The sequence below is a fragment of the Terrapene carolina genome, unplaced genomic scaffold (assembly GCF_002925995.2).
Source record: "Terrapene carolina triunguis isolate 2854851 unplaced genomic scaffold, T_m_triunguis-2.0 Scaffold58, whole genome shotgun sequence".
Lineage (NCBI taxonomy): Eukaryota > Metazoa > Chordata > Testudines > Emydidae > Terrapene > Terrapene triunguis.
In genome coordinates, this window is record NW_020664409.1 from 95,966,199 (window position 1) to 96,027,146 (window position 60,948).

Sequence of the window (60,948 nt, forward strand, 5' to 3'; positions counted from 1 at the left end):
TAAACTAGCATGAGGATCAACACAGTTTAGCACTCAGTGTAGACTGGACGATCATGTTAAATATTGTATTAGCTGATCATGAGCAAACTGTCCTGGAACCCACAGGATTACTCACAACTCCCACTCCCAAGCAGCTACTATGGAGGAGGAACAGAAGCAGACAGGGAGAGTCTATAATAATCTAGTTCCCGCTCTTCTGTAATAGGTTAAGAGTCAGCACTTCAGCAAAACTCCTGTGACTAGCGGAAAATGTTCTCCTTGTAAGAACTGTCCTGCATGTGATACGAAGAGCCAGAGGAGAAGCCCTGAATGTCTTTACTGAATCCATCTACAATGCATGCCACTGGCAGAACTCTCTATGGAGATGTCTGGCTTTACTACCGTGATCTCTCGCACGGCTTGGCACCACATAGGCGGCAGAGCATAGGGAAGGAAGCCAACAAAAAGGGTGATTCATTTTTGTAAGGGCCAAAGGAACTTCCTCCAACTATTCTTGGAGCAATGTGCTAGAGAATGTTGACACAAAACTGCCAGAGAAAGAATAAAGGGAAGAACTGGAAATGTTTTGTATGTTACATAGCCGAAATGATTCCAAAGAATCACAACATGCTCTACCCACAAGTTCCCTTGGCTGGATACTCTGCAACCTTCCTTTAGAGAAGACACCGCGTGTTATGTTATGTACCATCCTACAAACTGTTCCAGCCTCAGAGTTAAGAGAAAGAAAGCAGAACTTATAAGGGCTTTTGGCTGATTTTTTTTTAAATGGAAATATATGTAGGAGTTAGTGTTTTGTAACTGATTAGTAAGTGCTTCTGCCAGTTTCTCTACATTTGAAGGTTCTTTTCATCTCACCAAAACTGCTCAATTAACAGCACTCTATAGCAAAAACAGGCTACATTATCTTCAGATCTACTATGACTAGTAAGTTCCAATCCAGTTTGACTTAAGTCCCAAACCTTCAGGAAATGAGCTCCTCATCTCCCATTGATGCTGGTCAGAATCAGGACTTTGCATCTCCTATTTCATTGTCACCTGAGAAACGTAATGCTTTTTATAACCGTTAATTACTGAAGTCTCCCAATAACCTGGTAAGGTAGGTAATGTTTGTTATCCTCATTTTTCCAATAGGCAAGCTGAGGCACAGAGAGGTTACGAGCTAAAGTCACAACAAGACAGCCACAGAGCTAATAACAGAACCCAAAAGTCTCTGCTCTAAGTCTTCTGTTCTAACCAAAAGCCTTGGAAAGTCTCATGCTGGAACTGTGGAAGGATAATATCAGAGTAGGAGCAAGTCATGGGAGAATTTTATATCATCTTTGCACAAGGGTAAATGACTACACAGGGTGGGAGTGTGACGCACACCAGAAAAATATGTCTTTGTCTCTCTCTAGTGGCTGGTCCTCATAACAAATAAGAGTCTTCTACATCTGTATGCTAAAGGAATTAATCCTTTAGCTCAGGCAGCAAGCTCTTGTGTTTTTAGCACTAAAGGCCCTGGGTTCAAATCCCTCTTATGACCCAGGCAGGGTGAGTTACAAAAGGTAGTGAAGAATCATGCCCAGAAAGTGAAAAAAAATCAATAGGACATTCCAGACTGCAAGCATTCACTATGGAAGGTAGGTGCTGAATTATCACACATTAGGCTGTTGTGCTTTCTAATGAATAATTCATCCTGGTGTTTAATGCCGGCCTATTTGAGGTTCCTATGTCTACCTGACCTTAGGACTGAAAGGTGGTTTCCATTCACCTAAACAATTAAGAAACCCTTTTCTTTGACTGATGTGGAAATCATGTACTGGGGTGACTCCTCACACTGTTCCCTCATTAATGAAGGAATTTCACCAGTCTGTGAAACCATGTGAAACCACAGCAGGCGGCAGTCTTTTAACCAGCTCAGACAGGTTATACATTCTACCTAAAATGTTTCACCTGAAATTCAGCAGCTGAAGACTTTATTCACTTATAGTCTCTTGAGATTGCTAATAGCTGATCAAATAAGAATAGTTAAGAACAAAATACAAAGCGATGGGAGTACTTCTGGTCACGGAAAAGGAAATGCAAATTGTTTTGTTTTAACTTATGGTCCTAACCCCCACACAGAATTTTGCTGTGGGTGGGTCATACTATACAATTCGCGGCAGAGCTGGGCCCAAGGCCCAGAGTTCTGGATCTGAACTTCCCCAAAGTTCAGATCTGGGGTGTTGGTCTGGTAAACTTCAAATCTGGTTGTGAAGTTCCACAGAGTTTCGGATTTAGGCTTTTATTCAGGCCCATTCCTAGTGTGTGAGTAAATGAGGACTGATGAGCTGGACTGAAGAGTCTCATGATATCTGGTGTTTTACTTCAAGCCCTACCTTCTGGAGTCATGTTATTCAGCTTTCATTTAATTAAAAAGTAAGGTTCTAGCCCTCATGGTTGTGGAAAAGAGCCTGAAAGTGTGACCCTAAATGCCTCAGACAGCAAATAAAAAGAGCCCCAAATGTATTGTTTTTTAAATCTCATGGTTTTGGGAGGGCCTGACTCATGATTTTTTAATGTTTGGGGATGGCAGTACTGGATACATACAGAACTGTCAACTCATCGTGATCTTTCTTCTCTCTGCAATGCAACAGCAACAAAACGGCAGCTTCTCTTGTTCCGATGCAGCACTGCTAGGAACTTTGTGCAGCCATTTATAGGCATGCAAAGAGGGTATAAAATGATGCCACACCAAAAAAGTAGTGGTGTAAATAACTGATCAAGGTGCAGGGCAATGGAGAGGCAGCCCATCTGTCTCTTACTCTCTCATGATGAATAAGGCTCTGATCCAAATTCCACTGAAGTTAAATGAAGAAACTTCTATTGACTGCAGTGGTCTTTGGAGCAGGGTCTAAGTGTATGTCTAAACTGCAGCTGCTACAGCAGCAAAGCTACAGCGCTGTACAGCCATAGAAGGGTTTTTTCTCCCCTCACTGTAGTAAATCCACCTCTCTGAGAGGCAGTAACTAGGTCAACCTGTCTATTGACCTAGCTGTGTCTACCCCAGTGCTTAGGTTGGCCTAATTATACCAGCCCTAAGCGATGTAGCTAAGACAATCTAATGTTTAAGTGTAGACCAGGCTTAATTCTCTATACACTGTCATAAGTATTTGGGGTGGGAATCACAAAGATATTTAGGTACCTAGATACCTGTGTGAATCCAACCCTTAACTATTAGGAGTCCAGCTGTTATGGCTGGAGTTTTGTTTCCTAACTAAATGGCGAAGCATTATTTGAGATCCCTCTCTCACTGCTCCAGTCTAAGCTCTGAGGCAGAATGTGGCCATCATCTGTTTAAATTGCAGTGCTGCCCAGAAAAGCAACTACACAACTGGCATTGGGGGTTCTGTTTATTGTCTCAGTGCTTGCCAGATCTGACTACTCCTTCTACACTGCATCAGATACAAGCTTCCTGTCCTTACCTATAGGCCCGTCACAACTTAGCCCCTCCCTATTTATCCATTTTCATGTCTTAGTGCATCATCCTCCCCACTAACCCTTCCCACATCTCCTCTAGCCTGCCTACTATGCCATGCTCAACTGCCTGTTTGTTCACTTCTTCAACAAACTCCTTTGTGCTTTCTACCCACAATGCCCCATATACATGGAACACCTGCCCCCAACAAGTCTGTAGAGCCACTACCCCAACCTCCTTCCAAGCCCTCCTTAAAACCCACCTCTCATGTAGTGTCTATAGGAATTTGCCGACTCATAGCTAGATCCGCCTACATGCAGTGGGGCCCCAATCCTGACGAGACCCTTTGAGCACTACAATAAATACAAATAATAGCAACTTCTAGCTGAAGCTTAGACAGACTGGCCAAGTGTCATGTATGGGGCGTGGCACTCGTACATTCTGCTGGGATCTTGCACATTCAGCGGGGCTCAGGGCCTGAGCAGGACATTTCATGCAGCTGGTTCCTGCAGTGCTAGAATAGAAAGTGTGCTGACTGCCTCTCCTGTGCTCTCAGTGCTCCTTCCATCTCCTGCTGCCCAGGCAGGGTGAAGGGGCAGGAAGGAAGGATGCAACCTGACTCAAATGCAGGACTGATTAATAGGGTGGCATATAAACTGAGTTAATGGGAAGTGGGGGCAGAATAGGGGCAGTTGCTCCTGTCTCCCCCAACAACCCTCCCTCCCCTGGGCTGCCTCAGATTCTCATGCTCCTTTCACCAAACCCCAGGAAAAGCCTCTGGTTCTCTGCCCCACAGTTAGCCTGTGACAGCCTCTGGTTCCACTAGCTTCTTTCGCATGGATCCTCCGTCACCCCTGGGTCCTAGAACCCCCAAGATGCCCCTTGTTCCCTCTGCGAGGTATAGGATCCTGCCCCCTCCCCAGCCTCCACACTACTCTGGGTCACCCTGAGGGGGAAGTCAGCGACTCCTTCTCACTGGCCTGAAGTGTCACGCATGGAGCTGCACAGAATGTGGCCACTGCAGCTTAGGTTCCTTAGGATCCAAATATGCCATGCTGGGCACATCAATACACCAAGTCCCGAGGCCCAGTCTGTGGGCCAAGCCTGTGACACCATTGCCTTAGGATATTAAAGCCTTCAGGATGCCTCCTCCATCTTGAATTGTGTCGTTCCTTGAAGTACTTCCCCAGAGAGAGGCACTTTCACAATTACTGCAGCTGAGGGGCACAGCAGGGGCAGACTGCACAGATAAATACTGTTGGCTTGTCCCAGTGAGGAGAGTTGCATAGACAATTCCCTCCCAATGGCCAGTCTTTCTAATATATCAAGTCTGCAAATCTGTCTCTTAGAGTCATGGAGTTTAAGGCCAGAAGAGATCACCAGGGCATCTAGCCTGACCTCCTGTATATCACAGGCCACCAACACCCCCGGCACCCGCACACGAAACTCAAAAACCAAAATTAGACCAAATGACGTCTCATGCCTGCCCATACTGGAGGGGTGACCAGGGGCAGCTCTAGCTTTTTTGCCGCCCCAAGCACGGCAGGCAGGCTGCCTTTGGCAGCCTGCCTGCAGAGGTCCCTGGTCCCGCGGATTCGGCGGCATGCCTGCGGGAGGTCCACCGGTCCTGCGGCTTCGGCGTACCCGCCACCGAATTGCCGCTGAATCCGCGGGACCTCCCTCAGGCATGCCACCAAAGGCTGCCTGACTGCTGTCCTCGCAGGGACTGGCAGGCCGCCCCCCGTGGCTTGCCGCCCCAGGCACGCACTTGGAGCGCTGGTGCCTGGAGCCGCCGCTGGGGGTGACATCTAAAGGGGAGAACACGTGCCCACTTCATGTGTCTCCTTTGCCCAAAGACACACACCCCCACCCTGCGCTGCCATGCTCTCTCTGCCCCATGTTACCTGTGGCGGGCCTCTGTTCTTCTCTCCCTGCGCCTCCCGCTTGGCAAGTTTGGCTGCTCTCTCTGGCAGCTGGGTGGGGAGCAGGATGGAGCCACTTCTGCCTGAGAGACCCTGGCTGGGAGGTAGCAGTGGCTTGCTCCCTACACAGGCTCAGCTGCTGGGGAATGGCGGCCAAGCAGGCCAGGGAGGGAGGGTGGCTCCGGCTCTCTCTCGGCTCCTGCCCCTGGAAGCCAGGCCCAGGCGGAGGGCTGCCTGCTGCTGCCACAGCTGCCAGGGACAGAGGCCAAGCGAGACAGAGTCCCGTCTTCCCCCCGGCATGCTCGGCCTTCCTCCCCGCCCCCAGCAGGCCAATCTGGGGGGCACTTGACCCTCCATGCCCTCTCTACTGAGGCCCTCCGCACTGTCCACCCTCTCTGACAGAAGCATGGAGCCTGCACAGCTCTGCACTGTTGTCATTTGCACAGGACGCACGATCCTCCACTATCTGCAGAGCTGCAAGAAGGGTCACGGGGAACATGATGATTTCCTGAAGGCTAAATAGCTGTGGGACAAGAGAGAACTAATTCAAGATTGTTGGTGGCATTCACAGAACAGCTGCAAGTGGTGGCATGCCACTTCTGGGCCTGAACAATGGACACTGACTGGTGGGATCACCGTGGAATGTAGATTTGGAACGACAAGCAGTGACTGCAGAACTTTCAGATGCAGAAGGCCACATTCCTGGATCTGCGTGTTGAGCTCGCCCCAGCCCTCCAGCACAGGGACAACAAAATGAGAGCTGCACTGACAGTGAAGATGCAAGTGGTGATCATACTCTGGAAATCTGCAATGCCACATTGCTACGGGGCAGTAGGAAACAATTTTGGAGTTGTAAAAGCCACTGTGGGGGCCATTACTCATCTCCTGCTAGGCAGGACTGTGACTCTTGGCAATGTGCAGGACATAATGGATGGATTTGCAGCAATGGGGTTCCTGAACTGTGGTGGGGTGGTAGACGGCACGCATATTCCTATTTTGGCACCAGACCACCTTCCCACAGTGTACATCGACAGAAAGAGATACTTTTCTGTGGTTATGCGAACCCTTGTGGATCACATGGGACACTTCACTCACAACGTTGGCTGGCCAGGAAAGAAGCACGACGCTCACATCTTTAATAACACAGGGCTGTTCAGAAAGCTACAAGCAGGCACCTTCTTTCCCAACCGGCAGATTACCATTGGTGATGTTGAAATACCAATAGTGACCCTGGGGGACCCCGTCTACCCCTTGCTTTCCTGGCTCATAAAGCTGTACACCGGCCCCCTCAACAGCACCAAGGAAAGATTCAACTACTGGCTCAGCAGGGAAAGAATGACAGCTAAATGTGCTTTTGGTAGATTGAAGTGACTCTGGCGTTGTTTTCTCATCAGGTTGGATCTCAGTGAGAAAGTTATCCCAATGGTTATAACTGCCTGCTGTATCCTGCATAATATCCGTAAAGTAAAGAGGAAAAGTTGCCGTGGAGGTGGAGGGTGGAATTGGAGTTGCTGTCTGCTCAGTTTGACCCGCCAGACACAAGTGCTCAACGCGAAGCCATAAGCTTCAGGGAGGCTTTGCAAGAGCACTTTAACAGCCAGCCACAGTAATGCACTGTGGTGTGCTGTGCTCTACCCAGGGCCGGCTCTGGCTTTTTGGCCGCCCCAAGCAAAAAACAAAAAACCTGCGGCGCGACCGGAGCGCGGGTGCAGGGGGACCGGCTGGGGGGGGGAGGGGGAAGGAGCGGGCGGGAGAGAGAGAGAAGGGGGCGGCCAGGGCTACAGCAGGGGCGCTGCCACACGGCCCCTCCTGCCGCGCCGCCTCCTGCCGCCTGCCGCGAGGGCTCCGCTCCGGTCGGCGGGGAGGGACGGAAGAGGACTGCCCTGCAGGGCGCTCTGGTTCTCGCGCCGCCGCCCCCTACAGGGCGGTCGGAGCGGAACAACAACAACAACAACAAAAAAAGCGGCCGTGCCGCCCTAGGATTGGGCAGAATGCCGCCTCGAACAGTCTGCCGCCCCAAGCACTAGCTTGCTCAGCTGGTGCCTGGAGCCGGCCCTGGCTCTACCTAGCCCTGATGTTTTGAGGCCTGTTAGGAAATTTGTGGTGCTTGCTGTTCGTTTATAATTATTACACTGTGCTTGTCACTGATCCGATGAGCTGTCACAGTTTACAGGGACAAGTAAGCGGGTGCATTTGGAACTGCTGGGCCCTCTGCAGCATATGTTGTGAACTAATAAAGATGCCTTATTTTCCAAATAATAGAATTTTATTCAGTAACAAAATGAGTGTAAAGAAAAATCCATGCAAGTTAAAAGAGGCACATTAAAAACTTAATAAATTAATGGAACAGAACTTAAGGGGAAAGAACATTCATGTCCATTTTACCTACATGTACAACAACTGAGGCCAGTGTATGTGAAACTGTGGTTGTCTATAGTGTCCCCCAGAGTGGAGTGGTAAAGGTAGGGATGTGGCCCCTGATGCCACATGGAATGTTTGGGGGAGAGGTGTAGGGAGGTTCTATACTACAGTTCTCCATGGACTGCAAAGGGAGGCAAGCCCTGGTGCATCTCCTTCTCCTTTTCCTGCTGGGAATCCTGGACCGCTTTCCTTTCTGCTCTTTTCCTCTCTGTACATTCTGCAATATTCATCCTCCAGGCCCTTTGCTAACAGTCTGATGCAGAGCTGGCTTGCAGGATCTCACTTAACATGTCACCCCAAGTCCTCTTGTGTCTCCTCCTTATCTGGCGCAGGTGTGCCGTGGGTGTGGAGGGGGAACCCCTCAAGGCCACAATGGCAGCAGCTACAAAGGTACCATTTTCAGAATATTCACAATGGAAAACAAAAGTTAGGATTCGAAATTCCCTTCCCTGGCTCCCCTAAAGTTTTAAACAAGACGTGCTTATTGACACTTCTGCTTCAGAGTGTTTGTACACAACACCACTCACAACACCAGCCATGGTGGGTATGGGCCACCAGGGTGAGGGAAATGAGGAAGGAATTGCTCAGTTGGATGAAATTGAGTATAGGGCAATGACACTGAGTACTGGCACCATTTTCCACAGCGGTGGTGATGTTAGCTGATATCTCACTCCTGAGGGTAACAGAGGCAGAGTGAGTACAGCTGCTTCTGGCATCCAGAAGCAACCTGGGCCCGTATGCTGCTAGCCCAGGGGTGGGCAAACTACGGCCCGCAGGACACCGCTGTTTCGCTGCACAAGCACTGGGAGCTAGGGGGAAAAGCGGGCACACAGCGCACTCAGGGGTCGAGGCGGAGGCGAGCTGGGTGGGGAGGCGGGGAGTTGCCAGCGGGTGCAGAGCACCCACCAATTTTTCCCCGTGGGTGTTCCAGCCCCAGAGCACCCATGGAGTCGGCGCCTATGTCCCCCGTGCCATTTGCTCGTAGATGTCCATGTTTCTACAGTAAATTGTGCTTGCGCGGCCTCTTCTCCCCACAGACCCAGGAGATCCAATATCTCCCGCCTACTCCGGGCCAGAGTGGTCTAGAGCACGGTAGTTGGCATGATCAACTGGGCAGTCACACACAACAACGGAGAACTAGTAGTTGTGCTCACCAAGATGGACAATCAGGAAAAAGCATTAAAAAAATTCCTGGGATTTTAAAGGTGGGGAGAGACTTCCAGTCTGTGTGACCTCTGGGCAATGGAGTTAACAATTATGACCAGAGTAATCAGCTTTGGGCATTGTGGGACAGCTGCTGGAGGACTGTTAGGGTCAACATAGGTAACAGTGTCTACACCCACGCTGCATTGACCTCAGTACATCAACCATGACTCAACGCCACTCGGGGAGGTGCTGTTACTAGGTTGGCATAATAGAGAGCTTACATCGGTGAGAGACAAATTTAAGGGTAGACACATGTGCAACTAGGTCAACACAAGGCAGCTTACATCAACAGTTCTAAGTGACTGGATGTTGCAAGCCTAGCGGATTCCCAAAGCCAGCTGACCATGCCCCCCTTGAGACTGTGGAGCTCCAGCAAATAAGGTCCCCAAGTTCCCCTCTTTGAACAGGTGGGAGTTTACTCTGACCTGCTTTGGCAAAGGGTCCCAGTAGGGGGATTGACTCCCAGCTATACAACTGATTTTTTGGATGAATCAAATAATTTGAAAAAAATATTTGTTTTGGATTGACCTGAACCAAAAAAAATTTCAGTAATTTTACAAACTGAAAAAAAAAATTGTTTCAGGTCGAACAAAATGTTTAGTTCGACCTGAAACTAAACATTTAATTTAGTTTTTGACATTTTTTCTTTTATAAAATAAAAGTGAACAAAAATTCTAAACAAAGAGTCATTTTGAATAAAAAAAATAAAACAAGTGTCAAAAGGAAACATTTAATTAATTAATTAATTAGTTTATTTATTTAAACCAAAGCAATTTGGCAAATTCAGGACAAATTCACGGAATGTTTTGGTCAACCCAAATCTGCATTTTTCATTGAAAAATGCTTATCTCAAAAACTCCTTGCTGTAGCGATGTGTGGCTCACACCTGCGACACCTCCTGCTGGTCGTCGGGAAGTAGCTCTTTTCCAGCCATTGGAGCGCCCTCTGCAGGCCGGTGTCCCACTTTCGCTTGGCCCCCCATGTCCCTCCCGGACCCGGTGCCTCATTGTCTGGGTGCTGCCCCCTGGCTGTACACCCCCCAGTCTCAGGGTCTCCCCGGGGAACCCCCACCCCCTATCCCCCACCTCACCTCAGTCATAGGCTACTGCCAGTCACCAACTAGCCCCCGCGCCCTGGGGCAGACTGCAGTGTCAGCCACTCATCATAGGCAAGGTTGGGTCTGGACCTGCTGCCTCTCTCTGCAACCCAGTGCCTCTACGGGGCCTTGGACAAGGCCCTGCAGCCTGGGGAGTTGCTAGCCTGGAGCTCCCCAGCCCCTCTGGCCTTTCCCCAGCCCTGCCTCACTCTAAGCACCTGGAGCTTCCCAGCAGCCAGGCCCCCCTCTCTCTGAAGGCAGAGAGAGACTGTCTGTGCTTCTGGCCCACTGGCCTTTTTACACAGGCCAGCTGTGGCCTGATTGGGGCGTGTCCACAGCTGTGGCTGTTTCCCCAATCCGCCAAGGCTTGCTGCTTTCCTAGCAGCAGCCCTCTCGCTGTCTCAGCCCTCTCCCAGTGCTGATTTCAAGCCCTTCAGGGCAGGAGCGGGTGACCACCCCGCTATACTTGCTTTGGAACCCTGACCCTTATTAATATCTTTATAAGCTTCTCTCCACAGCGAACATTAAACATGCAGGTTTGCACTTAACGTGAATCCTCCTTGGTTCTGTTCTTTCACATTGGAACAAATCTGTGCACACTTAGGTTTACTATTATTATGTATTTTAGAGTGCCCATGAGTACAGTAGGAAATTCACAGACAAGTGCCTGATCCAAAAGCATACAATCGGATTCAGGGGATGCTGTACAAAAGCAAAGTAGGGGAGCTGATATCTGGCACGTCTTGTTAGCGATGTCCAGTAGAAAAATGATTGGGAAACCCGCCCCATTTTCAATTGAAGGCACAAGGTAGCCACATACATGCTTAGATAGAATTCCATCTCTGGGTAAAACATTAGCCAGGTTTGACAGAAGCATGAATGTGGAATCCCTATGAAAATTAGAGAGCAGATTTTGAGAGAGGACAGTTCTGTGCTGATCATATGCAGAAAGCTGACATGATTTTCAAACACGGTTTTTCCAGTAAAAGAGGAGAATAAACCCAGCAGAAGCTCTCTCCACTGAAAGCCTGCTATTTACCTTCAAAAATCCAGGATAATTAATCTATGCCAGACACTCACTGAATGCATTAGGTTACGGATATCTTGGTTCACTGGAGCCTTTTATTCCAGTCCACACAGGGTCAACTCAGTCACTTATACTTCCAAAGTAGCCACATTAAGATGTTCCATGCAGTTTATTCTGAGTGTGGCTCTTTTGGACGTGACGTTAGAAATGAAGGTTTTTAATGGATGTTAAAGATCCCATAACATTTTTCTTAAGTGCAAAGGCTTACCCGGTGTCCTTGGACATATTTAACCTCTCCCTATTGTTCTACCAAAAGATACGGAGGATTTTTCTGAGGCAGGTTGTATGGAATGAAGACAGTTCGGACATGTCATACTTTCTCATTCCCCAGCATTCTGCACTATAAAGTAGTGTTGAAAGTACGCAGCTCTGATAAATCTTGAGTTTGGTTTTGGTGTTGTATTTTCTCAAACCAAGATCTATTGACACTGTGCCAAATTGCTCCAAATTTCTTGGTGCCCTACGCAGCTACGTGCTGCTCCAGCGGCCAGCCCAATCCCCCGACCAGCTGAGTGGGCCAGGAAAGCTGTCCCCCTCCCGCCCCGCACCCACTCCACTCCTTCCCCATAGCCCCCGCCCCTGCTACACTCCCACCCCGCCTCTTCCCCAATGCCCCTGCCCCAGCCCCGCCCCCACTCACCCCTTTGCCTGAGCTACATCCCGGGGGACTGCAGCGGGGTCGGACGTGCCCTGCACTCACCAGGCGGCAGGAAGTGGAGTGACCTGGCCCCAGCCCGCTCCGCTCTGCCGGCTCCCAGCTGCATCGCCAGTGAGTCCTGGGGGATGGTTCCCCTCTGCCCCTCAAGTCCCAAGGCTGGGAGCCAGGGGAGCAGAGTGGAGCAGGCTGGGGCCAGGTCACTCCACTTCCCGCCGCCCCAGGAAGTGGAGCGGCTAGGCCCCAACCCGCTCCGCTCCACCGGTGAGTGCTGGGGGGCGGTTTCCCCTCTGCCCCCCAAGCCTGCTCCTGCCCTCCACATACCTTGGACGCAGCCCCTCCCGCCCCCCTGCGGAGGCCTGGGGATGCCCCCCCCACGGGGGTGCTGTGTAGGGCACCACAATGTCTAGGGACAGCCCTGTTGCCAGGAGGTGTTGCAGATGGATCGGTCATGTGCTTCGGATGGAAAGTGATTCCATCACCAAAGTAGCAATAACATGGACACCTGAAGGCAAGCGAAAATGAGGCCGCCCAAAAACAACATGGCCAAGAGCTGTGGAAGCTGACCTGAAAAACCTGGGGCGCAGCTGGGGAATCATTGAAAGACTTGCCAGAAACAGACAGGAGTAGAGGAGCTTCACCACTGCCCTAAACGCCAGAGTCGTAATAGGAACATGATGATGATGATGATTGTCCTACTGCATTCAGTGGGGCTGATTTTAGTGAAGTACTTGATCCTTTGGAATAAAAGGTGTGATAGAAATGCAAAACTATGAAAGCTTCCAGTTTAACTATTTTACTTTCCCACTCTGGCACTGCTAACTCCATTTCTCTTGTGTTTCCGCTTCTGCGGTGAATACTGAACTGAGGAATTCATTTAGGTCATCAGATGACAAGAAGAGTTATTTGAAATCTGAACCCAGACCCAAATTTCCCAAAAAGCCCCTACCTGAATAATGGTCTACACCAAACCTGGAGATCTGAACAAACCTGAACCTAGAGGAGATCAAAATCTGGATCCAAATTTTGTGGCATGAGCTTATAGCTACTCCTCAACAACAAGAACTATCTCCATCACTAACTTTCCACTCTCATCCCTCCGTAGTTTATATTCAATTATCTCTGAGTGTTACTGAACACTACTTTAAAAAAAATACCTTCCGAAACCCAATTGAATCCATATTTGCAGCTCTCTGCCTTTTGCAAAAATGGCCTGAGTTTGTTGATGACATCTCGTTCCCTGGAAATACTAACCAAATGCCTGCCACACCCAAATAAATCATTCAAAGCTCAGTCCGAAGTTACCACACTGGCTCTTGGCTAATATTTCAGCATTAAATGAGACTTATGTTTTCGAACAGACAACACTCTTGTTGAAAAAGGAGCTACTGCTTAGTACCAAGCGATTGAAACAGCCTGCATGAGATAGTTCTGTTACTGTTTTGGGAACTGATAGAATCTCAGAATGCAGCTCCAAATCATTTTGATCACTCTATACATATGCGTGCGCACTACAGCTTCCTGTCAAAATCTCATATTCAGCTGTCCTCAGACCAGAATAAATGCCCACAAAGAACCCTGATGTTCTGCCTTTGATTCCTCTGTGCAAGAACTTCATTTTCAACAGGGTTTGGATTCTGTCTCAAACTGTTTGGCACATAATGATCTTTAATCACTACCAGCCACAGCTGCTCTTAGAATGCTTCATTGTATTGCCTGCAACTCTGCAGTTAAAACACGTATGTTATCATAGTCATTTTCTCATTTTCTTCCATTGCAAGAGACAAGGATGGGGACGGGCAGCTCCTTGCTTTGATGTGTGTGTTTTTTTTAAACTGCATGAGAGCTATATTTAGTTTCAGTTCACTTGCAGTGTCAGGCTTCCCTGCCGTGGCCCTCTGCCTTTACCTTGGCAGTGTTACAAGAGCCAATTATGGCTTAAAAATCTGGCTGTGGAGAAGCAAAACTGCTGGCCTTTTATTCATTACTAAACAAGGACCTTCTGTTGTCCACAACACGTGCCTAAAGGGAAGCCATTTAGGGGGCCCTTGCAGAGGCACTTTTGCTGCTCTCCTGCCTGCATTATCCCCTGAAGTTCTCAAGGATCTTAGGCCTTGAGTCTATTGCCACTGAAGCCAATAAGACTTTTGACATCAGAGCAGAACCAAGCCCCTGCATCAGTCCCTTAAGCAGCTGCAGCACATCAAACAAATCCTGACCTGTTAAACGACACAAGTGGGGAACAACTCATTCAAAATATAATATGCTGGAAACTCTTCCCTGCACCCTGTTTGCTAAATCACAATGCCCTGTCTTGCAGAGGAACACAGATTCGTAGATTTCAAAGCCAGGGACCCTTCTGATCATCTCCTTGGACTTCCTGTATGACAGAGGCCATAGAACTTCCCCAAAGGACTATCAAGAGGTGGCGTAATGTATCCATATTTCTAAGTGAATGTGAGGGGCTCTTTTCTTGGTTCTTCAGTACCAGTTTATAGTAGATTTTGTGTTATATTGGTTAGCAGCAGGCTTCTGGCTAATGCATATCAGCTGTCATCTGCAAAGCAAAACATTTTCTTTTCTGACCGTGAATCTGAAGAATATGTTTATTTTAAAGCGGACTGTCTTGTGAATATGTTTAATTGAATTATGCACCCTGTAAAGAAATATTGTCCTATTATTAAAATATACTAAAGCAATATCCAAGAAAAACTCCTGGAGGAAATAATGCAGTGAAAAGCAGACTGTCTGTGCTCTACATCTTATTTTTAGGCAATGCTTTATGTTTCCCAGAACATAAAGGAGATATTGTCAGTGCACCAAATTTTTAAGAGGTTGCATTTCCAGATCAGAAGAAGGGGATTTGTGGCAGTGTTTCCTCCAATAAAGTATTTTAATTTAATTTTTTTAAAGCTGTGCCTGTATTGCTACCCAACAGCTATAGCTTGAAATAAAAGGTTTGCTGTTCGCTTGACACACAGTTTATGTAAATGAAACTCACAAGTGAAACTCCTCCGCTGCGAAGCTATAGAGAATGGAACCAAGGAGCTTTGTTCTGTAAGAGTCAAAAGTACGTCAAAGCTGCCTAATGCCAGCCTCATCACACTGGCAGTTCACTCAGTCATCTCCTGAGAGCAGAGAAAGAAGAGGAGGAACTCTATCTTACAGGTTTACACTGCTGCCCATCACCATACTGTCTGGGCACCATCAATACATCGGAGGGAGCGAGGCCCACATCCTCAATGGTATTTAGGAGTTAGGCACCTAAATACCTTTGAAGAGCTGGCCCCGGGTCATCTTCTCTCCCCAGGCCTGGTCTACACGCACAAATTGCATTGATTTAACTAAACTGGTTTCTAAAAATTCTTTGGTGAATCAGTGCACTCCCCTGGTGTGGACACATTTAAATTGGCTGAAGAGCATCTTATACGATATAGCTTAATTTTGGTAACCAACTCAATGAAGCTAAATTGATACTAGCCACTGAGGGAGTTGCACTGATTTAACTATATTTAGAAACTAATTCAGTTAAGTTGGACCAATTTGTGTGTGAAGATAACCCTCCATTGGGTCTGTGCTCTCTCACTTACTTCAATATGAAGTACCAGTACTCATTCCAAAATATCCTTTATTACTTCAATCAGTCACATCAGATGCCTGTATCTCTAAGAGAGACAGTGGGTAGGAGGTGGGGTGTCTATACTATTTTTCTTACATACCCTTCGTTCCCTCAAACTCTCCCCACTTCTACCATGATAGACACAAGACGTGAATAAAACCAAGACATTTTATTTGGAGGCAGGGGGACATTTTGAAGCATTTTTTTTTAAATCAAACTCTGAACACATTGGCTTTGGTTCAGTCATGGTATTTGATGAGTAACCACCTCTTCTTATTACTGGGACTCCTAACTTCCCCCTCCTCCCTCCGCTGTTTTGATTGTCCCTTTGTTTTATTGTACGTGAGATTAGCTCCCAGTTCTGCAACTGGATCCACTCCTGTGGACTCCTGCCCACTGAATTCAGCTGAGTTCTGCATTGGTGCAGGGGCTGACACAGCCCGCTGCTGATAATATTGTAGTTAACAACACCAGCTGTAATTTTTCCCCTATCTCTCCGGCTTCAGTTTGCCAAAGGATTAAAAGGGCTCCTCTAAAGGAATCGCGGTACATTTCACAATGCCAAGGTTTGTCAAAGATATAAACTTCCTTTGTTGTGCAAAGTTATGACAGGAAATAACATTGGGACAGATTGATAAGCTTTTTGCATCCACCTGTTGTACATCAACTGTTTGGGAAAGGTGTGTTCGGAGCACAATAAATCAGCTTTTCTTCACCAACGCTTTGTAGCAGAAATATATGGTTCTCTTATAAGTGTATACAAACCTATATCGCGTTTATAATAAAAGGGTCAAAAAACACAGATAGGACTTATGCAATATTGCTTCATGTGAGATGCACTATTTTTAAAACTACGTCTGTCTCCACTGAAAAAGCTCCACACAGAAACATGGGACACAAACTTTATTATTTTTTACATTGTAGCTGAATTATCTCCACATACTTCAGTGCAATAATACATATGCAGCAGAATCAGATCACGTCAGCTGGTCAGAATGAATGTTTGGAAACCGTCCTTTGGTATCTACATAGCATTAGCTCCTGCTGTATCTCACTTGGGATTACGTTTAATCAAAATTCATGTTACTTTTTGCAAGCTGGCATCAGAGGTATGTGTGCATATTTCAGCTAATTAATTAACAGAAGAATGGATGTGTTAACATTCACCTCCTGAGACTGAGGTTAATAACCCACTGAGGGTCGTCCTTGCAAATGGCTGAGGTTTCACGGTTATAGTGAGCCCTAAATTACTGCAGGAGGTATTTTCTTTTTTGGTGCAGAAGAGGTTACTCTACATTTCTTACTTAGATTTTTAGGGTTCCCGCTACTCCCTGGCCATTTTACACCGACTCCTAATCCTTTGCTAAAACTATTAGACTACACTGGATGTTATACAGGCGGTCAGATTAGATGATCACATTGGTCCCTTCTGGTTCTGGAATCTACAAATCAATCATTGTGTGAAGAAACAACAAGTCTCTTTTCCACCAAACCTGAGGGCTAACAAACCGTTAACCATCATAATTTAACATTTCTACAATGCTTTTTAACTAAAGGGGTCTCCCGTCAGTTTACAAGCATTGATTAAATCTAATACCACCTCTGTCTAGTACATAAGTATTAGTAGGTCCATTTTACGGTTAAGTCACATAAATAAGCTTGCAGAACTGAGACTAGAACCCATAAGCCCTCATTCCTTGTCTCTCGTTACATCCCAGGGTAGCTGGGAAAAGTAAATGCTACCTTTGTTTACCATCAACCACTCACAGGCACTGCATGGCTCTAACCAAGAACCTGGGCCTATGGATATACACTGGTGTAAAACTAGTGTGAGATCAGAATCAGACCTCATACCACTTTCCCTCTACTAGCCCCAGTATAAATTAGCAGGATAAAGCCATGTCTTTTCTCAGGTAACAAGGAGCTTGCATATATCTATTAACAGATCTTAAATGTAGAAATGTAAGCGTTATCATAAGTGACTATTAGCATCAATGTATGCAGCCTGCAGAACCAGGGAGCTGGTTCTCTTTCTGTCTGATTTCTTTGGGGCTCTGCGCCAGAAATTGTCTTTACAGGTTTTCTATAAGAGACACAGCCCCTCTGCAAACACAGAGAGAGAGACTGGATGGCTCTTAGAGGGGGCTTCAGGACCTTATTAGGAAATTTGGCTCAGCAACAATCTTCAAGGGAGAGGAAAGCTGGAGATTAGAGGAAGCAGAAAACTTTGCTGCCAGTTTGTGAGGTTTTGGATTTTCCCCAAATAATAAATTAGAGATGGGTCTGAACCAGAAATCTGGATCTGACCCCCTCCATGCCATATGGGGGTTTGGGATATGAACCTGGATCCCATTTGACATCCTCTGTCCCTCTAATGGGACTGCCAGAGTCAAACATGCTCCACACCATATGGGGGCTTAGGAGACAAATTAGGATCTGGATCGGCAGTGCCTGTCCCTATAATTGGGCTGAACCGAAACCTTGAATACAAACACCCCCATGCTGTTTGAGGATTTGGGATATGGATTTGGATCTGCTCAACAGTCCTTATATAATGGGGCTGAATCAAAACCAGAGATACAGACAATGCCATGCTGTAAAATGGGCTTGGGATAGAAAACTGGATCCACAATGGCAGTCCATTATCCCTATGTAATGGGGTCGACCCTATACCATAGATTGGAACACCCCCATGTTTTTGGAGGGTAGGGATCAAATTTCATAAACTGTTCCCTATATTAAAATGGGCCAAGCCAGAGTCCCAGCTAGGGTTGCCAACCCTCCAGGATTGTCCAGGAGTCTCCAGGAATTAAAGATTAATTAAAGTGATGAAACCTCCAGGAATACAACCAACCAAAATTGGCAACCCTAGCCCCAGCCCCAAACAGTCCCCAGTTTGAGGGAGCTGCAAATCAACTTTGCAGCTTGGGCGAATCTTTATAATAAATAAGGTACTGGGAGGAGAGTGGGTTGGGAAGGGAGAACCTCTTATAAGGCCGGGAGTTCCAACATGCGGGCTGAAGTGTTAATTTCAATAGGGTTACCATTCGTCCGGATTTTCCCGGACATGTCCGGCTTTTTGGGTTAAAAATAGTGTCCGGGGGGAATTTGTAAATAGCTACAAATGTCCGGGATTTCCCCCCCATGCAGAGTGCGGCAGGGCTGCAGGAAATTCAGCCGCTCGCATGGGGCTCCAGCAGCCAGAGCCCTTCCCCCGCAGCTTCAGATCAGCTGCCGGAGTCCAGCCCAGCCAATGTAGAGCCACTCCCCTCCCTTCCCTCCCTGCATTCTCAGATCGCCGGCCGGCCGGGCCGTTCGCATCAGGCCTCAGCAGCTCCTCCTCCTCCTCTCCTGCTCCCCCTCCCCTGCTGCCCAGCGCCCCACTCCGGCAGCACTGTGCGGGGGCAGGGACCAGGTTGTGTGTTGCGCTGCGGAGCACAGCCACGTGTCAGGCTCCGCGCGGAGCCCGACATGCTGTTCTGAGCGGCAGGGTAAGGGGGCCAGGCGGCTGGAGAAGGGGCAGGGGGTTTCTGGAGGGGGCAGTCAAGGGACAGAGAGTAGGGGGGATTGGATGGGTCAGGGGTTCTGGAGGGGGCTGTCGGGGCGGGGGTGTGGAGAGGGGTCGAGGCAGGCAGGGAGCAGAGGGGGTTAGATGGGTCAGGAGTTCTGGGGGTCCTGTCAGGGGGCGGGGAGCGGTTGGATACGGCGTGGGAGTCCCGGGGGTCTGTCTGGGGGCAGGGGTGTGAATATGGGGTGGGCGTGTGGATAAGGGTCGGGGCAGTCAGGGGACAGGTAGGGTCCTAGGGGGGCAGTTAGGGTGGGGGGTTCTCAGGAGGGGGCAGTAAGGGGACAAGAAGCAGGGAGGCTTAGATAGGGGGTGGAGTCCTAGGGGGCAGTTAGTGGCAGGGGTCCCAGGAGGGGGCAATCAGGGGACAAGGAGCAGGGGGGAGTTGGGGGTTCTGAGGGGGGCAGTCAGGGGGTGGGAAGTGGGAGGGAGTGGATGGGAGTGGGGCGGGGTTAGAGCGGGGCTCCCCCCCCCCCAGTGTCCTCTTTTTTGATTGTGGAAATATGGTAACCCTAATTTCAATTAGGGATAAGGTACATTACTCCTCAGATCTTTTACAACCCCTGTAGCTCTCAGTTCATCTGTAGAATGCAGCTCTGTAGGATTGGAGTTAAAAGTCTGAGTGAAGGAGCAGGGGAAATTACACAAAATAGTCGTCAGCGAGGCTCTGGGGTCAGAATTTATGAGACAGGGCACCAACTAGTAGCAACAGGCTACTGCTTCCAGAACTTGCCCTGAGCAAGTCAAGCAAATCTTCTCTTCTGCACTTAATTCCAGCTAGGCGTTTGGGGCTCTGATGTTGATCATTGCAGAATTTGCATCTCTCTATATAATAAGAGCAGATAGGGTTATATTTTCACCAAGATATGCCTGAATTGAGAGTGTACAATGCTCAGCCCCCTGTTTGCCCACACTTATGTGTTAGTACCTGCAAAGCGAGGATGCAAGTGGAGGCCTGGCTGAAAATCTGGCATAATAAGTGTATTTGCATGTGTAACAGGCTATTGCAACACACACACACACACACACACACATTTTCAACAGGAGTCCTGTAAAGTACAGAAAACTCACTGAACCCCCAAATGAGGTAGCACAGAGGAATGGGCAAGCCTAGGGATATGCTTTCTTCTTCAACAGAGGGGTGCAAATTGTGTTTCCAAACATGCGAGGGATTTGCATGGTTAGGGAATGGAGAATCCTGAAACACCTAGCTAGATTTCCAAAGGACCTGATCCTGCATGGCTCTGAGTGTTCTTACTGATATCAATGGGAAGCAAGGTCCTTCATCACCTTGCAGGAGCAAGTCTTAAGTGTGCAAACAGGGATTTAGGCACCCACAATTGCTCATCCACACACATCAATCGTGATGCACAATTGCACTATATTCTTCAGTTGTACATCTCAAAAAACATTCAACTTGTGTTGCACACATGGCTTTGCATGTGTAAGTTCTGAATTGCAGGCCGGGCTTAGAATGCACACTGAAAAACTAGCCCATTGTATCTAATTACAGGCAATGCCCTGCCAAATGCAGTTATGCACTAGGTGACAGCTAGAACTGCATGAGAAGGCTATTATTATAGTTACAGATACATTGGGGGAAAGGTCCTGACATGACAAGATGACAGACCAGAGAGAGAAAGGGAGAGGATACAGAGATATATATTTGTATATGCACACTGTAAATAGTTATTATTATTGAAAGCACTGCTCTGTTGAATTCCTGTGTGAGAGACCAAGGCTTTGCAAACAATTCAAATCCTTTTACATAAACCTGCTGCAATTTCAGTTTGGCATGGGAAGTGAGTTAATCTTTTCGCTGAATCCCTTGTACACATGTTAACTAGATTGGGGAGAATACTGTAAATACACTCCCAGTCAATTAAACTAGGGTTGGGGAATCTGTTCCTGGCCAATCCGGCGATCATTTCAGTAGTGTACATCCCCCTGCCCTCCTCCCCCCGGTTTCTCTTTGATTAAGCTCACAAACAAGCAGCTGTACCAGAATGATTTGCCTAGTTTCCATACAGTGAACGGCACTAAACATAAACGTACAGTTGATGGCACTCTTGACAACAGAGCAGCTGCCCATATGGTTCTGGGGCATATAATGGAAGTGTCTGTTCTGTATGAATTCCTGGCCATTTGGATGCTGAAGGAAAGATACTCAGAGTGAAGGAAACCTTCTTCCTATTTTATAGTGGACTATAAAAAGTGAGCACCATTCTAATGGAGATCCTGACTTTTTGGGCAAGAGGTAAACCAGAGGTCATGACCACTTGTGTCTTTAAAGATCCCCAGGACTTTTAGGGAAAGTAGGCATGTGCCTTGGTGTCAGTGTCTTGGCTAAATTCCAAGCACATCAATTACATCTGCCTACCTACAATTCTTCTTGTGCCATCAGCTGGAGAAAGGATTTTTTACATTGTCTTACAGTGCTGAAGCACATTCTTTTAAAGGCTGCTTCTTTCCACCCCAGAAATGACTATATTTTAGTGTTTGTGGGTGTATATGTAGATACAGATGATACGTGCCACTATCTTGTATTCAAATCCATGTGGATAGACTCCCTGTGCCTACATGGAGTCACGCTGCTGTTAATGGAATTCCAGGCCTTCCTGCTCGGAACTGATTTCAGGATCGGGGCTCATCTCTAGCATGCAATCCATGTAGATACAGTACACAGTTTGTGAAGCACTTTGGGATCTTTGGATAAAAGTCAATACATTCATATCAGTTATTGGTCCCAATTCTGATCTTCTTTACACCTGAGTAAATCAGGAGTCACGTCAATGGAGTTAAAATCAAGGTAAATGAGATCAGGATAAAGCCCAATATTTTCATTTAGCTGAAATTGATTAACAGACTTGGTTGCCACTAATGCGCACTAAACATTACTGTAACTGCTAATATATTCAGTATGCATCTGACTGCATACTTGCAAATACATTGCATTATTAATCATTATTATTATGGCAGCACCTAGTCATGGATCAGGGACCCTCTGTGCTAGGCACTGTACAAATACAGGGAAAAGAGACAGCCCTTGCCCTGAAGAGCTTATACAATCTAAGCATGAGATGAGAGACAACAGGGGGTTGCAATAGATGGGGGGAACACGGGAAAAAAGAGACTATATTGGTCAGCATATGCAGCAGTCACAACACACCAGCTGCCTTACCATGGCATACTCATAAATCCTAATTTCGTAAAATGATTCTCTATCCACTTCTATGCAAGATTTGTACATCCACACACAAAACAGGAGTAATATTTGCATGGGTGTCAGTATCACCTAGTAGGCCCTGAAACAAAATCAGGCTCGATGGGCCCAGCTATTCCACTGTCTTCAGTGACAGCTACTCAACAGGACATTGGAAGCCTGCACATTTTTATAAAATGCAGCAAGATTACATAATTCTGTTACGAATGTTTTGGAAAAAAAAATATTGGTTCTCTTTTGTTCACTCAGCAGGGATTAGGGGTGTAGATCTCTGTCTATCAGTTTCACAAGGCGATAAGGGCAAGGAAGGTGCAGTATAGATAAAGCATCTCTCTTTTTCCCGCCCTCTCACTTCCTCCTGCACAAGCTTTAAAGCCACAAAAACTAGGTTACATGAGTTCCTCTTATCTACTTAACACAAGGTGAGAGAATGTATCATTTGTTTATTGCTTCCTGCAGCTGTACCACCTTAGGCTCTGATTTATCTCATCAAATATCATAATCGGCTGTAAGGAGGGTCAGACTTGGACAGCCTTTGGCTGAGAGATCTCCAGGAAAGAGCGCCATGATGCGGGAAGTGGTGTTGGGGATTCCACAAGTGGTGCTTTTCACTCAATCAAGGGCATTCTGCTGCTGGCAGTGCCATCTTTCAGAGGTGTAAGACCTTGACTAGAGCCGGACTGATAGTTTGTAACGAATAATTTGATAAATTTATCCCTTCTTGTTGGCCAAGTTGTCTGCGCACAGACTGCAACTCTCAGGAATATGTTCATTGTTCAGAATTATTCAGCAGATGTTTGGTGCAAACCTCTGTCAGACTGTGTATCGCTCACAAACTGTTCTTTGGGAGCTTTGCTTCACAGGCTTGATAGTCCTAACGAGCTATTTAAGCTGCTTTGATTGGGCATCTTGATGTGTCCCTAGACTGGAAGAGTAAAACTCTGAGAATATCAGATTTCTGGTACAAATATTTGTATGAATATTAATTGAAATTTGCTTTCTCCGTCTATTCTGCCATATTGGCTTAAAATTCAATGTTCCAGGGAACATTCCTGTCAGAAATATGTGGAAAACATATGTGGAAAGCGAACACTAAAGCAACATGAACACAGTCAGAGCAAATGGTTTAAAAGATAGCAGATACATTTGGGCACTATTTGCTCAAATTCCAACTTTGACAATTGCACTCAGCCTAGAACACTTAAAAGTCTCCCTATAAATTCAAATGGAGAAATTAGTCTTCAGCTTCCCTCCTACAAACTGTAGTGTAGGGTGACCAGATGTCCCGATTTTATAGGGACAGTCCTGATTTTGGGGTCTTTTTCTTATATAGGCGCCTATTACCCCCCACCCCCATCCTGATTTTTCACACTTGCTGTCTGGTCACCCTACTGTAGTGTAACCCTGATGGAGTGGAGGCAGTCTAGTCTATCGGAAATGGCAGCAGACTAGGAGTCAGGAGACCTGCGTTCTAATCTCGTTCTGCCCCAACCTGCTTTGCCTCCTTGGGCAAGTCACTTCACCTCTGTCTCTCTATTTTCCCTCCCACTCTGGTCTTGTCTGTTTAGATGGTGAAGTGTTAGGGGCTTTGTCTCTCACTATGTGCTTCTATGGTACCAAGCAAAAAGAGGCTCCTAAATGCCACTATTACACAAAGAATGTCTGCTATATTCCACTCCAGAGGTGACTGCTTTACAGCAGGGGATAAAGGGATTCCTTACACAGAACCCCAAATTCTGCCCGGAGTCTGAGTGCCCCCTACAGAGTCCATGATGTTGCCACAGATAATGTCATTGCAGGGTATTATTAATGAGAAATGTGATTATGCTTCTTATTGCCTATTTAAAAAAAACTTGAAAGTGATTTAAAAAAGGTTCAGCCACAATCATTTTCACAAAAAAGAGCTATTGTCTCTTAAACATCACTTTATTTATAAGTGTTTTGCTTCATGTTTTTCCCCTTGATCTCTTTGTTTGAAGGTGTTTCATGAGCATGTACCATATAAACCTCTGACGATATTTACTAGGAGAGTCTGGTAACAATCAAGTGCCCTGTTTCTCATTTTTAACTCTTCTAAACTTCTATAGAGATTATTAGAACCTATTTAATGGCTCATTGAATTTAGAAACCATTCAATTTTCCTCTTAGCCACTTCCATCTGAATATTTATAGTAACAGCTCATACAATAAATAACAGGAGATGAAAACACATCTATTGACTAGACTACACTGTCTCCTTCTTAATAACTTCTTTGTAAACTTGTGGAGCAACTCCATTGAAGCCTATGGAGCTACATCAGTGTAAAATTGCTGATTGGCAAGAGCAGAATCTGGCCATAGCTAAGGGGGTCTGTATATATTTGGATTATCTTCTCTTTACCATGATGAAATAGAAAATTTACAGCCACTCATTTCCTTTCTGTCGGTCTGGGTTAGGAGGCTTGGAGACTATCAGATTTCTAGTCACGTCACTGCTCTGACACGGAAAGATTATTTTTTTAAATAGACAATCGGCCAGGTTCAACCAAGTTCATTTCCATTGGCAGGGGCAGGGCCCCTGAGGGGGAAAGTGCACCGGTTGCAGAGATGGAAAGTGGTTGCAACTTCCCTTCCAACAAGGTGTTGGCAGGGGGCCAGTGCAGCCACCCTGTGTGAGACTTTGGCTGGGAAGGAGGCATGGTCAGGACATCTGGGGGATGCACTGACTCCTCACCCAAGCTACTATGAAGCCTACGCCATAAGCTAACGCAGAAATACTAAAGGAGGACAGGTGGGGTGACTATATTAGAAAGGAAACTTGGTCCTATAGTTACAACCCTAGTCTACAAGTCAGGCGACCTGGGTTCAATTCCCTATTCTACTACAAACTTCTGTATGATTTGGTCTCTTTGTGCCTCTGTTATCACTCCATAACTAGGGAATAATTCCTTACCTCACAGGAATGTTTGGGGATACAGAGATTGAAATGTATGAGGTACTTCAATACCGTGGTAACTGGGGCCCTTGCAATTATCTGACAGAATCCGAGGTGAATCTCAACAGTGGGATCATCTAGAGCAGGAAGATATAAACCATCAACTCCTGACACCAACTCGGAGGTAATCTGGCCCAATGCTGTTCAGGTGAGGAAGGGGGACACTTCTAAGGGGAAAATATGTTCCATAATAGACTTAGTTTTTTAATTATGCTCAGAAGTTATTTTGCATGTGTTAGCCAGGCCTATCATAAGCATAATGGAGTTGCTTTCAGGTTCTTCCTTGAGCTCAACCATAGAAGACTCACGTAGCCAATGTGGGGAGTAATTCCACACAGACTCTCTTGTGAAAGCTTGTGTGTGACTGGACATGTGCAGTCATAACTGTATCTAAGTATGACTGGTCTGATAACACAGGAGTAATAAATTACTAGTCCAAGAATACCACTGACATGAACATGCGTTCGGGCCGAGGGGTTCTGAGTTTCTAGGGTGAAATCAGGACCTGTGCTATTAGCCTCTCCAGTTACATACTGTAATGTTGAGCTAACAGAACTGCTGACCTCCCTCCCTTTTTCATTCTGTACAACACATCAAAAAAAAAAAGACTACACTGAAAGAAGGTTAACACTGCAAAGTCAAGAACTCAAAAGATAGGAAATGCCAAAATTAAGGCTGCTCATGAGTTCAGGGCAGCATCATGTCAGGCACTGTACACACAGGTAGTAAGGGATGCTCTTGGGCCCAAAATGCTTACGTTCTAGATAGATAAGCCAGACAAGGAAGTATCATCAACCCCATTTGTATAGACGGGGAACTGAGACACAGAGAAATAAAGTTACAACCCTCAGGGTCTCACAAGGATGCTGTGGCAGAGTCAGGAACTGAAGCCAGATCCTCCTGTCGCTCACAACAGTGTAAATCCCACAGAAGCCAATGGAGTTGCACTGGGATGTGAGTGATGAAACTATGCGTCTCCAGAAGCCCAAGTCTAGTGCCATAACCACAGGACCACTTTCAAACAACTCAACATTAATTAAAAGCCACGCCCTTTTGCATTTTTTGCCAAGGCAAAACTGTGATTTTCCTATTTGTGTCTAGGACAAACAACCATATGGAAGCATAACTAGAGTATAAATGGAGGCTGGAGGGCAGGGGTGAGGGGGAATCACAGGCAGTATACTGAATAACTGGGAGGGAGTATTGCTTTTCAGCTGCTCCTTCTTCAGGTAATAAATTAGATATAAAACCATTTAGCTGACAGATAATAAGGTTTATGCAGGTAGTCAGTCAATCTTGTAAAGAATATTGCTGACTTCACTGTCTGCAGTAAGCCAGTCTTTACTTGTTAAACCCTCGACCCTCTGTTGTGTCTATTTCTGTAGACTATGGGGAGGGACTGGGGTTTTCAGGTATCCCTTCTCTCTAATGCATTTTGAAAACAGAGGAAAGTCAAAGGCAGCCAGTGTTTTCCACACTAGGCCGGCTTCAGAGAAAGCAGAGTCAGAAAATATCTCTATTCTTCACATCATCGTTATTATTTGTGCCTAGAGGCCCCAGACAGAATCAAGACCCCTTGTGCTACATGCTGCACATACAGATGATAAAAGACAGTCTTCCCCTCAAAGAGCTTACAATCTAAATAGACAAGACAGATCAAAGTTGAGAAGGGAATTGACTTATGCAAGGTCACAGGCCGAGCTGGGAAGAGAATGCAGGTCTCCTGACTAACAGGCTGGTGCCCTATCCACTACACCACACTACCTCTCTGAACAACCTCATTTAGGGTCTCCTTGTGCAGCAGTTATATATTACACACGTCAGGCTGCCCATCATCGTCTGTATGTGTCTCTCTAGTTCTGACAGGGTCATGAAGCAATGAGGCCTAATCCTGTACTCTTCAATGCTACCCTTACTCCTCTGCCACCCTTACTCAGACTGAGTAGTACCTTACTTTGAGTGGTCCCATTAAAATCTAGCAGAGAAAGGCATAACACGATCCAATGGCTGGAAGTTGAAGCTAGACAAATTCACACTGGAAATAATGTGTAAATTCTTAATGATGAGAATAATTATCCCGTGGAACAATTTACCACGGGCTGTGGTGGATTCTCCATCATGGACAATTTTTTAATCAAGATGGGATGTTTTTTCTAAAAGATCTGCTCTAGGAATTATTTTGGGGAAGTTCTATGGCCTTTGCTATACAGGAGTTCAGATAAGATGATCACAGTGGTCCCTTCTGGCCTTGGAATCTATGAATCCATGTAAGTAAAAAAAGTGACAGAATTGGGCCCAACAGTAGTTGCACATATGTATCTGCACGCAGAATTGGTACCATGAGGTCTTATGGGTCGAAGATTGCTACCCTACATCCAGGTCTCCATTATAGCCTAGCATCCAACAGCTTATGTGACACAGCTCATCTAGCACCTCTCCATTTCTAAAGGAAACATCATCCACAGGGACGAAAAGAGATGGAAATTTACCACCCACTCATGTTGCTCTTCCTCAACCAATCCATGGAACCAGGAATTAAACCCTCACATAGGGGCTATTTGGGGAGGAGGGATAGCTCAGTGGTTTGAGCATTGGCCTGCTAAACCCAGGGTTGTGAGTTCAATCCTTGAGGGGGCCACTTAGGGATCTTGGGCAAAATCAGTATTTGGTCCTGCTAGTGAAGGCAGGGGTCTGGACTCCATGACCTTTCAAGGTCCCTTCCAGTTCTAGGAGATGGGATATCTCCATTAATTTATTTATAGCATTGGCCAGGTTCTAAACATGGCCCTGACTTTGAAACACAACAGTTCTAGAGTTCCTCGGACATATTTTACCCACCCCAGCAATGTTTACTTACTGAATATAGTGGACAGGGGGAGTAATTTAAGGCTTTTGCACAGATCGTTTCTAGTCCCTCTCCAAGTTATTTTTCCCACGACAAGTGTGTAATTCTACAAGGTCCTTCTTTCTTTCCAATTCTCTTTTAAATGGCCCAAATCAACCACATCAGTGGGAAAAGTCATAAAAAGTGTGGGAGAGGGAGCTCGATATAAAAAAAGACAAGGAGAGAAAGCCTGGCTCCATTGAAGTCAATGGCAAAGCTCCCCTTGAATTCAGCGGGACCATGATTTCACAGAAATGGTGGGGTCTCTTCACAGCACCCTCTCATGGAAGCAAGGATGGCTGCAGAGGAAGGGGGCAGTTAAATTATTTGTACGCCAACTAGGTTTAGCTGTGGCTCTCTTAGGGTTCACTAAGGCTACGTCCTCACTACGGGGGGGGGTCGATTTAAGATACGCAAATTCAGCTACGTAAATAGAGTAGGTGAATTCGACGTATCGGAGCCGACTTACCCCGCTGTGAGGACGGCGGCAAATCGACCTCCGCGGCTCCCCCGTCGACGGCGCTTACTCCTACCTCCGCTGGTGGAGTACAAGCATCGATTCGGGGATCGAATGTCGCATCCCGACGAGACGCGATAATTCGATCCCCGAGAGATCGATTTCTACCCGCCGATTCAGGCGGGTAGTGTAGACGTAGCCTAAGAGTAGTGATCCACCATGAGCATAAGTGAACTGGCACCTCAGAGCTGTAGACTGTACTAACCTTGTCACTGAGAATAGCACCATTTTTCATTGCATTGTGTAGTTTTTGGTTCGTGATGGCTCTGAATTGCAGTGTTCAGATTAGGATCCAGATTTCAAATCTAACCCCTAAATTTCAGGGGTTTGATTCAAACCATAATGAATTGTACCATGGTGTTCACTTTTGTGTATATCTTAACTGCACTATGAAAATGGCTGGTATAGAAGGGGCTGGGGTCTTTAATGCTTGAGATAGTGCTGAGCTGAGAAATTTGGGTCTGGAAACACATTTTCCCCAAAGTTCAAAGGAGGTTCACATCCAGTGTAACATTTCATGACCATCTCTAACACACACAGCTTCTGTAGTATTCAGCTGATAAGATCTACTCAAATACATTAGCTGCCAGTGTATTTTTATTGGTCCCATATAAGTTAAAACACAAGACATGAACTGACTGAAAGGTTAACTCTGTCCTGCGGGCAAAGGCAGCCTGCGGATAACATTCTTACCTAATCTCAGTGCTATTCCTAGGGGTCAGGCCCTTCAGCTCATTGAGAAAATGTGATTTCTCCTCTGGCAGGTTTAAAAGAAACACTCTTAAAGAGATATTGCAAAATTTTACCCTAAAATATCAATTCATCCACCCCATATTTTGGGTGATTTTTAGATTCCCCTTTTGTCTATGGATACAGGTGCCGTTCTTGCAAGAGCTTACTTCTCTGAATAGCCCTTACTCACACCTATAGACCCATTTCAAGCTACTGGTATGAATGAAGACAACGCACAGGAATCAGGTTTGTCAGCATCAGGCCCATGATTTGTGTACTGGAACCAGGAAGGCTTGCAATGACTCCTCCTCGTATGCTCCTGAGACTCTACAATCCTGGGAGAAGCAGCGAATATTTAAAATGTGCTATTTGTTCAGTATTCATCTTTGAGGCACTTCAAATCATAATGAAAGACAGAATGGGAGCACATACAATGGTTATGAATATGATCCTCTTCCCTTTGTCAACAGAAATGGATGTTGTGACAGATGTCCCAAGGGACAATTCTCCTCTCCCACAGCAGTATCTGAGAGAAAGGGACTGTGGGAAAACTTCCCTCACCACTTGTCTTAGAGCATTCCACAGGAAGCAGGGCTTGGCTTAGGCACCATGAACTCACTGGGTTTTCTGCAGGATGTGGGAAGGGGGAGATGTACGTCCCTTCAGCCCTGTCCAAGGTCCTACTGAGGCCTGGTCTTCCCTTAAACTTTAGGTTAACATAGCTATGGTGCTCAGGAGTGTCCAAAATCCAGCGATGTCGACCTAACCGCTGGCGTAGATGCAGCTGGGTTGATGGAAGAATGCTTCAGTTGACCTAGCTACCATCGCTAGGGGAGGTGGTATTCCTTCAGTGACGGAAAAAACCCTTCCGTCACTGTAGGCTGCATCTACATTATGGGGTTATGGCAGCATAGCTATGGCGCCATAGTCCCAGCTATAATCCCATAGTGTAGACATGGCCTTATTCTCCCCATCCCCAGCTCTCTGATCAACAGATAGCAGAGACCAGCACAGAGGGCTTCCTCCATACTGAAAATTTTGGGGAAAACAATTATATTCTATGTGACTAGCACAAATCATTGCACCCAAACGTTTCAAAGTTGGATGCCTAAAGTTCAGCACCCAAATACACAACCCGATTTTCAAGGGTGCTCAGTATGTCTTTGCAGTATGTTACTCGGTCACTAGATGATTCGGGGTGCTGATCCGAGATTCAGATAAGATGTAATCCTGGTAAACAAAGGAGACCAAGATGGAACATAAGGTGTGCGGAAGTAGCAGCCATTTTCTTTAGTAAGTGTATCCTCTTTAAGAAAGACTGATTTCAAACATCATGGCACTCACTGAAATCAATGGAAATTGGAGGTGTGCAACATCTTTGAAAAGCAGACTACTCATTTAAATGCCTAAGTATGTATTTAGCAATGTAGGCACTCAATTTAAAACTAAATTTCTATATTCTTTCTTTCATGGGGAAATCCAGTCCTGTTACAAGATACATACTGTAGCATCATTTCCCCCTATAACATATTTTGTCATTCCATGTAGTTCTTGTGCTTTCATCTTGGGGTTGTGTGAACTATGAGATCTTGGTCTTAATTTCCAATTATGAGACAGATCAGAGTTATAATTAAAGGCTGAACCGCAGAAATCCCACCCCTGCCCCAGCATCACTTATGTGAAAGGACAGAATAAAAGGAGGTGTTGAGGGAGGTGAATTTCAGTCACTTAATTCCATCATTGATTCAAGAACCAAATGTAATCCCAGTTTAAAGTCATGTTGTTCCTCCTGTAAATATCACAGCAAGGGTCCCATAATTCTCTTCAAGACCATGAAACTGTATCTATTTAAAACCTGGCTTCCATTGAGAGTACTCTGGGACTTGAGAGGGGCCCCCAATAAGACTTGGGGCCCACACAATTGGTTGGCCCACCGTGATCCACTAAAACAAGATAGAATTTTCAAATGGGGATGATGGTACTGACCTCCTTTGTAAAGCATTTTGAGATCTACTGCTAAAAAGCGCCATAGGAGAGCAAGGTATTTATTACTAGATTCATCATCTCTGTTAACACTCAAAACAGGCAGCCCAGTATAGAATCGGTTTAATTTTTTTAGTGAAGTATATTAGATTGCCAAAAGGATACTCCATCATCTAGAATAAATATTCATCTGCAAATCTCATGCACTTGAGCTGCATGAATGATGAGATCAGACTACAGAAATGAACGGGGAACTCAGTAAAATAAATGTCATTTTTCAGTGTTGTTCTTTCAAATAAATTGCAGTGAGATTTAAACAAAGTCAATTATTTCATGCAAGCATTCCCTGACTTAACATAGCCTGTTCCTTATATCTGGACTGAGATTTAGTCTACTCTACAAAGTTGTATCAAAATAACTATGTCACCCAGGATTGGGGAATCACACCCCCTAACAGGCATAGCTACAGCCTTTGTCAGCATAGCGCTACTGTCATTTGGGGAGGTGGTGTAGCTATGCTGGCAGAACTCCTTTTGCTGGTCTGTCGCTACTAGGGGGCTTTGCCAATATAGCTATACCAGCAAAGGCTCTGTGGTGTAGACATGCTCCAAGAAGCTAACCATAGTCAGCTACCTTTTACCAAATGCTGTTCAGAAGAACAGACATACTGGGTCAGACCAAAGGTCTATTTAGCCAGTATCCTGTCTTTTGACAGTGAACAATGCCAGGTGCCCCAGAGAGAATGAACAGAACAGGTAATCATCAAGTGATCCATCCCCTGTCGCCCATTCCCAGTTCCTGGCAAACAGAGGCTAGGGACACCATCCTGGCTAATAGCCATTGATGGACCTATCCTCCATGAACTTACCTATTTCTTTTTTGAACCCTGTTATAGTCTTTGCCTTCACAACATCCTCTGGCGAGGAGTTTCACAGGTTGACTGTGTGTGGTATGAAGAAATACTTCCTTTTGTTTGTTTTAAATCTGCTGCCTATTAATTTCATTTGGTGACCCCTAGTTCTTGTGTTATGAGAAGTAAATAACACTTTCTTATTTACTTTCTCCACACCAGTCATGATTTTATAGACCTCTATCATATCCCCCCTTAGTCATCTCTTTTCCAAGCTGAAAAGTCCCAGTCTTAGGCTACATCTACAATACAACTGGGATCAATGCTCTGAGATCGATCCACTGGTGGTCAATTTAGCGGGTGTAGTGAAGACCCACCAAATCGACAGCAGATCGCTCTCCAGTCGACCCCTGTACCCAACGAGAAGAGTAAGGTATGTCAACGGGAGAGTTTCTCCCATTGACCCTCTGCGGTGTAGACCCCACAGTAACTCGACCTAAGGTATGTCGACTCCAGCTATGTTATTCACGTAGCTGGAGATGCGTAGCATAGGTCGACTTACCGCAGTAGTGTAGACATAGCCTTATTAATCTCTCCGTTCCATACCCCTAATAATTTTTGTTGCCCTTTTCTGAACCTTTTCCAATTACAATATATCTTTTTTGAGATGGGGCGACCACATCTGCACAGTATTCAAGATGTGGGAGTACCATGGATTTATATAGAAGCAATATGATATTTTCTGTCTAAAAAATCCCTTTTTTAATGATTCCGAACATTCTGTTTGCTTTTTTGACTGCTGCTGCACATCGAGTGGATGTTTTCAGAGAACTATCCACAATGACTCCAAGATCTCTTTCTTGAGTGGTAACAACTAATTTAGAGCTCATCGGGGGGAGGGATAGCTCAGTGGTTTAAGCATTGGCTTTCTAAACGCAGGGTTGTGAGCTCAATCCTTAAGAGAGCCATTTAGGGATCTGGGGCAAAAATCTGTCTGGGGATTGGTCCTGCTTTGAGCAGGGGGTTGGACTAGATGACCTCCTGAGGTCCCTTCCAACCCTGACATTCTATGATTTTATATGTATAGTTAGGATTATGTTTTCCTATGTGCATTACTTTGCATTTATCAGCATTCAATTTAATCTGCCATTTTGTTGCCCAGTCACCCAGTTTTGTGAGATCCTTTATGTAGCTCTTTGGAGTCTGCTTGGGACTTAACTATCTTGAGTAGTTTTGTATCATCTGCAAATTTTGCCATCTCACTGTTTACCCCTTTTTCCAGATCATTTATGAATATGTTGAATAGGACTGGTCCCAGTACAGACCCCTGGGGGACACCACTATTTACCACTCTCCATTCTGAAAACAGAAGAAATGAACTGAGAATTCTGCTAACCTAGCTCAGTTTCAAATGTAATTATGCTAACTTCATTGCATATAATTTTCTGAAAATCTCTCAGTTTATGTTTTCACATATACAGATATGGGCCAGATCCTCATCTCGGTACATTGTAGGGTGACCATATTTCCCAAAGGGAAAACGGGACACTGCATGGGGCTAGCCCGAGGTTCCCGCCCCCACCCCCTCCGCAGGGCTGGCCCAAACCGCTCGCCTCCCCGCACCCTGCATGTTCCTCCGCACCCTACTTTTTTTTGGCAAAAGTGGGCATTTGTTCTGTTTGCTCTTGCCAACTGATCAAGTTAGCAAAAGCAAATGTGACAAATGCCCAGTTCTGCCAAAAAAAGTCAGGATGGCTGGGACAGGACTTAAAAAAGGGACTGTCCCGGCCAAAAACAGGATGTATGGTCACCCCAGTGCATTGGCATAGCTCCACTGATTTACACCAGCTGAGGATCTGGCCTATAAAGTCTATATTCACATGTGTTTATCATCAAACAACAATTCTGAAACTAAGAAAAAGTTATCCTCTAATTAGGACCTGTTAGAAAAGGCAATTAAATGAAGATAAATCGTGAATGTTGTTGATTTTCTGCACATATACAGAGTGGATTTCATATCTTTTCTACTACAAGAATTTGTGCTCACTCTTCTCGCAGTCCACATGTATTGACTATTTATCAACATAACCATAGTAAGTTGTGGAATCAAGTCAGTGTTGTCCTTTGTATTACAGCCCTGATAAAAAGCAACAGTTACATTACCAAAGGATCTCTTCAGATCCTTTCATGCCCAAGTGATTATTTCTACAGTATATATTACCTACAGTGAAGAGTCAACATGGCTATACAAAAAAGGCTGTTATTTAAAAAAAAAATCTAAATCTATGTATAAACTGTTACTGTTTAGGGAAAAAACTCATGATCTTTATTTAAGAAAAATGTTCTTTAAAACAGGAAAATTTTGAAACAATCCGTTTTAAAACGGTGTATGAATACCCCATGCATATTACTAAAACTGATTCATATAAGCTACATGAAGAATAGTGAGTAAAAGATTTACTGTTTGTAAGGAATGCAGAGAGAGTGAAAGTTACATAGGTCTGATGGCCAGATCTCCTATGTTTGGGGGTTGACAAATGATACAAAACCACTGGTGGTCAGAAGGACCAATTTCAAAGTTCAGTCTCTTTTCAGGGGCTAGGTTTATAAACATACGCTTTATACTATTGGAAAGCCAGGGCTGCCACTCTTCTAATTCTGTCAAATCATTTTATTTTGTCCTAGCAAATCTCAATGTTTATTTTAAAAATCAAAGCATTCTGATCATCTTGCTTTTTTTCTAATTTGAATTCTGACTTAATTTTAATAACCGATATCTAAAGATCCACTGAATCTAGAAATTAATGCAGTACCTGAGGTCCTGATCCATGACAAGGGTGCCTACATGCTAAAGTAATAGTAAATAATGCCATCTAATATAGCTTTCAGGTGCTTACTGTTGTTGCATCTAAGGCCTGATCCAAAGCCCACTGCAGTCAATGGGACTAACTCATATGAATAAAGATTTGCAGGGTCAGGCTCCAAGTATGGATGATGTTTTCTGTGTATAAGGGACAGTTCTCCAAACACTTATCCATGTGAATAGTCCCAACTCACATGAACAGTCACGTTAAATTTGAAGTCAATCTTCAAAGCCAGTGGGACTGCTACGGTGAGTGGCTGTTTATAAAGATTTAGGGCCAGATCTTACACTTTTACCCCTTTTTGACCTGGGCAATTAGTCAAAAATTCAGGGTCCTGTGGGTTGTTTCAGTTGGAGGAGAAATGGATGATGGAGGCAGGTATCTTTGTTTGTAAATAAACAAGAGTGCATCACAGTCGTGTGTCCCTGAACACAGCAGGAATCAAAAAGCAGGAGATAGCTTCTCTGCTCAATGCTCCAAGCTCCTTTTAGGGTACGTCTATACTACCCGCCAGATCGGCGGGTAGTGTTCGATGTATCGGGGATCGATTTATCGCGTCTCGTCTAGACGTGATAAATCGATCCCCGAATCAACAACTGTATTCCACCTCAGCAGGAGGAGTAAGCGAATAGCGTAGCTCAAGTTGCGTATCTTAGTTCGAACCCCCCTGCTAGTGTAGCCCAGGCCTTAGACAACACTTGGCCCAAAAGTGCTGTCCTCTTAGTTTTCTGTCAGGGCCAAGCTAGTAGCACTTCTGTAGTTGTGTCTAGTGCTTCCTTCACTCCCCCCCCTCTGGTCTTTCTGCCTCTCCCACAGACACACAGACCTTCACAAAAAGAATAGCCAGTGAAACTCCTCTGCCCACATGTGCCTTTGTTTCAGGCAGTGACACATGCCTGTATTTGGGGAGAAGGCTATTGTTTCAGCAATCTGGCTCCCTAGTGTACCTTAATTGTTTCTTATATGTATCCCAAATGAAGGGCAGCTGTTGCATTCCCCAGTTTCAACCCAACCAAGTGCCTGGGATGGGCCACCCTGAGAATGCCACACTCAGGGTAAACTGCAAGAAATAGGGCAGACAATCCCCCAAAAACTGGTGGTTTACTCTATAATTAGATTCACCAAACCAGTAACAACAAACCTCTGTATCACCACACTGGTTAACAAAAAGGCAAACAGTCTCCTTGAGGCATTTCAGCCCTCGGCTCCCATCCAGGCAACCCAAGCTAATATAGTGAGAGGTTACTAAAAACCTAATTCCCCATATGTGTGGTTCTTTCTAATCCCAAAGGATCAGACACTTACTCTAGGTCAGGGGTTCCCAAACTTGGTTCACGGCTTGGCCAGGAACGGCAAACCGCCGTCACTGGGAGCTGCGAGCGGCTGTACCTGCGGACGTTCAAGTAAACAAAACATCTCGCGGCTTGCCAGGGGCTTACCCTGAACAAGGCGCAAACCAAGTTTGGGAACCACTGCTCTAGGTCAATATGTATTTCAGATCTTACCTAAATATCATGCTGTCAGCCAATCCTTAGTAAACTAAAGATTTATTAAGAAAATAAGAGTTATAAATGGTTAATAGATCATATACAGTAGAGCCTCAGAGTTATGAACACCAGAGTCACGAACTGACCAGTCAATCACACACCTCACCTGGAAGTGGAAGTACACAATCAGTCAGCAGCAGAGACCAAAAAAAAAGCAAATACGGTACGGTACTGTGTTAAATGTAAACTACTAAAAAAAATAAAGGAAAAGCAGCATTTTTCTTCTGCATAGTAAAGTTTCAAAGCTGTATTAAGTCAATGTTCAGTTGTAAACTTTTGAAAGAATAGAGTTACGAACATTTCAGAGTTACAAACAACCTCCATTCCTGAGATGTTCGTAACTGAGGTTCTACTATACATACAGATGATTGCAAAGTCCTTATATCAAGTTTGTAGCAGTGATGGAATAGACTGCTACCTTGCAAGAGTCTCTCTGCTAACTTCAAAAGATTGGAAGGTCCTCAAGTCCATAGTTCATAAAGCTCCTTTTAGTTGTAAATCCACATTCGAGAATTAGAGCAGGAACGAAGCAAAATGGAGGTGTGTGAGGCCTTTTATATCTTCTGCCATGTACCTGGAAATTTACTGTCTCAAACAAAGCCCCCAGCCCAGGTGCATGGAAAATTACTGGCCCAAGATGGAGTCCAGTCTCACATGTCCTTATATGTCCCTACATGTTTTTGCTGAATCATAGGTGGTGGCCATTGGCTCCTCGCTGTCTGAGGCATCCTCAGGAAGAGCTATCTAGACAGGATGAGTTTCTTCGGTGGTCCATTGTGAGACTGGAGTATCCTTCATGGGCCATCAACACATAGCTGTCTAGCCCTAATGCAAATCTGAGGGGTGTCACCCAGGAACACATGTTTTAGATATAAGTATATAGCAATATTCATCATTTTAAATACAAAGATGATACATGGATTTAATCAAGACAAATCATAACTTTTCCATTGACACCTTACATGACATACTTTGTGCAAGATTTGCTGCAATTGTATAACAGTGGTAATATCAATGATATAAATGGTCATCTTTAATCATAGAGCATCACAGTACTAATACCTGCTACTTCCCAACAACAGACCCTTTCTGTCCCAAGATCTGGATAGCTCTGCCTGTATTTTTTTTTTTTTTTTTTACACAGCGGTGGTATTAGCTATCTGTTTGCAAGATGTCCAGTCACGGCAAGGAGGGAAAGGGGCTGGGTAAGGGAGGTGCTAAACGGCACCATAAGGTCTTGCAAGACAACATCCAGGGCATTACGAAGCCGGCGATCTGTCGCTTGGCTCGCAGCAGCGGGGTGAAGCGCATCTCAGGGCTGATCTATGAAGAGACCCGCGGGGTGCTGAAGGTTTTCCTGAAGAACGTGATCCACGATGCGGTGACCTACATCGAGCACGCCAAAAGGAAAACCGTGACTGCCATGCATGTGGTGTACGCCCTGAAACGCCAGGGGTGCACGCTGTACGGCTTCAGAGGCTGAGTCAGTGGGGGAGGGATAGCTCAGTGGTTTAAGCATTAGCCTGCTAAACCCAAGATTGGGAGCTCAATCCTTGAGGGGGCCACTTAGGGATCTGGGGCAAAATCAGTACTTTGTTCTGCCTAGTGAAGGCAGGGGGCTGGACTCAATGACCTTTCAGGGTCCCTTCCAGTTCTATGAGATAGGTATATCTCCATATATTTTATTTATTTTTGGGTTAATGAAATAAAAGAGAAAGATATTTCCTTGGAAACCACTATTGCTGAAATTTGGCAAACTCCAGAAGATTATGCTGCTGAACACAGGATCACAGTAGTTTTAGGAACTAAAAACAGTCACGTGACAAAAGCGTCAGGAGCAAAAGGTAAATGTCGGCATTTGTAATAAACAGTTAATAAACATTGCAGATTTTGAGATGCTGCACCTGTGTTTTCCAGTATTTCAGAATTTATTACATAAAATCCATTGACCTTTCAGAGCTGTGTGTGAGAAGCAAGAGTGTTAATTATACTTTAGCTTTTTTATTGCACAACATTAGCATACAAATAGGCCATCAATAACCAATTACATTTACACTCTTCATCTTGGGAAGCAGATAACTACAATACTAAGTGTGGTTACACGTGTGCACACAAACCCTTTTCAGTGGTTGAAACATTTCACAGTTGAGTACTGAGTAGGGAAGATATAAGACAAATGGATAAATATGGGCATAGGAAGATTGCAGAGCATTCAGGCAGGGAATTCAAAGAGGTCACTATTGTAAATCGGTGAAATCTAGTTCTATCTAAATATCCCTAGTCTTCCTTACACTGCCTTGGCAATGACTGTAGAGATTAAAAATTCATTCAAAACTCATGTCAGTAACATTTCTGAATCTTATTCAAGTTGTGTCAAACAGTCCTGACATATATCGTAGCAATTCTTGACTTATTGTCAATGAAATAAAATAATGAATCTGCTTGCTTTTTTTAAATGTATTTATTTATTTGTTTGTTTGTTTTTGGTGAAGAAGGAGTGCCGATGAGGAGGGTTATTTGTTATATTTATCATTGTACAATGAGATTAGCTCTGAAGATGAATAAAATAATGGAACTAATATTACTGTAAATACAATGCATTGCAGTGGTGCCGTTCATCTCAGGCCTGGTTTAATTAGTTATGCTAAAGACATGATTTTAAACCTAGTTTAACCAGTGCAATTGTGTGTGTGGACACTCAAACTGATTTAAACCTGGCGTATTTTTTTACAGGTGTAAGCCAAACCGCTATAAGAGCATCCACACAGGGGTTTGCACCAGTTTGCCTAAATCAGTGTTTAAACCAAGTTAAACCTATGTAACTTGGGTGAGAGACAAGCCCTGAAGTACTTTACATACATTCATACCTAAGGACTTGTCTACACTTCAAATGCTACAGCAGCACAGCTGCACTACTGCAGCACTTCAGTGTAGATACTGCCTATGCTGGCAGGAGGTGTTCTGCCATCGCTGTAGGTAATCCACATTCAAGAGGCAGTAGCTAGGTTTATGGAAAAAAAATTCCATCAACATAGCCCTGTATACACTGGGGTTAGGTCGGCTTAACTACACGGCTCAGGGATGAGGATTTTTTCCATGCCCTTGAGCAATGTAGTTAAGATGAGTTTATTTTCTAGTATAGACCAGGCCTAAGAGTACTTCTTGACTAGGAAACAAGGTGTGGCTCTAACTCAAGTTAGCAAGGTACAGTCCTAGTGAAGACAAGGCAGTTGTGTAAATCAGTGGCTCTCAGAGCCGGTCCGCCGCTTGTTCAGGGAAAGCCCCTGGCAGGCCGGGATGGTTTGTTTACCTGCTGCATCCACAGGTTCGGCCAATCGCGGCTCCCACTGGCCGTGGTTCTCTGCTCTAGGCCAATGGGGGCTGCGGGAAGCGGCGCGGGCCGAGGTATGTGCTGGCCGCCCTTCCCGCAGCCCCCATTGGCCTGGAGCGGCAAACCGCGGCCAGTGGGAGCTGCGATCGGCCGAACCTACGGACACGGCAGGTAAACAAACCATCCCGGCCCACCAGGGGCTTTCCCTGAACAAGCAGCGGACCGGCTTTGAGAACCACTGGTGTAAATTACAGGAATTATTAGCCCTAGGCTGCACAGGTCTTTACTTTGACTTGCTAACTCACGTAAAAACTGCAAACTGCCTTGTCTTCAAGGGGATTTTACTTAGTTTTAGGGCTGAAAATTTATGTTGGTATAGCAAAATCCACAGCCCTGACCAACGTAGTTAAACTGACCTAGCCCCCAGAGCACCGGGTCAATGGAATTCTTCTGTCACCCTAACCATTCCCTCTCAGGGAGATGGATTAACTACAGAGATGGGAGAACCCCTCCTGTCACTGTACTGAGTCAGCGCTTCAGCTATGCTGCTGTAGCAGTTTGAGTGTAGACAGAGCCTTTGTTTACTCGAGTTAGAACATATCCTTTTTCACAGTGATGACAAGGTCTGAGCTGCTAAGATCCAGGGAGGTTCATGTGGAACTGGAATACAATTTGACAAGCTCAGAGGGAGAACTGAGTAAATTTTAATCCAAATCCACCCATCATCTTCAGTTTTTATAACAATCTTCTCAAATTTACCCCTCCTCCCTGCCCCTGGGGTGTGTTTTGGTTGGTTGGTTTTTTTAATCATTTGGCTTTAAAGAGACGCTAAATACTGGATCCTATAAATGGCATTGCTATGTGGCATCAGTCTGTGAGGTTTTGTAACAATTATGAAACACTGCAAGAGACATTTATTATTTGTATTATGGTAGCACCTAGGAGCCCCAGTTATGAAAGAACTTTGTCAAACCCAGCATCAACACTCATAGGCGCCGACTCTGTGGGTGCTCCGGGGCTGGAGCACCCAGGGGGAAAAAATGGTGGGTGCTTAGCAGCCACCAGCAGCCCCCTATCAACGCCTCTCCCACCTCCCAGTACCTCCTGCCCGCCGGCAGGCCCCACCAATCAGCGCCTCCCCCTCTCAGCCTCCCTCCCTCCCAGCACCTACCGCCTGCCGCGGATCAGCTGTTTAGTGGCGTCTGGAGGCGCTGGGGGGAGGAGGGAGGGTGCAGTGCGCACGGGGGAGGAGGGGAACTGGGCGGGGAAGAGGCGGGGCAGGGGCGAGAAGAGGCGGGTGAAGGCAGAGCGGAGGTGGGAAGAGGCGGGGTGGGGGTGGGGCATTGGGGGAAGGGATGGAGTGGGGTCATGGCCTGGGCGGAGCACCCCCTGGCAGATTATAAACTCGGGGCCTCTGTCAACACTGCAAAAGTGCATCTAAAAACAGTAAGAAGAGCTCTTCAGAAGGTCCAGCATTTGGAATGAGTTTGGATACTTATGAACCTTATCTAATCCAACAGAGGGGCTCCATTGGACCCTGTGTCCCTCTACCATTCCTTCCACTAACAGCCATTGGCACCCATTGGCTGTTTCCTTGAGGGGCTGGAAGAAAAAGGGGGGTGTCTAATGCCCACTATTCCCTCTGTTGTCTTCATCGGACAAAGTGTAGGCACACTTCCCCTTCCATTTTCTTCACTCTTATGGAAAATTCCTATAAAGTGTAATAGGAATGAAACCAATGGGGTTCTAAACCCCTTCAAAATTGTCAGATCTTTCTGCAGGATGATTTAAAAAACTGCTAAAAAAGTTACTCTATTCAATTCTACAGGGCTTTTCTAAAGGGGCAGGGGAAGGGGGCATTTTGTACTCAAGTTTTTTGTTGGTTAGGCTGTTTGGAAATGTTGACATGAAATATTTTGACATTTTCAGTTGAAATGAGATCACATGGGGTGGAAGGGACCTCAAGTGGTCTAGTTAGTCTATCCTCCCACACTGAGGCAGGATTAAATAGACCTAGGCCATCCCTGACAGATGTTTGGAAATGTTTCATTTCAAAATGTCGACATTTTGAAATTTTGTTTGCAGTGTTGGTCCCAGGATATGAGAGAGACAAGGTGGGTGAGGTAATATTTTGTGGGCTTGTCTACACTGGCATTTTACAGCGCTGCAACTTTCTCACTCTGGGGTGTGAAAAAAATCCCCTTGAGCACAGAAAGTTTCAGCGCTGTAAAGCGCCAGTGTAGACAGTGCATCAGCGCTGGTAGCTACGCCCCTCGTGGAGGTGGGTTTTTTAGAGTGCTGGGAGAGTTCTCTCCCAGCGCTCCGCCGTGACTATACAAGCCACGTTAACGTTGCCAGTGTAGACAAGCCCTGAGACACAGAGCTCTTCGTGGGTCTGGGAAAGGTACTCAGAGTGTCACCGCTAAATACAAGGTGGAAAAGATTATTAAGCAAAAAGAGTTAACACATGCTGCAAGAGCACATTCAAGATGAAGTGGGCAATTAACACCTCTGCTGACATAGGACAAAGGGGGGTTAGTGGGTTATGGATTGTTGTAAGGAGAGAAACGCAGTGTCTACTGAGTCCATGATTTTTAGTGTCTAGCAAAGTCTCATCTTTTGACCGTGTAAGGTGTTGTGCAGGTTTCCTTTGAGGACAAGGTCTCAGAGGTCAGATATGGAATGATCATTTTGTGGGAAAAGGTTCACCCATAGGTCATAGGGTGTTTTTGTCTTTTATCATTTTGAAATTGCAGTTTGAAATGAAATATTTTGTTTCAATTTTCCCCATTGAAAAAAATGAAAGTTTAGGGTTTTTTAAAAAAAAAAAAAAAAAACAATATTTTCCTGAAAAACCTCATCTATTTACACTAAGTTACATATTGCATTGTGAAAATTTTTTGATCCAAAAACTTTGAACAGCTCTAATTTTCCATCATCCTAGTCATATTAGCCAGGCTGTTTACAATGCTGAGACTCAACAGAGCAGTACAAGCATATACAAGGGCAAAGCTTTAGATGCTAATTATATTCCAAGTCAGTAGATTGGCCCAAACACTTCCATTCCAATTGTTCTCTATTTTTAGGAATGCTGAATGTTCGCATTTAATCATAAACTCAGACTGTAAAACTGCAGCTGTTGTTAAACTGGAGATAAGATAAGTGGTCAATTAACTAGTTGTACATTTGTAAACAAATAAACTAATCATAATCCCTCTGAATTTCAAGGAACAGCAATTTCATATCAGCATAAAGAGAACAGTAATTATTCTACTGGTTTCAAATTATAGCAATATACAGCTTCAAAGCTTGCTCTATACAAAACAGAAACAGAGTTTCTGAAGAATGAGTATTTTTAGCTGCTCTGTAAAGCGCATCTCCATGATTTAAATTGGAAACAAAGTCTGAATTCCCATTTTTACACTTTTGTTGCATTCCTAACATTTGATGGTCTCCCTTAACATAGTCTATGGGACAAATACGTCTCTGGTGTAACTCCATTGACTTCTCCAATGTAATGCTGGTATTTCAAGGCATTTGATAAAAGAATTAAGAAAGGAAAGATATAGATGTCAGATGAACTTTGAGACCAGGGTTTTAATGCCATCCTGGCCTTATTGACAGACATATTTTCAGACCTCTGCAATAGACATTTTGTAACCCTGTTCAGGGAATTCTGAAGTGATCTTCATCACAGGAGTTGAAAGACATCTGAACATTCTGCACACACTCCCTTATTCCACATCCATATATAAAACTCTGTGATACTGACAGGATATTTTAGTTTGAGGGTTATTTCAACACCAGTTTTGTCTATGTATAGCTAACCATACAGGGGAAAGCCATCTTTGGACTGACTGTTGTTTGTGACAAATGCTAAACTGACAACCCTTGGAAAATGCAGTTGCTTATTTATCCACTTACAAGATGGGTAGCTGCAGTACAAGCTTCCACTGATACCCCACCAGTGCAATCTGGAGAGACCTTCAGAGTGAGAAACATTCAATATCCAGGTCCAATTGGGCCTTGGTGTGCCTGCTGAGTTGGCCAACAAGGATGCCCAATGTAGTTCTGTGATGGTTAACACCAGTCTATTAGCAACTGTTCTGAGATGGCCAACACATTTTACACAGGCCACCGAAAAAGCCACAGGTAGTGTCAATTTTTGGTCAGTGTTGCCCTGGGCTGCATTCAGTTGATGACTTAGAAGTGAAAGGTTAACACCAGTTACTATCCTCTAAGCTGTCCAGTCCCCACAGGTAAAGTATTTTTATAACCTCCAGAAGTGTCCAGTAGCCATTTGTGTTGGTTTCTGAGTAGCATTGAATTAAAGGCTAGGGCTAAATTCTCAGCTAGTGTGCATGCATCAGGTAGCTCCACTGAAGTCAATGCAATTTATACCAGTTAATGATCTGGCCCTATTTCCCCCAACACAAACACACACTATGGGCTTGATCTTGTCAACACTTACTCAAGTATAGCCAGAACTATATAGTTGTGCTGCTTAATTCAATGGGACTTCTTGTGTGACTAGAGGCTACTCATGTCCTCTATCATAATAATGAGCTACAGTCTAGATCAAATTGAGTATGATGCTGTTTATTTCAAATATAGGCAAAATCCATCCATTTCTAATGTGCTGGAGTTTTGGCCTATTCTAAAAACCTTTTTCTTCTGATGAAGCTAAATTATTTTTAATATGGCTCATCAAAAATTCTGCTGAAACTTTTTTTGGATGGAAAAGTAGGTTTTTAACTAAATTAAGAGTGTTCCTGAGACGTTTCTGCTTTCCTTGAACAATATTTTTTGTTGGGAAAAAGAAAGTCAAGAAAAACAAAAATGTTCCTGTTTTTGGCTTTTAAAAAAAATCAGTTTGGAGGTTTTTGATGAAAAGTTGGATTTTTCCACTGAAAATTTCAACATAATTTTTTTGTTGTTGCTTTCGGCAAAAATTTTTGCAGGGAAAAAATTCTCACTAGCTTTACTTTTTACTCAGCTATGTGGCATATTAGAAAAGTATAAAATATATCTATGCACTGTGTGTTTTTCTTATTCAGTACAATATCTGATACTCACCTACCTAGCTCTGCTCAAGACTACAATATTGGCCAAATGCTAATGAAAATATTGAGTCAAGATTTGAAAACAGAAGGATATTCAGAATTCTTGAGGCCTGGTGTTTTATTCACAAGATTTTTTGAACTATTGAAGAGAGATTGAGGGATAATTTTGACTTTAACTGGCTAGCTGTTGCATGTAAAAAAACTAAACGAAAGGCTGCCTACCTTCTGATAGGTGTGCGGTAGCAGTGTTTTTCATTATTATATTCATAATAAGAACCTTTACACACACTAGTAAATAATGGAGTAAGAAACTTGCTAAGAAGCAAATGGAAAATAGTTATATTATGGGATACCATACTGTGAAAAAAATGATATATTAATAGAAACATATTGCTGCTGAGAAATCAGCCACCTGTATCTATTTTATAAATATATATGGCCAAATTTATTCCTGGAGTTATTCTGATAAAGTTAATGGAATTACCCCAGAGATAATGTTGGTCTACTTGTTTTATCTAAACCAAAGAAAGCAGCTCAGTCTGACCTTTACCTCTTTTCAGCCGACTAGCAAATTAGCTATCGGTAATAAATCGGGGGAGGGGGGAGCCTAAAATATTAAATACCCAATAATGGGATGAATTTCATAAATATTTTAGATAGCATCTTACACGGAAGGTGGAATTAAGTAAAGACCACTAATTATACTCTCCTGTTATCAAGATAAAAAATTCACAATGATGGTAATGAGGATTTTCTAGCTTTTTTGATCCCATACTGTCTGTACCTTCAGCACTTACGTGGCCCAGTATCCGAACACTGCACAGCGTTTAATGTCCTTTCCTACACAGGGCTAGGGGAAAGGCTATTCTTCTGATTTTGTAGATGGGGAATTGAGAGACTTGCTCAAGGTCACACAGGAAATCTGTGGTAGAGCAAAGAATTTAAACTGGTTCTCCCAAGTCCTCAGCTAGTAGGACCATCCTTCCATTGCCCATTAATTTAATACTCTCCAATTAATTTCTATTTTAGGTTCATTTCCCAAATTATAGAACAGCAGTGGCTCAGCAATTTACACGAGGCCAGAAGTAAACCCCTGGAACACAAATGACAGCTAGTTGGTCAGAATAAGTCTCAAAGCATGTGGCCAATTGTCATTTCCTTCTGCAAATCTCAAGAAAAATTAGAACCATCTTTTCTGACCCCACAGCTGAAATAACCAAGCTATGGATATGTATCTTCCACCTGAAGTACTGCAACCTTCCCCTCTCTAGTATTCATTTTCCAACTCACTACCTTCCCCATCCAAAATTCAGAGCCTCAAATCATCTTTGTCATCTGCCATTTGGACCACGTCACACCCCTTTTCCAACTTCTCCCCTGAGCTTTTTCTTCTTTCAGATTCAAGCTTTTGTCCTTACTTTCAAGGTTCTGCACAACCCCATCTTCATCTCTGCTCTTGCTTCTTTCCAATCCCCTTCTTCAAGGATTCAGCCAGGGCTCATACAGGGGCAGCCTGATCTAATGGTCAAAGCCCAGAGTCACACCAAGGGTCACAGCCAGAGGCAGAAGACATGCCAAGGGTCAAACTGGAGTCAGAGTCATGCCAACAGTCAAGCCAAAGTCACAGTTAGATACCAAAGGTTAAACCAGAGTGAGAACCAGAAGTCACTCCTGGGGTCAGTAAGTACAAAGAAGCAGGAACAAGGAAAGGTAACTGGAACTAGGCATGGGAACCCGGCCAGGAGGCAGGAACTCAGCCTTAAGGGTCTCAGCAGCAGCAAGCCTAACAACTAATTGCTCAGACAAGGGGTGTGGCAGGAACAAGATCTATGCTAGGAGATGACCAATCAGCAGTTGGCAGCTAGTCAGCTGATCCTTCTGAGTCAGTGTGTGTATCTAGGGTTGCCAGGTGTCTGATTTTCAACCAGAATGCCTGGTCAAAAAGAGACCCTGGTGGCTCCGGTCAGCACCGGCGACCGGGCCGTTAAAAGTCCGGTCGGTGGTGCTGCTGCAGGGCTAAGTCAGGCTAGTCCCTACCTGTCCTGGCACCGCACTATGCCCCGGAAGCGGGCAGCAGTTCCGGCTCCTAGGCGGGGGGCCACAGGGCTCCACGCGCTACCCCCACCCCAAGCACCGGCTCCGCACTCGCATTGGCTGGGAACTATGGCTAATGGGAGCTGGGGGGGTGGTGCTTGCGGGCGAAAGCAGCATGCAGAGCCTCCTGGCCTCCCACTCCTAGGAGCTGGACCTGCTGTCCACTTCCGGGGCACAGCGCGGTGCCAGGACAGATAGGGACTAGCCAGGGCAGATAGGGACTAGCCTGCTTTAGCCCCACTGTGCCGCTGACCAGAAGCTGCCCGAGGTAAGCCCACGCCCCACCCCCAACCTGCTGCCCCAGCCCTGAGCCCCCCCAAACCCAGAGCCCCCTCCTGCACCCCAAACTCCTCATCCCCAGCCCCACCCCAAAGCCCGCAACCCCAGCCAGAGCCCTCACCCCCCCTGCACCCCAGCCCCCTGTCCCAACCCGCAGCCCTCTCCTGCACTCTGAATCCCTCAGCCCCACCCCCCAGCCTAGAGCCCCCTCCTGCACCCCAAACCCCTCATCCCCAGTCCCACCCCAGAGTCCACATCCCCAGCCAGAGCCTCCTGCACCCCAACTCCCTGTCCCAGCCCGGAGCCCCCTCCTGCACCCTGAACCCTTCATTTCTGGCCCCACCCAGAGCCCACACCCCCAGTTAGAGCCTTCACCCCCTCCCACACCCCAACCCCCTGCCCCAGCCCAGTGAAAGTGAGTGAGGGTGGGGAAGAGCGAGCCACCGAGGGAGGGGGAATGTAGTGAGTGGGGGTGGGGCCTCAGGGAAGGAGCGTGGGTAGGGTGTTTGGTTTTATGCAATTAGAAAGTTGGCAACCCTAGGTGTAGCTTCTGTTGGGAAGGTATAAGCTGCAGTTTTTACTATCTGACCCTGCAGCATGGTATCACAAAGAGTAAAGGATCCCATTCAGCAACTCCTGTGGCCTAGGTTCAAGACCCTTAGTGCCTGACAAATTCATAGATGCCAAAGCCGGAACGCACCATTGTAGTCATCCAGTCTGACATGCCACAGAACTCCCCCAAAATATCTTTTAGGAAAAACGCCCAGTCTTGATTTAAAAACTGCCAATGATGGAGAATCCTCCACAACCATTGGTAAATTATTCCTGTGGTTAATTTCCCTCACTGTTAAAAATGTACACCTTATTTCCAGCCTGAATTTGTCTAGCTTCAACAACCAGCCTTTGGATCAGGTTATTCCTTTCTCTGCTAGACTGAAGAACCCATTATTAAGTATTTGTACTGCATGGAGGTACAGTACTTATAGGCTAAACAAGTCAACCCTTCACCTTCTCTTTATGAAGCTAAATAGATTGAGTTCTTTGAGTCTATCACTATCAGGCAGGTTTTCTAATATTTTAATCATTCTCATGGCTCTTCTCCAAGCCCTCTCCAATGAATCAACATCCTTATTGAATTGTTGACACCAGACCAGGACACAGCTTTCCAGCAGTGATCACACCAGTGCCAAATACAGAAGGAAAATAACCTCTCTACTCCAACTCAAGATTCCTTTGTTTATGCATCCCAGGATTGCATTAACCCTTTTGACCCCAGCAGCGCACTGGGAGGTCATGTTCAGCTGATTATCCACCATCATCCCCAACTCTTTTTTCTCACAGTCACTGCTTCCCAGGATAGAGTCCCCCCCATCCTGTAAGTATGGCCTACATTCTTTGTTCCCAGATGTATACTTTTATATTTAGCTATATTAAAACACATATTGTTCGTTTGCACCTAGCTTATCAAGTGATCCAGATTGCTCTGAATCAGTGACCTGTCCTCTTCATTATTTACCACTCCCCCAATTTGGGTGTTATCTGCAAACTTTATCAGTGATGATTTTATGTTTTCTTCCAGGTCAATGACAAAAATGTTAAATAACATAGGGCCAAGAACCGATCCCTGCGAGACCCCACTGGAAACACACCCATTTAATGACAATTCCCCTTCTGCGGTTATATTCTGAGACCTATCAGTCAGTTTTTAATCCATTTAATGTGGGTCAGGTTATTTTATATCTTTCTACCTTTTCAATCAAAATGTCACACGGTACCGAGTCAAATGCCTTACAGAAGTCTACGTGTATTACATCAGCACTATTATCTTTATCAACCGAACTTGCAATCTCATAAAAAAAAAATCAAGTTAGTCTGACAGGATCTATTTTCCATAAACCCATGTTGATTGGCATTAATACATTACCATACTTTTAATTCTTTATTAATTGAGTTCCATATCAGCCGCTCCATTATCTTGCCTGGGATCGAGATCAGGCTGATAAGACCTATAATTGCCCGGGTCATCCTGTTTACCCTTTTTAAGTATTGGCACAACATTAGCTTTCTTCCAGACTTCTGGAACTTTCCCAGTACTCAAAGACTTATTGAAAATCAATGTTAACAGTCCAGCGAGCTCCTCAACCAGTTCTTTTAAAACTCTTGATGCAAGTTGTTTGAACCAGCTGATTTTAAAATGTCTAATTTTAGTAGCTCTGGAGTCTCTAGATCAGGTGGATTTGTGGCCCAACCCCCGCACCTGTCCCCTGGCTTGAACCCACTGTGCGCTTCTGTACCAAACTATACAGAGCAAATTTCCTTCTCACAGCATGTAGGAAGTGTGCACGCACCTCTGTGTAGTCACTCCACCAGCGGACCTCCAGGACGCCCCCTCTGCTGCACCTGCATGATGTGGACTGCTTTGTGTTTCACCCTGAAGGTGGTTTGACCATTGGTCTGCTAAACCCAGGGTTGTGAGTTCAATCCTTGAGGGGGCCATTTAGGGATCTGGGGCAAAAATCTGTCTGGGGATTGGTCCTGCTGTGAGCAGGGGGTTGGACTAGATGACCTCCTGAGGTCCCTTCCAACCCTGATATTCTATGTTTCTATGAACAATGACTGTCACCACCTCTGCACTGACCACTCACAAACAGAAACAAAGCAAGCCTTATTCTGTGCTTGGAAAGAGTCACACATAAGAGAACATAAGAGCAGCCATACTGTGTCAGACCAAAGGTCCATCTAGCCCAGTATCCTGTCTTCTGATGGTGTTCAATGCTAGGTGCCCCAGAGGGAATGAACAGAGCAGGTAATCATTAAGTGATCCATCCCCTGTCGCCCATTCCCAGCTTCTGGCAAACAGAGGCTAGGGACACCATCCCACACAGGGCTCCTCATTCTCTCTGCTGGCCACTTGAATGGCGTCACCTGTGGACGATGTCTCAGAATTTGGCCGCTTAGTGCAAATTGCTTAAAATTAACTCCATGCTCATTTCATTTCTCTTTATTGCCCCCATTGAAATCAATGGAAGTTCTGGCAATGACTTTTATAGAAATAGGGCCAAGTCCCTGCTTTTATTTTTCAGATCTTATCTACCATGGTGTTACTTGTCTTGCAGCTGTAAACCAACCCAAAATGTGTAATCCTTAACCCTTGGAAATGAGCGGGCTGGATTCACCTTCAAGCCTTTACATGATGGGAGTGTCATTGTTGTGTCATTCTCGTCTACCCCTAAATCCCTACCAAACCAAAAAATATAACCTGAACTAACCACCCTATCCCAAGCAGAGTTTGACTCCAAAATGGGAGATGAGCCAGAGCCTCTCTGAAGTTCTCTAGGAACTTCCCTATTGCTACTACATGGAAAGTGCTCAGATCTACAGTCAAAGAAAGAACTTTCCATTTCTTATTACTTGTCTTCAACAATTTTTTCCTGCTAGGTTAAATGGTTGAGCGTTATCCAGCCAACCAAATAGAAACCAGGTGGGTTGCCATTTAAATGCCACAGTTAGGGCTGGACATTAGAGGTCTGGCTTGTGTGAAGTGTCTGACACTCTATGTATACATAGGGCCGGAAGATTCTTTGCCCTGTGTTCACAGCCTGACTGTGAGCTTGGCAAACTGAAATCAGCATTCAGCAAATGTCCTGTGAGTGACTCCTACAAATCTAAACAGGCAAGTGTCAGGTTCTCATTTGTGTATTTCTCACTGTTCACTACTGTACTATCATCCCTCTTTCTAATATATGCATGGTCTGCTTTATGGCACCAAGTATGGGTGGCATTGGCAACTGGCCAGAATGCTGATGGTTGCATCTAATTTAAAATAAAAAATAAAAAATAAATTAATGGAGATATCCCATCTCCTAGAATTGGAAGGGACCTTGAAAGGTCATTGAGTCCAGCCCCCTACCTTCACTAGCAGGACCAAGTACTGATTTTGCCCCAGATCCCTAAATGGCCCCCTCAAGGATTGAACTCCCAACCCTGGGTTTAGCAGGCCAATGCTCAAACCACTGAGCTATCCCTCCCACCCATAACAACATTCAGTTTACAATGTTAAGTTTCAGAAGTAATAGAAGCCTCTATAATAAGCAAGTTCTATATGTCCTTTAGGGCTAACCCAAGCTAAGCACTGGGATTGACATATAAATGTACATGGAAAGTTAGTGCCCAGCCAGTACAGGTTATAAAGCGAATGTGCTATCCAATTGCCCATCATGGATCTAGTTTAAGAGGGTAGAATTTTCTATGTTCTCTGTTTTTGTATGCACTCAGAGAAGTACCAAAAACTACGTTTCAGTGACTTCTGTGGATTAGGAGGGGATCAGGTGGGGATGCATAACCTGTGGGGGCTTGTCAGTAATGGGATGCTACAGATTTTGGCAGCCAAAAGGGAGGTTGAGTTGGTGACTTGTCACTAGAGCACACAGGAGTGACGGTGGAGTTTTTCTTACAACCTCTGTCTCTTTCTCCCTGATATGGTGTAGCTTCTTCTTTCCCCTCCCCAGGAGACTTAGTGGCAGACAAGGCTACCAGCGGAGGATCTGGCCCAAATTCCATTTAAGACACAAACAGTTCTTTCTATTAATAATCATCCAATACAACACATTTGAATATAACCATCAACTAAAAATCTGCATCAGACATTCTACAAGAGCTAGATCCCTAACTGGTGTAAACTGGCTTAGCTCCACTGATATCAAGAGAGCTACACTGACGGACACCAGCTGAGAATCTGGCCCTAACCATCAACTGCAACACAACACCCCATTCAGAATTCCAGCCATTTGGGAAACATTCCTTTCTAACCACTCCACAAGTCAGAGCTGAAGGCTGCACATTTTGTGCAGCAGTGGCAGAAACAGGCGTGTGGGTGTTGTGGGTAAGAAGTTAAAATTGTGGTTCTAAGCTGCAAAGGTTGAGTAAGGACTTTTTTGATTTTGCTGGCATTTTAGGGTTGTCTTGGTGGCATATGCATTTGAGAATGCTTAACTGTTTTTAAGAAAGTTTTTGTTTGGAGGGATATATAAAACAACAAATCCTATTTACTATGTTTTTAATGGAGATATCCTATCTCCTAAAACTGGAAGGGACCTTGAAAGGTCATTGAGTCGAGCCCCCTGCCTTCACTAGCAGGACCAAGTACTGATTTTGCCCTAGATCCCTAAGTGGCCCCCTCAAGGATTGAACTCACAACCCTGAGTTGAGCAAGCCAATGCTCAAACCACTGAGCTATCTCTCCCCCTAAATTATGAAGGAGCATCTTACTTAGGGTATGTCTTCACTACCCGCCGTATCGGCGGGTAGCAATCGATTTATCCGGGATTGATATATCACGTCTCGTTAAGACGCGATATATCGATCCCCGAACGCGCTCACCGTCGACTCCGGAACTCCATCAGAGCGAGCGGCAGTAGCGCAGTCGACGGGGGAGCCGCGGCCGTCGATCCCGCACCATGTGGACCCCAGGTAATTTGATCTAAGATATTTTGACTTCAGCTATGCTATTCGCGTAGCTGAAGTTGCGTATCTTAGATCGATCCCGCCCCCAGTGTAGACCAGCCCTTAGAAAGCAGCTTGTTACATTTTGATGTTTCTAGCAGTTATCCTGCAAGGATCCTAGAAAAAAAGCTGCAGATGCTTTGAATTTGAAATAATCAGTAAGTGTGAGACACATGAACGTTTAATTTCATTTAATGCAACATATCTTGCTTTTTGTTTGAATCTAAACTTTGCTTTTCCCTGTCCATTTTTACACAAATGGTGCCTTTTTTTAATCAAACACCCTGCTATGCCCAAAGAAGCTCTAAAGAACCTCGCTCTTGTCCATAACCACTACGCCACATAAGGAGGTAATAAATTAACATGCCGATAAACTATATCTAGGTTTTGCTATCTCAATAGTCAACAGAATATATAAACTATTGGTGGGCCAAAGAGGATAGAATGGTCCAGTGCTTGTGGCACTAGCCTAGGACTTGGGAAGCCTGGATTCCAGTCCCTGCCCTACCACAGACTGCCAGTGTGACCTTGGGCAAGGGGCGGGGAGCCCCAGAGCCCAGGATTGACCCTAAGCCTAAAGTTTCATCCAAACAGCAATTTTATAGCCCTCCAGGCCGAGCCTGCGTCAGCTGACTTGAGCCACCCATGTGTGGTTTACTGCAATGTAGGCAAACCCAATGCCTCAGATCCCATCTGCACAATGGGAATAATAGCCCTTCCCTACCTCATAGGGGTGTCGTGAAGGTAAATACATTAAGGCTTGTGAGGTGTTCAGGTACTATGGGGTAAAGTGGGGCATATAAGTGCCCTAGATAGATAGAATCTGCTTCAAACAAAATATTGGATTATTTCAAAAAGCCTAACTGGATTGAACCAAAATAGTTAAAAGAACAATACATATTATACAAACAGGTTTTCTGATTTAATTAAATTGGTTTCAAAGTCCCTTTCTGTACATAACACTTGTTACCAAGCAATTACCCTTTAAATTCTCTTTAATCCATGCCGATCATTTCCCAAAGTTGATCATTACTATGGTCCTTAATTGTCTTGGCTCACTTGTATGTTGTTACAGTTCAAACCCAACAGATTAAGAGAAGGCTGCCAGCCGCATAACCCTTTGAAAAAAAGGCGGGAATCGGAGCTAAGAACCACAGAATGGACTTTGTGTCAAGGCCTTCCTAGCTATTACAGCTCACACCTATGTTTACCACCAAAAATAAAATCTCAAAGGTTGAGATTCTGATCTGACTTTCACCAGTTTTACATTGGTGCAGCTCCTCTGAATAATGTGGAGCTACTAGATTTACACTAGAGTAAGTTAAAACAGAGTCAGGCCCTACAGTGAAAAAGAAACCACAGAATCATAATAGTATCAAGGATAAGAATGTTATCTTGAGATAGGGAAAATATGCAAGACAACTATTGAGTACATGTGAATTGCAACTATACACAAAGCAGATGGGCTTGGTCATGCTCTTACTGCTTGTATGGCGTGGGGTTTTCAGGTAATTTGAAGAGGAGAAGGGTGCTGTCATTCAAAGCATGCCCACTCAGCACTTTTTTCATCCTTTTACAATGTGGCACTTATCTCAAGGAACCTGCCAGGTGCACTGGGAAGCTGCAAGGCATGAGTGATAAGAGACCCTGCCTTTTCAAACGGCTGCACTAGCATGGTTTCTCTATTAGATGAAGCTGCTTTCAAAAGCAGCTTAGCATGTCCATGGTGTCCCTGTGGTAACAAAGTTTGGGTGTCAACGCAGCCGGTAGTGAGCCATGCCCGTGGGGAACATCCCATCTAATTACAAGCAGGAATGTGCACTGTTTGTGATACTCCCATCTAATCCACACTCACCCACTGCCCTGTTCCTCAGCCTGCACCCCACATGCACAATTCCTCAGCCTGCACCCCACATGCACAAATCCAGTCCCCACCATGTTCCCCTACCTTCCAGCTGCAGTCAGCTTTTTTATATATGCATGTGTCAACAGGGTAGAGTTGTGTCCACACAGCAGGGTTTTTTGTCACAACACAACCATGCTACCTACCCATGTTGGGATCCGAGCATTCTGGGGCAGCTATTCCAGGGGTCTGGAGAGCATCACATGCAGAACGTGAGGCAATGCACTGGGGGATGTCCTTCCACACCGAGAACTGGGACCGAAGAAAGGAAGGAAGACCAAACACACCTACCTGGTTAGGGAAATCTGTCTCTGCTGCAAATTAACAGCGTTACAACTAGGGCTGGCCAGAAAATAAGAATTCCCTTTTGTGGAAAATTGCAAGGTTTGAACATTTGTTTTTGTTTGTCATCAGAATGAAAACTAGACATTTCAAAGTTTTCCATGAAAGAGCACCATGCAGAATAGACAGTAGCTGAATGATTCAGGGACTTAAGTCTTCCATATCCCAGTGGAGTGGCCTGACCATTGGGCTATAGAATCCTCTCTCTTACTTTCCCCTCCCCACTCCTCCACAATTTGCATAAATAGATATTTATTGGGCCAAAAAGAGAGAGAGAGAAACTGATTCTACTGGCCAGTAGTTAGGGCACTCACCTGTCCTATCCACTGGGCTATTCTGGGGCCTCTCTTCTCTCCTGTCTCGTTTTAACCAAAAAATGTTTTGTCAAAAAATTCCCAACCAATTCTAGTTATGATCTGATTACAGGAAGACAACCACAGGCCAATATAGGCAACAAGGTCAACATATTGTTAGATGCTATGGTTAGCCATGTCCTGCATAGGTACAAACCATATTTGTAGACAGCCAGGCCAGTAACAGATTATAAACTCAATAACAGTATATGCAGCCTATGAAGTTACAAACATCAGTGTAACAGTATGACAGAGCTTGGCTTGTTTAGCTTAACCAAAAGAAGGCTGAGGGGAGATATGATTGCTCTCTATAAATATATCAGAGGGATAAATACCAGGGAGGGAGAGGAATTATTTAAGCTCAGTACCAATGTGGACACAAGAACAAATGGATATAAACTGGCCATCGGGAAGTTTAGACTTAAAATTAGACGAAGGTTTCTAACCATCAGAGGAGTGAAGTTCTGGAACAGCCTTCCAAGGGGAGAAGTGGGGGCAAAAGACATGTTTATGGAGGGGATGGTATGATGGGATAGCCTAATTTTGGCAATTAATTGATCTTTGACTATTAGTGGTAAATATGCCCAATGGCCTGTGATGGGATGTTAGATGGGGTGGGATCTGAGTTACTACAGAGAATTCTTTCCTGGGTGTCTGGCTGGTGAGTCTTGCCCACATGCTCAGGGTTTAGCTAATTGCCATATTTGGGGTCGGGAAGGAATTTTCCTCCAGGGCAGATTGGCAGAGGCCCTGGGGGTTTTTTGCCTTCCTCTGCAGTGTGGGGCACGGGTCACTTGCTGGAGGATTCTCTGCACCTTGAAGTCTTTAAACCATGATTTGAGGACTTCAATAGCTCAGACACAGGTTAGGGGGTTATTACAGGAGTGGGTAGGTGAGATTCTGTGGCCTGCGTTGTGCAGGAGGTCAGACTAGAGTCTAGACAATCATAATGGTCCCTTCTGACCTTAAAAATCTATGAGTCTATGAGACAGTTCAGGCCCACATAGCGTGGACAGGGCCGAAAGCATCCCCAACCCCCAAAGCAGAGCTCAAACAAAACTCTGTAGCATACTTGCTATAGAGATGCAAACCATGTTGCCCACTTTTAGGTCTGATTCTGTAGCTTCATATAGCATTCCCATTGAAGTTACTAGAAATTCTGGATGCTGCAAGGCAACAAAATCTGGGCCCTAAAAGTCTGCTCCTTCTTCCTGTAAAATCAATGGGAATTTTTGCCTTTGACTTCAATGGAAGTAGAACTGGGTGCTATAATTTGCCTTGTTTTTATTAAAACCTTATAGCACGGTGCCGGGAATCAGTACAATAGTAAATAAAATAATCCCATGGAGAAGGTTTGTGAACCTTTGGGATAGCAATAGAGCCCAGATAATCATTGGAAACAGAGCAATAGAGCAAATCCCATTACTAGAGATAGCATTCGTTTAGTAGTAGTAGTGGTAGCTGGAATGACAGGACGTGAATGTGTTTAAAATAACCAAATGATTTATTGGAATCAGAGTTGGTGGTATGCCCACTGTATGATTATAAGGCTGGAGTTACAGACAGTAGCAGCAAAAAGGATCTAATGAACAGATTATAGATATCAGACTAGGGCCTGGTCTACACTAACCCCCCACTTGAAACTAAGATATGCAAAGTTAATAACGTAGCTGAAGTCGAAGTACCTTAGTTCGAACTTACCGCGGGTCCAGACGTGGCAGGCAGGCTCCCCCGTCGACTCCGCGTACTCCTCTCGTGGAGCAGGAGTACTGGCGTCGACGGCGAGCACTTCCGGGATCGATTTATCGCGTCTAGACAAGACACGATAAATCGATCCCAGAAGATCGATTGCTTACCGCCGGACCTGGAGGTAAGTATAGACGTACCCTAGGAAACAAGACCCATGAAGTCTACCATCTGCCAGCTGAAAATGTTTAGATGCTGGATTGGGGTATTGCTGATAATTATTTCCGTGTATGCCTATCGGAGACAGTGTGATGCAGTGGCTAGCACACTGGTTTGGCAGTCAGGAATCCTGGGTTCTATTTTGGTCCTGCCACTGCCATGACCTTGGGCAAGTCACTTCACCTCTTAGCCTCCATTCCCCCTCCCATGCTTTGTCTATCTTGTCTAGTTAGAGAGTAAGTTTTTTGGGACAGGGACTCTCTTTTTGCGCAGTGCCAGGTATAGTGGGGACCTGATCTCAGCAGGGGCCTCCATATACAACTTTGATACCCATACTAGATATACAAAAATGAACTTTCAAACTATTCAGAACCATCAAACTGCATGCACCTAGCTTAAGTAACCTTTATCACTGTTACTCAAATCCTCCCTCTCTCCTTCCCTCCTGTTATTGGTCATAGTCAAACTTGTAGTGCCTTGTCTAAAATTAGATTGTAAGATCTTCGGGGCTCGAATCATGTCTTCTATAGGACCCAGAACAATGGAACTGAGACTCCTGATCAGGGCCTTTTGGTGCCACTGCAAAAGGAAACTGATGGATCCAGTGTAGACAAGGGAGAAACCTACCATTAAAAAAATCCATGCTGGGATGAATTCCCTTAGTGCTCTTTTTATAGATGCTCTTTGAAGTGGTGCCAAGTTTGCTACAACCAAATTGCCTTTTTAAGCCATGGTACGTAGTGTCAGTCCCCTGGAAGGTCATGAAGCTCTGTTATTGTCAGCTATTGATCCAGTGACATCCATTAGGTTTCTAAGGCAATAATGGATTAATTTCTCCCATCTGCTTCTTCTATTTCTAGGGAGTATCAGGTGGGGAAAGCAGCCCCAGTTTACTCCTCTCCAATATGCACACACATCCACTCAGATAAGAGATACGTATATTAAGAAAACAGCAAAATACATTGCTATATATTAGAGTTGTGACATGGTCATTGTGACCTTTATCAAGAATATGACTACAAAGATGACATGCATGAGCACCTACAAACTAAACAATAACCTTCCTCCCCATTTATCTATTCAGATTTGGTCAGTGAAAAAATACAATTGGATCAGGACGCAATCCACTACAATCAACAATGATTAGCATATATCCCCGTAGTGGGTGAAATCCAGAATACCAACGCAAATGCCCTATCACTGAAACCTATCTCGAAGGCTTAAGAGGAATTTTAGTAGCACACAAGCCTTGCATTTCACCCAGAGCACATATCTTGTGTGGAAGTCTCATATCCACAAATTAGAAACATCTGCATTAGAGTCAATTGTTTCCGAATTATCATTTCCAGTATCTAGTTTCTCCCCTCTGCCACAGGAGAGGCAAAACCTTGTTATGCTATCATATAGAGCTCATGTATGCTCTGATTATGCACACGTGCTAGTCTTCTCAGAAAGATGAATAGAGAAAAGTAAGAGAAAACATAACAAATGTTAAAAAGATGCAATAGCTAATTATAGAAATGACTCCTTTACAGGGCCGGCTCCAGGCACCAGCGAAGGAAGCAGGTGCTTGGGGTGGCCAATGGAAAGGGGCGGGACGTACGGGTCTTCGGTGGCAATTCGGTGGCGGGTCCTTCGCTCCGAGAGGGACTGCGGGACCCACCGCCAAATTGCCGCCGAAGAATGAAGCGGCATGGTAGAGCTGCCGCCAAAGTGCCGCCGATCGCGGCTTTATCTTTTTTTTGTTTTTTTTGTTTTGTTTTTTTCACTTCGCCGCTTGGGGCAGCAAAAAAGCTGGAACCGGCCCTGCTCCTTTAGGGCTGCAACTGCCTCTTCCTGACAAATTTAAAGGGCCCACTCCCAGAAAGGCATTCTGGGGAAAAGGTTCCCAGAAGATAGCAACTTTGCAGTAGAAAGAGTTAGTAGGTAGGTACTATGGGAGGTGGGCCTGCCTCTGTATGCATCCATGGCGACTATGGGTGCTCTTTTCCATTAGTAATAAACCCAAATTCCTAGATATGACTTCTCTCAAGTTCAGACCTAGATTGGAGCCTTGTAGCTCAGACTCATCTCTTAGGCCCCAATCCTCCAGTGACATCTATCTTGGTGGACCCAGGTACCCATGCAGAAATCCAGCTGTTGGGTGGAGTCTTGCTGGCCTTCCATCACTTAAAAAAAATAACCTATCCTACCTAAAATGCCAGAAGTCAACTCAAAAGTACAAGGAGTTGGGTTTTTTTTTTAAATGTAGGATCAGATGGTGCCTGGCTCCAGCAGAAGGTAGAAGAATGTAAGGATCCTTCCTACTGCCATTTCAGTTCTTTAGCTAATTTAACAATCATGCTCCAGCATACTTGTGTTCCAAAATGCTGTGTCAGATCTAATTGTCATGTGCATTTAATGCTACTGGTACTTTTATCAGCAGGAATTACATTTTGTTTTCTCCCTTCTAATCTCAGAACTACAACCTCCACCTGATACGATCAGCAAACCAACTTGATAAGCACATAATCAGCAGTGCCTTTAGATTAGATTAGATTAGATTTAACATTATTAATTATACTGCTTTTCAGTAAGTAATTCAACTGACAAATACAGCCTAACTAAACCAACACTGAACACCAAGTGCAAGGCATAACCTGCAGCAGAGCAAAACAGAACAAATATATGATACTCATTTTATGAAGCTCTATCTAGGTATAAAACAGGGCCGTCCTTACCCATATGCAAAGTACGCAGCTGCATGCTGCTCCAGCCCCTGCTCCGCCTCTTCCCCATGGCCCCCGCTCCGTCCCAGCCCCGCCTCTTCCCACCCCTGCTCCACCCCAGCCCTGCCCCCACTCCACCCCTTCCCCAAAGCCTCTACCCCTGCTCCACCCCACCCCTTCCCCTGAGCAGGGCCAGCTCCAGGCACCAGCGGAGGAAGCACGTGCCTGGGGCGGCACATGCTAAGGGCGGCATTCCATCCATGCTTGGGGCGGCACAGTCGGGGCGGCTTTTTTTTTTTTTTTTTGCTTCAGCAGTTCGGGCTTTTTTTTGTTTTGTTTGGGGCAGCAAAAATGGTAGAGCCAGCCCTGCCCCTGAGGACTGCAGCAGGGCTCGGGCGCCCTGCACTCACCGAGTGGTGGTAAGTGGAGTGACCCGGCCCCAGCCCGCTCCGTGTCTCCGGCTCCCAGCCACACCGCCAGTGAGTGCTGGGGGGCAGTTCCCCCCTACTCCCAAGCTAGGGTGACCAGATGTCCCGATTTTATAGGGACAGTCCCGATTTTTGGGTCTTTTTCTTATCTAGGCTCCTATTACCCCCCACCCCCATCCCAATTTTTCACATTTGCTGACTGGTCACTCTACCCCAAGGCCGGGAGCCAGGGGAGCAGAGCAGAGCGGGCTGGGGCCGGGTCACTCCACTTCCTGCTGCCCCGTGAGTGCGGGGTCGAGCCTGCCCTGGACTCACTGGGCGGCAGGAAATGGAGTGACCCGGACCCAACCCACTCCGCTCCACCGGTAAGTGCTGGGGGGCAGTTTCCCCCCTACCCTCCAAGCCTGCTCCTGCCCCCCCCCAAGCCCTGGGGCCTGCCCCCTCCCCCACCGCGGAGGC

At 45.2% G+C, this 60,948-nt stretch overlaps 1 protein-coding gene across 1 annotated transcript; it reads left to right on the top strand.

Annotated features, from left to right (window-relative positions):
* The first annotated feature begins 37,752 nt into the window (after positions 1–37,752).
* On the top strand, positions 37,753–38,064 carry LOC112113347 (histone H4-like). Its single transcript, XM_024209602.1, has one exon. It carries the CDS (start codon positions 37,753–37,755, stop codon positions 38,062–38,064), a length of 312 nt encoding a protein of 103 aa, XP_024065370.1.
* The last annotated feature ends 22,884 nt before the right edge of the window (positions 38,065–60,948 follow it).

Coding starts and splice junctions, on each gene's coding strand:
- LOC112113347 (XM_024209602.1), top strand. CDS start 37,753: ATGTCCAGTCACGGCAAGGAGGGAAAGGGGCTGGGTAAGGGAGGTGCT.